The 72,089-nt window shown below is 42.5% G+C and overlaps 1 gene segment (V, D, J or C); it reads right to left on the bottom strand.

The window, feature by feature from the left end:
* Positions 1-25,772: 25,772 nt before the first annotated feature.
* Positions 25,773-33,080, bottom strand: LOC140204465 (T cell receptor alpha variable 19-like). The segment is given in 3 exon segments: positions 25,773-25,921; positions 32,133-32,398; positions 32,894-33,080. Coding segments are annotated over 3 exon segments (366 nt in total).
* Positions 33,081-72,089: the final 39,009 nt, after the last annotated feature.

Raw genomic sequence — 72,089 nt, 5'->3', positions numbered from 1 at the left:
GTTGGCGTTTTCCCAGCTTTACCATTCCCAACTGAGGACCATTCTTCTACTTTGTTCAGCAATCCTACGGCTCCTTCTGTACAATCGGCTCGATCAACACTCTTGTACCTCAGGGGTGCGTGCTCATCCCACTAATCTGATCTCTATATACTTTTGACTGCATGGCTAGGCATAACATAAAAAAAAATCTATAAATTTGCTGACGCTACAATCATTGTCGGTAGAATCTCAGGGGGTGCCGTGAGGGCGTACAAGAGTGAGATATGCCAACTAGTAGAGTGTTGCCGCAACAACAACTTGGCACTCAACGTCAGGAAGACAAAAGAGTTGATTTTGGACTTCCAGAGGTGTAAGACGAAGGAGCTCATCTAGAGATCAGAATTAGAGAGAGTGAATAGTTTCAAATTCCTGGGTCACAAGATCTCTGAGGATAAAACCAGGTCCCAACATATCGATTCAGTTATAAAGAAAGTGAAGACGGTGGCTATACTTCATGAGGACATTGGAGGGATTTGGTATGTCAACAAATACACTCAAAAACTTCTGTAGATGTAACATAGAGAGGATTATGAAAGGCTGCATCTGTCTGATATGGTGGGTGGGTTGTCTACTGCTCGGAAAAGGGGTAAAAAAGATGCAGCGGATCATAAATTTAGTCAACTACATCTCGGATATGAGCATGCAATGTACCCATGGTATCTGATAGGAGCGGTGTCTCAGAAAGGCAGCGTCCATTATTAAGAACAGCCAGCACCCTGGGTACGCCCGTTTTCACTGTTGTCGTTAGGTGGGAGGTATAGAAGCCTCAAGGCACACACAATACCGATTCAGGAACAGCTTCGTCCTCGCTGCCTCCGATTCCTAAATGGACTTTGAACCTTCGACACTATTTTACATTTTTAATGTATAGTATTTCTGTTTTTGCTCGATTTTTAATCTATTCGGTATACCTATACTGTAATTGACTTATTTATTTATTAATATAATTATTTTATTTAGTTATATTTCTTCTATATTTTGTGTTGCATTGAACTGCTGCTGTTAAGTTAACCAATTTCACATCACATGCCAGTTATAATAAACCTGATTCTGATTCTGATTCTCATTCTTATTCGATTAAAATATGAAATCTATGGATCCGTAAGAAAGTCTGCCTAAACTCTCCGGCTTTTCACGCTGAAGGTTCTCTGAGCCAAAGCATCGAACTCTTCTCTTTAACGCTGCACCACGAATACAATATCCGCTCCAAATACAACTGCTACGAGTAAAGCTACGAGTAAACCCATTTTCCCTTGCGCGTAATGAACTCGGGATTTAACACATGATGTCCTGACTGTCCCTGCTGCTTTCAGGAAATCGCTACCACGTTTTAGATACGACTTCTGCTCTCTCTGTTGCACAGTATGCCTGGCAGGGCAAGCTGTGTTTTGCGTTGTTTGTTTGTTTGTTTGTTTGTTTTTTTCTTACAGCCACCCACAACTGAGTATACAAGGCTTCTCTCGGATTCCGCATTTCTATTTCTTCCTTATCATTGGTCAACTTATTTGTTTCCCTTCTCGGTGAAAACAGTTGCTGGATTCTGATCAGTAAAAAAAAAGAAAAAAAAAACAATAAAAAAACACAATATGTAATGGAAACAGATCATCTTCCATACATAGAACTTAGAAAATAGAATAGTACAGCACAGTACAGGCCCTTCGGCCCACAATGCTGTGCCGACCCTCAAACCCTGCCTCCCGTATAAGCCCACACCTTAACTTCCTCCATATACCTGTCTAGTAGTCTCTTAAACTTCACTAGTGTATCTGCCTCCACCACTGACTCAGGCAGTACATTCCACGCACCACCCACTCTCTGAGTAAAACACGTTCCTCTAATATCCCCCTTGAACTTCCCACCCCTTACCTTAAAGCTATGTCCTCTTGTATTGAGCAGTGGTGCCCTGGGGAAGAGGCGCTGGCTATCAACTGTATCTATTCCTCTTATTATCTTGTACACCTCTATCATGTCTCCTGTCATCCTCCGTCTCTCCAAAGAGGAAAGGACTAGCTCCCTTAATCTCTGATCATAATGCATACTTTCTAAACCAGGCAGCATCCTGGTAAATCTCTTCTGTACCCTTTCCAATGCTTCCACATCCTTCCTATAGTAAGGTAACCAGAACTGGACACAGTACTCCAAGTGTGGCTTAACCAGAGTTTTATAGACCTGCATGTTTACATCGCGACCCTTAAAATCTATCCCTCGGCTTATGAAAGCTAACACACCGTAAGTTTTCTTAACTACTCTATCCACCTGTGAGGAAACTTTCAGGGTTCTGTGGACATGTACCACGAGATCCCCCTGCTCCTCCATACTACCAAGTATCCTGCCTTGGAGTTTCTTCTTCCAAAGTGTACCACCTCACACTTCTCCGGGTTGAACTCCATCTGCCACTTCTCAGCCCACTTCTGCATCCTATCAATGTCTCTCTGCAATCCGTGGCAATCCTCTACACTATCAACAATACCACCAACCTTTGTCTCGTCTGAAAACTTGCCAACCCACCCTTCTACCCCCACATCCAGGTCGTTAATAAAAATCACGAAAAGTAGAGGACCCAGAACAGATCCTTGTGGGACACCACTGGTCAAAATCCTCCAAATTGAATGTACTCCCTCCACCACCAGCCTCTGCCTTCTGCAGGCAAGGCAATTCTGAATCCACCTGGCCAAACTTCCCTGGATCCCATGCCTTCTGACTTTCTGAATAAGTCTACCGTGTGGATCCTTGTCAAATGCCTTACTAAAATCCATATAGATCACACCACTGCACTGCCCTCATCTATATGCCTGTTCACCTCCTCAAAGAACTCTATCAGGCTTCTTAGACACGGTCTGTCGTTCACAAAGCCAAGCTGACGGTCCCTGATCAGACCATGATTCTCTAAATACCCAAAGATCCTATCTCTACAGATCTTTTCCAAAAGCTTTCCCACCACATATGTAAGGCTCACTGGTCTATAATTAATTACCCGGACTATCCCTACTACCTTTTTTGGGCAAGCGGACAACATTCGCCTCCCTCCAAATCTCCGGTACCATTCCCGTGGACAACAAGTCATAAAAATCCTAGCCAGAGGCTCAGCAATCTCTTCGCTCGCCTCGTGGAGCAACCTGGGGAATATTCCGTCAGGCCCCGGGGACTTATCCGTCCTAATGTATTTTAACAACTCCAACATCTTCTCACCCTTAATATCAACATGCTCCAGAACATCAACCTCACTCATTTTGTCCTCAACATCATCAAGTTCCCGCTCATTGGCGAATACCGAAGAGAAGTATTCATTGAGGACCTCGCTTACTTCCACAGCCTCCAGGCACATCTTCCCACCTTTATCTCCAATCGGTCCTACCTTCACTCCTGTCATCCTTCTTTCTTCACATAATTGAGGAATGCCTTGGGGTTTTCCTTTACCCTACTCGCCAAGGCCTTCTCATGCTCCCTTCTTGCTCTTGTCAGCCCCTTCTTAAGCTCATTTCTTGCTTTCCTATATCCCTCAATAGACCCATCCGATCCCTGCTTCCTAAACCTCATGTATGCAGTGTTTTCAGTCTCCGCTTCGAGAGTTGTACACCTATCGTTAACGTTTCATGACGGGAATGCCGATAACAGATTCACCGGAAGCATTGAGCCATTCAGTAGTCCTCTTGCAATATAGATCATTAGCTGTGATTATATCTATCAATATGTCATAGTAAGATAGGGATGTTGAATTGCCTTGGAGATGGCTATTCAGAAAACAGAAAGGCAGCTTTCATCAGTCGAGGTAGAGCACAAGGCGTTGACAATGCGATCAAATGGACAAAATTTTCATGATACTCTTTATGAAAACCTTTATGAAAAAAATGTGACGAACAATTCAACGCGGAGCGACAGTCCGGCTGTGATAACACTATTCCGGGCTCATTATATATATTTGTATAAGCAGCCGGAAATCCTTTTGGTTGAATCTCCATTCACTATGCTCAAGGTGATGAAGCACGATGTCCGCATTCGTCCTTGAAAACATTGCTCAAGTGTCGTATTTGACACACGAAGTTTTTCTGCAGGGTGTTTTGTCTTACTACTCTGCGGGGAACCACTGCTTCCCATCTGGTTAAGGTTTCTGCCGGTGGCTTGGAGGTTATTATCCAGGATATTCTGTATTCGACAAATTCCACCTTCATATTAATTCAGGCCAGGTTTTCAGTAGGGCCTGCAGAAAATCATCCCCATACCATTGTGGTACTGTCGTGCTGGACCGACCGATGCAAAGACAGTGGTACCAAAGTACACTAACACACGTAATTCTTTTTCTAACCTTTATTCTTTACTGTTACTGAAAAATAAAACGTACTATATTTACACTGGACACTGTACTTGCAGTGATTGCATTCTCGTGCTCTCTTTGCTGACGTCAATCCTTACATTCAAAAGCACAGTTCTACATCACAGGAAACTTCTATCGTCATATTATCGGAGAAACCGCAAGGTTATCAACTGACGGCAGCGCTGTGGAGCATCGAAAAAGCGTGAAAGGCGGTACAAAGAAGATCCCCGATTATCTGAAATCCAGCATTATTTCCTCTGTGCCGCACGAGTCACGACAAGATATAGTGCAGGAGGCAAGGAACTGAGATGCACCATGTTAATAGAAATTAAAATTAATCGTTTGCATGTAAACATGCCGCACAGCGATTACAGATCTAAAGGTCGCTAAACATGATCCTGTTGACGATCCAGCAAAACTGCTAGTGAGATTTGCAGAGTACCTGCCTGTGAATGATACAGTGAAATCAGAATCCCGAATGCAAATTGAATTCCGTCTATTAAGATTTTTTCTTTCAAAGGAATATCCTCACAGTGTTGCAAGTTGCTTAAAACTGCCATCTCTGATAACCTGTGTCGATTCGGTAAGTGCAACCTCAGGAATGGAAACTTTTCAACATAGATTCTTCTCCATCTCCAAGATACTGTACAGATCAGAACAGAGTTCCACTATCGATTCAATTCAGCGCATGAGTTTCGTTTTTTCAGTTGTTACTTCAGAACGATGCTGCTACATTGAATCTTTGACACGGGATGCTGCCTCGTCGCATGGAAAACCCGGGAAGTTTGGAAGCGATTAAAATCCACAGATTGCACCGAAGCGAAGAACTTGACGTGGGGAATCAGCATTCTATTGCATATCAACCGGAGTTAACGCGCTCTGTCTGCTTATAAACTTATAGCAACGCATGACGCGCATGTATCATGCCAATGCTTCAGACAGGATACGGGTAAGGAAATAGATAATGGCAGAAGATATCTCATTACGAAGAAAATGTAGTGATGCAGTGGCTACCGATTACATGGATTTTTTAATATTCACTATTTCTGCAGAAGGCATTTTTTTTTTCTATTTCTTTATCCTTTTGTCCCTTTTCTCTATCGTTGTGTTCATCACTTTCCACTTGCCTCTCACTCCAGCTCTCTTAACTCGTCTGGTTATATCCCCTCTTTATTTTTTCACCACTCATGCATTATTCTCTTCACGATTTGAATATTTTACTACAATAATGTATTATACCTCTCTCTCTAACTTTTATTTCCTTGCTAATTATACCATTCAGATTCCAGGAAGGAGATCCCCCAGTGCGCTGGCACAAGTTTCTGTTTCGTTATGTCTTCCTAGTATCATGTGTGGCATGCCATGCGAAAATCGCGATAGACCAATACCAAATGATATCTCTATCACGTTGGCTTGATAACATCATAAAACATGCTACTTCATGCTTAGGACGAGATTGTCCAAAAGCAAAAGGTCGTAATGTAGGATCGGAGAGTCACTGCAGAGGAGGCACTTGAAATGTGCAGAGAATTGTACTATTCCGGCTGTACGCCTTCAAACAGACGATGTTTAAAATGCGTTCGGTGAAAACTCGGAGGAATAGACAGCTCTGCTCATTTCATTTTATCCATACAATTACGACGGTTACCGACTGATTTTTGCAATTGCTTTCTTTGTTTTTCATTGCAGAGGTTTGTGCAGTCTACTCTTCAAGACATAGAAATTCAAGGCAGAATTAAATATATTTAATTGAATTTCACAAATCAGGCTCCCATAGACAGCAGAAAACCTGTGAGAGGATCTTGTTCAATGGACTGCAGAACCAGTGATGAACCCCTCCGCATATGTTTGCGATCCTCTACAAGATGGTGAGTTAACCAGAAGAGGACCTTAGCTACAAAAAAAAAGAAAAATAGTAGCTCAGTGTTACAGTTGATCATTGACCAGTGGTCAGCACAGAAGGATAATGAAACAAGGATTCATTGTCATTGGCTTTGCAAAGAAGCACATCATCTATGAGCAGTCTAGATGTGAGTAGAGGCGATATTCTGCACATGCGTCAGTTAAGCAGATACTTACCTTGGAGAAAAGGAACAGCTGTCAGTAAAGACAATACAGAATTAATGACGCATGAGTGGAGACGTACCGGGACAAAACGAATGAGTCGATTGTGGTTGTGCATCTTTTTCGATATACGTGAGGAATTAGTGATCAGTGCAAATTTTAACCTATTTGAAGAAACAATAGTTAGTTACGTGTTGCATAATTCGTCGGAGGCTCACTGCTGTCATAACGCGAACACATGCCTTCTTCTGAAATTGATCTGAATGGACCTGACATTCTGATTGCAACTTAAACCGCCTCTTCGCACTTGAGTGTTTTTGGCGTCGATGAGACCTTCTGTCACGAGAAGGCAGTACTCCAATGCAACCAGATAGCAAATAGCATAACTGACCTCGTTATTGGTTGTTCCAGAGCTACTGCCTGAAGATATTATGTTAAATTTATGTACTTGAGAAACGTTTTTTTTTTATCTTATTGATTTGCCTCAAAGAGATAGTTTCCAACAGACTTGAAGCAAAGAATTCAGTAAAAACAAGATGGGAATGTCCGAAGCCATTACACCATTACGATTAACACAGCTCTCCTGAGGCCCTGATTTCAAACAATGGTCATCGGCATTGATGTCATGAAGTATAGCAGCCCTTAGGCCTATTCAATTCATCTTGGGGGTCAAGCACGGTTTATAAAAGAGGTTATATTCATCCAGATTCTACCACCCCCTCTATCCTTGCAGAGCGAAAAAATAGCCTACAGTCGTTAATTATGCAACTCGTAAGCAAGTCTTTCCAACTTGAAAAGGGAACGGGAACAACTGTCAAAACGGTTTAATGACAATACCGGGTCGTGAGATATGTCAATTTTCTAAATCAAACCTGTTGTACAGAACTTTGAGGAGGAAAAGGAATATAATTTAATTTCGACAGGCAGACTTCCAGTTATCTAGCCTTTCTGCCTCGGTATTAATTAAGACATGAAGAAAACGCATGGTTAACGTGACTTACAGTGGAAAGATTCTCGGCTTCATGGAGCGGAGAAAGACAGAAGGAGAACTGTCCCCAGTCACCACAAGGTGGCGTACAGAAAATTGTATATAAATGGTCATGCCGCCAAAACATGAGAAGATAATGTCTCATGTTAATCACTCAATAGCCAAATGTTAATAGTTGTAAGAGTAGGCTGGGGGAATTATGAAGAATGAGGCATTTCAGGTATTGATGACATGACAGAGACCAGCTTCTCTTCTTGGAACGGTGAATAAGAAACGCAATTTAAAAATAAATAAATAAATAAATAAATCCAAGTAGTTTCATTTTCTTCGGAGATTTGACTGCGCGGGTGCAGTGAAAATTTTGCGATAACTCTTTCATTTCGGTATTTGTTCGAATCTGCTACATTGCTGAGAAAAATGTGGGGTTCATTACACAAGAACTTCACAAATGCGATTGTCACAGGAACCGAATGTTTTATTTCCTATAAATAGCAGAAAATCTGTCAAGAAACTCTAGTGACTGGTCTGATGGCAGGCTATTTATATATTTAGCAATAAATCGGACGTTCTCAAGCATGCCCAACGGACTGTAAATCACACTTTTTGGCCAGAATTAGCAGACTAACTGTTCTTCAGTGTTACAGATCGGGTCCTACATCCTCAGCTCAGACGAACACTTGGAAACACATATATCTCCTTTGTTATTGGCGCCAGAGTGTTCTGTAAAAAAAAAAAAAAAAAAAAAAAAAATCACCCACTGAGTTTCCTGGAGTGCATTGTAGCCGCAGCTGAACGTAGATTCTCCATGGAATGGTAACAACTTAATCAATATAGGACACAGCGTCTGCTTTGTAAGTTCCAGGGACTCATCGAGGTACTCTCCCGTGTTTGTACTTCGGATCCGATATACGTCAGGCAATGGAAATCAGACTTCTATTTTGGGGAGCCGGAAGCGCGTTTCACTCGTCCCCGATTGAATTTTGCTTCACAATATAGCAATTTGAAAACCTTCCTTTTGGTCATAAGTGCATTGTTTCGATAACTCTCTTTGCGATATCTTGCCATATGCTGATCTTAACATAGATCTCACCACAGCTGGCCATCCTTATTAATAAACTTAATGAAAGCTTATATATTAGTAACCTTATCTGAATCATTTGCCACATGAACCCCGTCTTCCTTTCTCCATCACCTTCTCCTTGCCGCTGCATCTTCCTCTTTCCTGTCCTCTCTTTGTGGCATCTGTAGCTAACATTTTAGGTTTGTGTGGCTTGTAATTTTATTTCTTGTTATTTTCGCCGCTTCTCTGCCAGGTCACGTGGAGATCAAGAGAACTGAAATTCAAAATAAAATCAAATATTGTTCGTGTTTGATCATTGGCTTGTTATATATCCTCAATCTACGCAATGACATGTAAATAGACTACAGTGAATCACCGCGTTCAATGAAATCGCCGCTCCCAGACAAAATATGTGTGTGTGTGTGTGTGTGTGATTGATAGAGAGAGAGAGAGAGAGACAGACAGAGATAAAACTTTTCTGTATACAGAGATAAAAAATAAACGTGATGTTCCAGTATCGGCAGCTGTTTGAGACCACGTTGATAATATCTGGCCCAGGCACGATTTTCCTTTGAGGTCTCTCGCTGCAGCTGCAGAATGGGTTCACAACTTGCTTCCCGATTAATTGTAATATCGTAGTGCAGAAAAGCACGGCTCTGTTTGAGACTTGCATCCCCATGTTTCTTCAGGGAACCTATCCACAGCTTCTTGATTATAATTAGAAAAACTGCCGGAGTCCTGATGGTGCCAGTGAACAACGCGACCAGTGGCATCGTCCTAAAGTCAAATCTTTAAATTACTTCTTTTGCTTTTTTTTTTACTTATTTATTTACAAATGATTATACTATTAGAAAACATGCAAATGGAATCTGCGAGTTACTTTTTGAGGTGTGTGTATGCTTGTTTTTTTTTATTTTGCGGTGATTGGGCAATAGGGCACCTTATTAACTACGAGGACATACAGTGAAGTTTGATGTAAAGTGTACAGCCTCATGGCCGGAACTCCTCTCCGACCGAGGCGTAGAGCATGATTCAGTTCGACGAGGACAGCAACAGAGTAGGGGCGAGTATTCGCCGCCGACTTTCGGCGTTATGCTGGTCTTACTGTCTCTCTAGGTGCCTGCTGTCGGAGGAAAATGAATTAGGCTTGGAATGAACCGTAATCGGTGGAATCGTTTTAGGGGACGTCGATTAATGCTGCATGTATTTGTTGATTGTGGTTGTACTTTTTTTTTTTTTTTTTTTTTTTTGTTTTTTGCTGTTTTTACGCGATGTGATCGGTACGATCGCTATTGACTCTGGTGCTTCAGCGAGAAATGCCTACAGTGGGCAATCGACATGGCACTGAGATAAATTAAACTAAATACGACTGGATTATGGACCAGTTTAACTGGAATATGGGCAAGTATGAGCCTATCAGACAGGAATTTGGAAGCATAAATTGGAAACAGATGTTCTCGCGAAAACGTACGGAAGAAATGTGGAAAATGTTCAACGGTTATTTTGGTGTGGCTCTGCGTTGACACATTCGAATGAGACAGGGAAAGGATGCTAAGGTACAGGAACCATGGTGCACAAACGTTGTTGTTAATCTCGTCAAGAAGAATATAGAAGGTTCAAAAACCTAGGTTATATTAGAGATCGAGAAGATTATAAGGCTAGCAGGAAGGAGCTTAAGAATGCAATTCGGAAAGCCAGAAGGGGCCATGTGAAGGCTTTGACGGACAAGATTCAGGGAAACCCCAAGGCCATCTGCAAGTCTGTGAAAGGCAAGAGGATAAGATGTGAGAGAATAGGATCAAACAAATGTGATAGTGGAAAATTTGTATGCAACCGGAGGAGATGGCAGAAGTATTTAATGAATACTTTGTTTCAGTAATCACTATGGAAAAAAAATCTTAGTGATTGCAGGGATGACATGCAGTGGACAGTAAAGCTTAAGCATGAAGACATTAAGGAAGAGGATATGCTGGGGCTTTTGGAAAATATCAAGTTGGATAACTCACGGTTACTGGACGGAATGTACCCCAGGCTACTGTGAGAGGCGAGGAAGGAAGGACACTGCTGGGCCTCTGGGGATGATCTTTGCATCATCAATCTGGACGGGTGAGACACCGGCAGATTGTAGGGTTGCAATTATTATTCCGTTATTCAAGAAAGAGAGTAGGGATAGCCCAGGAAATTATAGACCAGTGAGTCTTACTTCAGTCTTTCGTAGGTTGATGTAGAAGATCCTGACAGACATGATTTATGAACATTTAGAGAGGTATAATATGATTAGGGATAGTTGGCGTGGCGTTGTCAAAGTCAGGTCGTGCCTATCGAGCCTGATTGAATTTTGTAAGGATGTAATGTTACATATTGATGAGGGCAGAACCGTAGAAGTAGTGTATATGGATTTTAACGATGACTTTGATAAGATACCCCATGCAAGGCTTACGGTTGCATGGGATCGAAGAGGGGCTTTACTTTGTGTGGATTCAGAACTGCCTTATATATATATAGTCATCGCTAAAATCCCTATACACTACATCCACGGTTCTACCCTCATCAATATGTAACATGTTTTTTTTTATAAATAGCCTGGATAAGACAGTGGAGGGATAGGTTAGTAAATTTTCTGATGACTCAAAGGTTGGAGACTTGTGGATAGTGTGGGCTGTAAGCAGTTACAGCGCGACATTGCTAGGAATGCAAAAGTGGGCTGCGAGGTGGCAGATGGATTTCTACCCAGGTCAGTGAGGGGGTTCAGTTGGGTAGGTCACCTATGATGGCAGAATATAATGGAATGACGAGACTCTTGGCAGCATGAAGGACCAGCGGCATCCTGGGGTTCGAGTCCATGGGACACTCAATGCTGCCACGCAGGTTGACTCTGCGGTTAAGAATGCATAGGGAGCATTGACCAACATCATTCATGGGATTGTGTTGAGGAGCTGAGAGGTAATTTTCCAGCTATATTTGGTTTCGGTCATACCTCATTTGGTGTACTATGCTCAGTTCTTTTCGGCTTACTACAGGAAGCACGTGGAAACTATAGAAAAGGTGCAGAGGGTATTTACAAGGATGTTGCCTGGATTGGGAAGCATGCGTTACGAGAATAGGTCGAATGACATTTTCTCCTAGGAGCGACGGAGGATGAGCGGTGACTTGATAGAAGTGTACAAGATGATGCTAGGCATTGATCGTCTAGAGAGTCAGATGCTTTTCCCTAGGGCTGAAGTGGCGGGAAAGAGAGGGCGTAGTTTTAAGGTGCAGCGGAAATATCAGGGATTTTTTTTTTTTCACGCAGGCAGTGGTAATGCGTGGCATGGGCTGCCGGCGGCGGTGATGGAAACAGAAACAATAGGCTCTTTTCGGAGACCCCCAGATGGATACATGGACTTTTGGAAAATAGAGGCCTATGGGTAAGCCTAGGTGGTTCTGAGGCAAGGACATGTCCGGCACAAGTTTTTGAGCCGACGGTTTCTGTTTGTTGGTGTTGTTTTTTTTTTTTTTTTTGTCTGTTTGTTTCTATACTTCTATTTCGTTAGCAACATTCTTTCGGCATTCTCAGGGTATTATGTATCAATTCTGCATAATGATGGAGCTATCTTTGCTGGCACATTTCGGATCAGATAATTATAAGTCTCAATGATTATATTGTCCGTCCTGTCCCGCGGAATTGGGGAGCTGGTGTGAGGTCTTTAGGATTCTGACATGTAACTGTCATTCCTCTATGGCGCACTCCTAAGTTTTCGTGGATAATTGCGAAGAAAAATACTCTCAGGATATATATTTTATACATTCCTCTGACATTAAATTTACCCTTCAAATGTTTTAAAACTTTGATTTTTATTTATTTTTTTGTGTGTTATCCCAATACGGAGAACTTAGTTCAACGTTACCTTTCTATTGTACCTGGTTTATATTTCACGGGGCCATGATCCAACGGTAGTAGAACAGAGAAAGATTAACGATTGCACGGCGTTCAAAGTGATATAAATTACTGCCTCCCAAGTGCTGAGGAATGTCATAAATCGATCCCTTGATCGATGTACTTCGATCAACAGAACACCAAAAAAAAAGCACGAATTAAATTAGGATCATTGCAGAATCTTTATTGTATTCTGTCAGACGTACTAGGAGGAGATTTATTTATTTATTGCTTTAAGCCACAGCAACAGAGAATAGCTTCTGACTTAAAATTGAAAGTTCTACGAAAATCTTTATCAAGGTAAACATTTTCGCCATATATTACCTTGAAATTTGCTATCTTGCAAGCTTTTCCAGTAACTACAAAGTATCACAATGGAGGCATTGAAAAATTACTTCAAAGCAAAGACGTATACAAGCAATGAACAAAGACAACAAATTGTGTAAATTTATAACGTAACACAGAATGTTAATTGAGAAACACCTAATAAGTTATATTGTGACCATGGAGTTTTTAGAGATCTTCAAATCGAGGAGATGGCATTGGTGAAATCTTTGTTAAGTGATCGAAGTCTGATACAGTAGCCTGCTGGTTGCTGGGTATTAGCTATTCTCGAAACTGGTAGAATGAGAACTAACATCCTTCTACACATCGTTACTAACAGCAGAAGTAAGGAGAAGACATGGTTTAGATGGTGGGGATTCTTGATGACGCATGTTTCTATGCAGTGACAGGGCTGCTTGCGCATGTGCACAACGATGGGAAGGACTTTCAAATGTGGTGCACCGGGCTTGTCCACAAATTCTGAAGATAATTCCATTCACGGACATTGGTCAATCCATAGTAGGCCATGATACAAACGTTAGTAAAATCTGCAGCATGGATCTGTGCAAGGTAAAACAGAAGAATTTACCGTTGTTGTCCATCCCCACCTTTAGTACGCCAACGAGGAGTGTATCATGGATATCACGTGTCATCTTCTTGCTGCGAAAAAAAGTAAAATCTCTGCAGTCAATAATCAGATCTATCTTGTTCCTGACGTTGAGAAAGAGGTTGCGTTTGAAGCAGCATCCACCAAGTATTTCAATCTCTCTCCTATTTACTCCTTGATAACCACCTTTGTTTCGACAAACAACTGTGCTATCGTCAGGCAAACTTGAATATGATATCGTTGTCGTGGATACCTTCATAGTCATAAATATAAAATAAGAACAACAGGGGAATGAACAGGTGGCACTTTGGTGACACTGTGGCTGATCGGAACTTATTGTTTTTTTCTAAGAAATGGACAATCAAATTGTACATTTAGGCCTCAGTTCTAGCTAGTGGATTACGGTTTCGAGAATGATTATGTTGAATTCAGTTGCATGTTCCATGGCTGAGAGAAAAGATAAGGAAATAGCACGTGCTGTTATTTTTTTCTGACGTTAGTTATTCTTATTCATTCCTTGAAATTATTTTCATCGTCAGCCAGTATGGACACCGGATTGTTTGTAAGGTGAGCATAGTACCCGCAAATGTACCACTAACATCGGGAAAAAAATACAAATAGACTGGACATAAAATTACATGCATTTTAAATCAAACCAACGAGAATGGAGCTGGAAAAATCTCAATTGCCACCACGCTTTGCAACTCGCCTTAAAATTGTTGGCTTTACCGGTGTACAAAGTTCGTTAACTATGTCCACATCTGAAGTCTATCACAGTAATTCGCACGGGAGAGAGAGAGAGAGGGAGACAGAGAGAGAGAGAGAGGGAGAGAGAGAGAGAGAGAGAAGAGAGAGAGAGTCAGTCAGTATTTGGACGAAAGTTACGTGAGATTGTCGGCTGAAAATAGTGAAGATGCTGAAGCGAGATAGCGATTAATTGGTTGGTAGAGGGAGAGGAGAAAGTTAGAATGTCGGGGGTGGGGGAGAGAGAGAGAGAGAAAAAGAGAGTGAGAGACAGATAGATCAACAGACACAATGGAAGAGGGAGGGAGATCAACAGACCCAGACTGTCACTCATTTGTGCACCGAAAGTTCAGCAGAATGAAAACGTCCATCAGACTTCTCTCTATTTCCATACATTCCCAAAGAAGTATACGCATGTGCACAGTATTCCTCTATCAGACACACACACACACAGACACACACACACACACACACACACACACACACACACACACACACACACACACACAGAGTGTGGTGTGGTTGTACCATAGATCAATCTTCTCAGACAAATGCATGGGGCACGTGAACAGGTACTCTTGGTGGCGCAAATATATCCAGCTGCAGCGCCCAAAGCATGAGTTCTAAAGTAAGTGATTTTTTGTGCTAGCGTTTAACTAAAATACATCTCACTGTGCGGCTTAGGGCGCAGTAATAAACTGCAGAGTTGCTTATTTGCAGATCAGAGATGGTGACATGAATGATTTTTTTTTTTTGCCTCTTTCAGATAGACCATGAAGCGTTTTTTTCGCAAGATCGGCTTTATCTTCAGATCCCCACCAGAATGCTTGTACAGTATGTACTCGAGACTTTGCTCTGGTCTTTGCCGGTACCAATATAAAAAATAGTTTATCACTGTAGTATCATAGGTGCAGCTCAACGTCACAGCCCCTTCGCTTGTCTTCACTGCTAGTGGCACTGCTGAGTGACAGAGTTTCCATGACCCGTATCTGAAAAATAATGACAAAAAATGAAATGTTATGTTAACGTTTTTTTTTTAATCAGACTCCAGTTTCCAGAATGCTCATAAATTTGCTGCTGCTCACAAACCACTTAACCAGGCTCCACACAGAATCCAGAAGACGGTCCTCCACATCTTTTTTTTTTATAAAGGATAGATTGAGTAATTTTCTCCTCAACAAGTTGTCGACAAGCTTCAGAAGGTTCTGGTTCTCTGTTTAGTGGTGCATTTGAAATAATGGACAGGAAATAGAAAACACTCAATGGGAACGTGGCCTCTTGATACATGCTCCACCTATTTCCTCAGAGGTGACAGGGTCCATGTTACTCAAGGAAAGAGCGTCACAGTCTTATAAATATGTACCTCGAGAACCTGCTATTAACCGAGGGGCACGAGTAGACTGGTTAACTGGGTACTTAAGAGAAAAGGCTTTATTGAGAAGATTGAGAGAGACTAAAAGAGACGAATTAGGGATAGCTGTGTGAGAGAGTGAGGGGGGCAGAGAGAGAGAGAGAGAGAGAGAGAGAGAGAGAGAGAGAGAGAGAGAGGTGATGGAGGGAGATGCTATCTTGCGTCGATAATTGTCATAACTTTGAGGAGTTTTTCTCTCAATTGGCTATTCGCGCTGATTAGTGCAGCTATCTTCCACCTGAACAAGATGATCAAATATGAAAGGCAGTTGGATAGGCAGACGCACCGTTAGTTGATAAGTAAATACACACATGCATAAACATTATATTATTTGTCAATATACATTGATGTACTCAAATATGCATGGAATTGCATCGCTTGAGTCAAAACAAATCAGCGAAAATTAACTTGAGATACCTGCCAGACCCATCAATGTTCCTCTGACATCCTACCATAGCTATGATCTACCCACACTAATCAGTACCTATTTGCAATGTAGGCATAACCGGACCACGTGCAGGAAACCGCCATATAGATCTGTCATAGGACCCACACTGCGGCAGATATGCAGGACCTCAGAAAAACGACCCATAAAAACAGTTCCTATACGTCTTCATATTAGTTTCTAAATGGGCAAAGTAAATAAATTGTAGTAGTCTAGAAGCAAACCAAATCTACATTTCATAGATATCGTTAATAAACATAGGTCCTCACTGTGTTATCTGCCGTTATCTACATTTCACCTGCACGAACTACTGTGCCAGTGCTGAATAGAGGGAGCAGTGCCGCAAGACATAAGAGACTGCGCCATTTTCACTCTATTTAAGAACAAAGGAGACAGAAGCGACTGTAACGACTCCAAGGGAATCTCCTTGCTGAGCATCCTTGGGATGGTCTTCACCGCGTGGTCCTGAACAGACTGCAGAAAACAGCCGAAAGGGTATATCCCGACACTCAGTGCGGTTTCAGGTCAGACGCTCTATAATCGACATGATCTTCTCCCTTCGACAGCTACAAGAGAAGTGCAGAGAGCAAAGACAACCATTCTACGTCGCTTTCATTCGCCTTACGAAGGCTTTCGACCTTGTGAGCAGAGACAGCCTGTTCAAAATCCTTGCCAGATTCGAGCTCGGACACCGGAACTAGGCGAGGACATGATGTAGCTATAGAAGTGGACATAGCTTGTTTTTTTTTTTTTTTTTGTTTGTTTCATGGCTGGGGTTCCTCATGGTTTGGTTTCGTCATGGCTTGGGATCTTCCAGGCGAGGACATGACGAGGCTTGGGTTCGGACTCCGAGCCAAAGACAGGACAAGGACCAATAACCTGGTTCTTGACTAGTGATCGGACTCCGGAACTAGGCGAAGGGATGATGTGGTCGTGGGAGACAGGACTAGGCGAGGCTACAGGACAGTACGAGAGACACCTGGGCAGGACGAGGGGACTCCAGGACAGGACAAGACACATGGACAGGACAAGGCAAATGGACAAGACGAAAACATAAGGCCTTAACTTGGTACTCAGGAACAGCCGAGCCTTGGACTTGGGAAGACAGCAAGCTAGGAACCTTGGACTTGGGACGACAGGAACGCAGAAAACAGAGCCTTGGTCTTGAGCATGGCGGCACGGAGCCTTGAACTTGAGAGAAAGAAACACAGGTACATGGAACACAGAGCCGGGAAGCTATCTTGGGAAGAGGACATGAGGCCGGAGGTCTACACAGAATGCAGAACACGACGAGATGGTTCCCCACACACGGTAGCGGCAAACCCCATGAACTACGTAGCGAAGGCGTGGACACAGAAACAGTTCCGAAAACTAGGCAGACGGTCAGACAGTTAGTTCCTTTTCTTGATAGAACAAGGCTCCGTTCTCGTTCCGGTGGTTGACTTGACCAGATTGCTGGCAGGGCTCCAGATACGGGTTGCAGGCAGGGCTCCAAACGCAGGTTGCAGGCAGAGCACCGGACAAAGGTTGCAGGCAGGGCTCCAGACATAGGTTGCAGGAAAGGCTTCAGAAGGCAGGGGGAGGGAAGAGAACAGTCCAGCTTCAGGGTAACGGCAAAGAGTACCTGGCTTACACAACGGAGGCAATGACAGGAGGGAAGAGATCCAATCGCAGGGTAACGATAAAGACGGCCTGACTTACCCTACAGAAGCGAGGACGGGATACTGTCGAGATGAATCAGCAAACACACTCGAACCCAGAGCCACGTATATTCCAAGCCCCAAGTCGAGCATCGTGTACCTATGATTAAGCCCAGCTGAAGCAAGGGACAGCCGGAAGACCTGGAGTCCCGTGTCCACGGACCTGACCGTGAACCGGAACGCAGACTTTACGGACCGGACCATGACAAATACCTTCTTTAATGCCACTTGATGTCGGGAAGCGACACACGTAGGCATCAATGACAGCAAAGAATTCAACGAGATGCAACGAACCTGACTGTATGAGTGTAACGGGTGCAGTGATCTGAACGAGTAAGTGACAAAACTTTGTGGAAAGGTGCTTGATCAGAGGGCGTAATCCCGATGGATACCAGCTGGAAAAGCAAAACAAAACTGAAAGTTTAGATCGGCGTGCGTTCAATGTACTGTTTCAAGCAATGGTTAACAATGAACAGTAAGCTGTCGCTCATATTATCTAACAACATGCCAAAACATCATTCCCACTTTGTCCTTTTGCATAGCAAAGGGAGCTGAGGAAATTTTGACATTGTTTGAGAATGTTTCATTGCTAATCTGATGGCATGTATCGCAATATTGTTATGCAAAAATAAAAAGTGTATCTCATTGGTGGGTGCGAACTTGCCTCAATAGATAGAACAGACTAATGCATATGCAATATTTTGTGATTCTATAGTTAAGACTAACCTGTATTTTCAACAGATATTCCCATGCTTGGTTTGCAATGCCGTATAAGTAAGTTGTTGGACCAATGATAAGGTGTACACCTCCTTATTGGACTGAAGGGAAAACAAGGCGCAATATTTGATTATTGCTTCATTCGTGTGGCTCTGAAAATGCAACTGCTGCAATTTGGTTTCTAGAATGAAAGCGAACTGTCTTGAGCTACGTCAAAACTCATAACTCAGAACAAAAGAACAATGAGAATCTTGCGTAGTCTGTGCCCCGTCAGTTTAAAAATATGACCTGCTCTCATTAGTTCTCTATTGTTTTTTTTTTTTTTCCAGCATTTATCTACAATAAAGTGATCAATGTTCCAACTGGTTTCCCACTTCCCTGCTCAGTCTGCTTAGGAAATATCTCAAAGACGTACAGAGCCGCTGACATGTCGAGGACGTGACAGGAATATCGCGAACTGTGAAATAATACGAGTTCATGGTTCTCCCTTATCGTCTTGTTACCCGGCGGAACAGAGGTTTCAGTGCTCATGCCAATCCTGGAAGAGCAGACTGAATATACTGGTACTTATGTGATTGTGCTTGTTGAGACCATGGACTTGACGGCAGGCAAATATACGCATGTCTTATTGTGGATTGCGAATTACCGGTCTTCAGTTGCCGGGTAAGATGAACAGAGTGGCAAATAAAACAACGTCTTCAGATATCTCATGCCTAAAGCAACAGATGATAAAAGCATTCTTTTTTTTGTTTTGTGATCGCCAAATACAGTATAGAACGCATGAGGGTCGGTTGAGTTTGTTATCCGTATCAAATCCAAAAGAACCTCATGCTTCCCACAACTACTGCATTGGAATGAAGTCACAAGAGGGGAGTAGATACTTGCGCCACATTAACCTATTTTCTATCTTGTATTAGATTATCAGGCAATAATGCATAACGTCATTGTCTATCCCGCTGGGGCATTGCTGTATTTCCAGAAATATGCGATATCTTCACAAAGAGGTCTCTATTTTAGCGTTTTATAGAAGTCTGCATAAATACATGGACCAGATATATATCGATTGACCGGTAAGTTTAAAAGTTTGGTACCGTTCATATGGCCCTACTGCCCTTGTATCTGTGCCGTTACGATCTGAGTCTCCATTGTTAAGACGCCCACAACAACATTGTTTTTGCACAACGGTTTTACAGCTCGGGGCGTCAGGCTACGGAGTTTATTTCTGAGGTCAACTGCAAATTATCACCAGGTGTTCCCCATGGAATGCGTTGGCATTCTGCGGACGCTTCTGCGTCCAACCCAGAGTACAAAGTTGTATCGTTTAGAAAGTTGATTGGGATTGTAAATTATGAGTCATCTGGAGTTAAACCTACGAGGTGCAGTGATTAATCGAAAAGGATTTTCAATGAAGGAAAGTGATCTGAAAGGATCCTCGAGAAGACAAATCACTAATTAATCATCAATGCTGAGATTTCATTGTACTCCAGAGTAGCTAAAACGATTCACGTCTCCAGACCTGTAGAACATAAAAAAGAAACATCAACAATGAAACTCTTCTGCTCATCAGCATGCGCTGGAAAAATATCGATGTATTGACAATATTGCTGATAATGAATAGCAAATAGAAGACAATAGTTTCATTTTCCCCTATTTTAACACGGCGCGTGTAGATAAACAACTCAGTTCTCGTTTATCTATTCATACTATTCATTTTCATTTGAAGGACAGTTTTAAGTGGCGAATGAAAAACAATTAAACTCCGATTCAACACAATGCTAAATGGGACTGATGGCAAACATTGTACAGACATCATCTCCACTGAGGACCAACATTTATTATGTCTGTTCTCTGAGGGAACAGGGCGCGGAGTAGTGCCAAAGTCTTTCTGACAAACCCTCTGCCCCCCACCCTGAATAAAACAGTCATAGCATTCTGACGAAGGGTCTCAGCCCGAAACATCGACTGTACCTCTTCCTAGAGATGCTACCTGGCCTGTTGCGTTCACCAGCAACTTTTATATTTGTTGCATGAAATTGCAGCGTCTGCAGATTTCCTCGTGATGGCATTCTGGGAATAGTTACATCACCAGTCAGCAAGTCACACTTTAATGACGCCCTTTCAGGGACCGATGCAACGTGTTAAACCATAACTCCACTTCCCTAAGCGATGGTACGGATTACCTGAATCTACCTGACTTTAGACTGCTGCATTGATGACCTGCCTTATTTCGCACAGATGTTTTGTAGTGGCACCTTCACAGTCGCGCATATTCTTTTTTAAGTTATTAGTTTCGTTTTTAGAAGTCTGTAATATCCCATAACTTTGTTAATTTCTGATCCTCATCAGGCGATCGGAACATGATTGATGGATCACTTTGGAGACAGCTGTAATCATCCATTTCTACTGGTGACCGCGTCACATTGCCACCGTCAGCTCTATTCTTTCTGCAACCTGATGGTCCTCTCACCACTTGTCTTCCCTTCTACAAAACTTGAACTATCTGTCACAAGCATATGGTTCCCGACTCTCTTATTCACTCTACTGCTCTCTCCAGTCATACCCTTTCATCTTCACCCCAGTGACTGTTCCCTTTCCAGCTTCACAAATATTGATGTCACCCATACAGAAAAAAACGTTCCCTCACCTTTTCAAATCTATCAACTGCAGCTGTGCAGTCCGCTCCACTACCAAACTGCTTATGCCATTTTACGTCTCCTCTTTACAGACTTGTTGAAGCCTTTCGATCCGGAATGTCGAAATTCCTTCCCTTCCTGAGATCCTCCCTGTCATATTAAATTATCTATTACATTCCGTGTATTGGTCAAGATTTCTCGTGCTTATTGTGTGCACTTTCATCTGAATTCGTTGGCGCTTTTTTATTGTTTGCTTTTTATGTTTCTTTTTCTTTACCATACGACAGATCTTCAGTTATGTGCACTTCTTCATGTTCATTCCTTCACTGACCATTCAAAGGTCCATCAATTTACCTTGGTCGCTTCCATTCAACTACGTTTCCGAAAATTACAAGATTGATGATTGCCAAGTTTCGACCCTCTTTGAAAGCAACAGATACCACGACCTCTCCGTTTGATATCGCTGATCCCAAATCCGGCAACTATTTCACATTCGTAGTTTCAAGGCTTCCTGATTTTGACGGCAGTTAGAAAGTAAAATTCTGAGATACAGTGGTATGCAAAAGTTTCGGCACCCCGGTCAAAATGTATGCTACTGTGAATAGTTAAGTGAGCAGAAGATGAAGTAATTTCAAAAAGTCATAAAGTTAAAGATACAAAATTTTTTTCAACATTTTAAACAAGTATTATTTTTGCTTTTTACAATTTTGGAGATAGAGAAAAGAAGGAAAGGAACACCATGCAAACCTTTGGGCACCCTAAGAGACTTGAGCTCTCAGATAACTTTTATCAAGGTCTCAGGCCTTAATTAGCATGTTAGGGCAGTGGCTTGTTCACAATCATCGTTAGAAAAGGCAAAGCAATGCAAATGTCAAAGCTTTATAAAATGATGACTCCTCAAACCTTGTCCCAACAATCAGCAGTCATGGGCTACTCTACGCAGCTGCCTAGCACTCTGAAAATTAAAATAATTGATGCCCACAAAGCAGGAGAAGGCTGTATGAAGATAACAAAGCGTTCTCAGGTAAACGTTTCCTCAGTTCGTAATGTAATTAAGAAATTGCAGTTAAGAGAACGGTAGAGGTCAAGTTGAGGTCTTGAAGTCCGAGATTATTTTTTTTTCCCTAGGCGAATTGCTCGTAGGATTGCTAGAAAGGCAAATCAAAACTACCGTTTGACTACAAAGGGCCTTCAGGAAGATTTAGCAGACTCTGAGGTGGTGGTGCACACTTCTACTGTGCAGCGGCACCTGAACAGATATGACCTTCATGGAAGAGTGATCAGAAAAAAACCTTTCCTGCCTCCCCACCAGAAAATTCAGCATCAGAAGTTTGCAAAGAAACATCTAAACAAACCGATAACATTTTGGAAATAAGTTCTGTGGACTGATGAAGTTGAAGTAGAACTATTTGGCCGTAATGAGCACAAATATCTTTGGAGAAAAAAAAAAGGTTCAGCATTTCATAAAAAAAAATAACATCTCTCCATCTGTTAAGCACGGGGGTGGATTGATCATGCTTTGGGCTCGTGTTACAGCCAGTGACACGGGGAACATTTCACTGGTAGTGAAGAATGAATTCAATTCAATACCAGATAATTCTGAAAGCAAGCATCACACAATCTGTAAAAAAAAAGCTGAAGCTGAAATGAGGATGGCTTCTACAACAGCGTAATGACCGTACACACACCAAAAAATCCACAATGGACTACCTGAAGAGGCGCAAACTGAAGGTCCTGCCATGGCCTTCACAGTCCCCCGACCTAAACATAATCGAATATCTGTGGATAGATCTCAAAAGAACAGTGCGCGCAAGATGGCCCAAAAATCTCACATAACTATAGGACTTTTACAATGGGCGGAAACTCCCTAAATACGAATTGAAATACACTTAGCAGGCTACAATTAACGTTTGCAAGCTGTGATATTGCGAAAGTGGGTGTTACTAAGTACTGACCATGCAGAGTTCCCAAACGTTTGCTTTGCGCCCTCTTCCTTTTCTGGTGTTTGGAAACTGTAAATATTATTATTGTTTTTGGAAAACTGTTATTTTAACAATGGAAAATAAAAAGTAATCTTGCTTAAAATATTACAGAAATGGGCGATCATTACCTTTATGCCTTTTGGAAATCAGGGCATCTTTTGCTCGGTTAGCTGTTCACAGTAACCAAAATTTTGACCGGGGTGCCCAAACTTTTGCGTGCCATGGTATATCGTACTGAGTAAGTGTTCGGCATGCTCCTAGTTGTTCCAACTGTTATGTTAGAAGTATATTTGATATCAAAGTACGGATAGGTCATCATTTACTACCTTTATATATATTGAATGGCAGCCAGTACAAAAAAAAAAAGAAATATACTAATTGCAATATACGAAATTACAGGGAAAGAAGTATAGGATGAACAAATAAAGGATTATAGGATCGGCAAATAATAAAAAGGAAATTCTTGGAGCACGAGTTATCATGAAGGCGAGTCTGTCGACTGTGCAGACAGCGCAGGACTAAGGTGAGTGAAGTTTTCAATTTACGCTCAGAAGCCAGGGGGCTGCGGCGTAATGATCGTTCCTTAATCAGCAGGTGTCTAATTATTGTATTGATTCACTCCTATGTTGCAGGACTTTCCGCTTGTGCTTGTAATACGTCTGCCCAATTCTGTTTACAACGTGTATTCCACTACATTATATCTTCTGCTAATATAGGAAGCCACTTTAATTATTAATCTGAATTTAGCCACCTTCGAAATTTGATGCTGCGAACTCATACCCAGTCAGATGTATTTCACCGTCAGTTACTCAGAATCATATATCTAAAACACATCGTTTTATATACAAGCCGTGTGTGGAGTCACACAATTAATTCCCTAAGCATGAGCTTTCAGTTGGTCCGTTTTATTCAAAACTATGCTGTGCTTTCAAAATACCCTTATCTTCATACTGGGTTGATGCAGTTAACTGCGAGTTAAAATCGGTAATATTCCGATACCTGTGTATTTAGATACTTTTCACTACTGAGAGCGGACTCATACTCCTGGAATATTAATTTCCAGATTCCCAATATAAGCTCGATGATATTTAGATCAGAATGAAATAAACGTACACAAATAGCAAATAAACTAAAACTCGGGATATTAAATAACTTTTAATCGATAATAAAGATTGGAAAAATGGGAGATATCCACACAACAACATATACACGATAAAATGTCCCTCCCACAGTAAGTGTTGATGTACTGCTGTCCTGTGTGGCCGTGCCGTATTCTAATTGTGAAAGGCGCTGCCCTTCGGAGTAGTTAACTTAGAAGGTGCAGCTGCATTGCTTATTGAACATTTCGGTGATATCCTGTCTCTTATACTTTGGGTATGTAACATAGCATTTGCAAGTGCCATGCTCTCCCCTTCCTTTGATTAAGTCAAAGTCGCACATATGCTTGGGGAGGTGTTCACAGTTCGTCAGCGGATAGGTGGGGAAAATCACAACGCAACTCGTGAATAATCGAACCTCGCACTTTATTGCGCCTGCACACATAACAATGAAGCTGTGTTGACTCGGGAAAAAACAGCTTAGAGCATGAATCCTACGAGTCCTATTGCATAAATACTCATTCATTAAACCTTTGCAAATTATAACACCGAAATTGGTGATCGCCGTTGACCAGTTGATCGATCCTTTCTTGTCCATCTTCTGGCATGGGGTTTCTTCCTTACGATGGTGGGCAGAGTGGATAGAGAACATCAACGTGTCCACTTATATACTCGTTCCTTACCAATTCAAATAATGCGTTCCACTGCATTTGTTTCTAAGTTATCTGATTGACCTTTAGCACCTTTTTACTGGCTCTGTTACAGGCCAGCATCCAGCAAGTGGCAGTCGATAATTTATTACTCTACGTTATCATCAGTAACCACTTCGAATCACTTAAAACAGGCACCCATACTAACATTGACACACCCGCCTATTAAATTATATCAAAGAACATCTCAGAAAAAAACTTCTTATCTGGAAATTATCTCCAGTCTAGTAGCTAGCCTGTGTGCTTACACTGTCTACGACCCACTCAAGTTCAACGTTTTATTCCATATGTTAAATCCACCGTGTCGAACAAAGGTATACTCGGCGGGCGATTTTAAGGAAGTGCATATTTTGAATGTTCGTTGTTTTCTTTCTTTTTTTTTACTGTTTAGTGTCCGTAACGGGGAACAGGAATGTTTGTTCAAAAGTTTACTGTTTGTAAAAAAAAAAACAACAACAACAAACAAACAAGCAATCATCTGTTCACCTATTCGAAGTCGATGCATTTCCTGTCATAATTGCTAGACCATTTAGGCTGATTTAACGTTCCACCTGCATCGTCCATACTACAGCAGATAATAGTTAATACAAGAAACAGCTGAAACAACAAGGGATTCTGTGTACATAACTGCGCTTGAATTATCTTTTCGAATGGGCATGAGAGCAGATCCAGTACAAAACTGTTTAATCGGATTGGACCAGAATATTTAAGATTGAATAATACTGGTATATAATACATTGCCATTGTCACAATTACAGAGATCAGCTAGTACTTGCAGTAGCAAAAAAAATCGCGTTTAAACACAGATGGCTTCAGGGAGATCAAGCAGTTTTTTTGTACAGACGCAGGTTAAGTTTGTGCCGTTGTGGGTCTCAGCGCGCAGAAGTACAGAGCCTCGTCTCCTAGCTGCGCTTCAGACACAGTAAGTGGGACCGTTTTCCTCGAATCATCCAGTTGTGCTGCGAAGCGTTGTCCTGGGATCTTCTTTGGGTTAGCGTCGTATTTCGTCCGGACCAACAGGTGCTCCAGAGTTCCGCCGGGATACTGACGGTACCATTGTAATGAAAAATCGCCAAAGCTTGTAGTATTATAGTTACAGTTCAACGATGCCTCACCGCCTTCAGTTACTGTGGATGTAGGTGTCTGAAAAACGGCATCGCCTCGACAATGGCCTGAAAGAATCCGAAAAATATTTCAATTAAACAACAGCATCCTGCTGTGCGCAGACCATCTTTATCTAGCAGCACCATGACCTCTGGTACTGAGCTGAATTGGGGGTCGAAGGTTGTCGAATCGAAATATTCGTTCTGTAGAGATTTCTGGGATGGTTGCATAGAAAAATGAATCTTTTTTTTTAAGAAGAGATCAAAAGCACCGAAAAAATCCTTCAAAACTCTTCTATCAGTGTTCACAGTTTTCCATTATATGTCCCGCGGGGTGGGGGAGGGGGGGAGAGAAGGAAAATAAAAAGCGTTACATTTCGCCATTGGAGGCAACAATGGGCTCAACTGTGTTTGACCTGGAATCTCCCCTCAAACATTTTAATGTCAGTTACAGGAGAACTGGGACATATTTCCCCTTTTTTGTTAACATTGGATTCCGGGTATTGACTAATAAATTATCATTCTCTGCACTCATACGAATCACAAGGTTCGAAACTCTAGAAACTTACCCGCCAGGAACGCTGCTGCAATAAGTAACGTATATATAAATTGGGACAGCATGTCTGCACAGCCTATGAATTGCAACTGAAATAATCTTATTGTTAAGGAAGTTCTAATTAGAAATTCGGAAGGTGTGTACTGTTATATTATTGGTCGCTTCCAATAAGCACAAAGCTCCTTGCTTTTCCAACACCCCCAATCAACTGAATCGTTGCAATACGTCACTACTTCTTTGTTTATCAGTACAACCAATCAATTCTTTACTGACAGATAAGGCTCGATCTGACCTCCATTACAACTTCCGTGCAAAGCGTTGAGCTGCATGTAAGGTAATTAGGCAAAGATGGAAGAATCGGAAGCGACATCGTAGTGTGACGTGGAAAATATGTAATTGGTATGTTTCCATTGTGTAAATTCTAAACATAGGAGTTATATGTCGAAGTGAGTAATGGAACATTTGCGAAAATACGAAGGACCCATATCACACAATTCACTATATGTCTATTTTTTTGTCCTTTGTTGACGTCTCCTTCCTGTTTATAGTGCTCAAGCAGTACACCGGTAAAAAAAAAAAAAAAAGTCACTTGCCATGGGTCCAATAAATTTTTCAGCAATGAAAACGGAATTTCTGTCGAGCCTCTTCTCGCTCTACCTCCTCTTTCTACGTTGTGGATACACCCATTTCCCTTCGCCAATTCATGCACCCGAAACAGAATAATTGAACATCTTTACATGTATCTCTTTGTGAGAAAGTTAGAGATATAAACCACTTCCTGTTTTTATAGAGGTATTCAGCATTAATTTCTCGATTAACATATATCCTGTCAAAGTAAACCTAAGCCCTGTTTTTTTTTTCTAAAAGTCAAGGATGGAAAAATGTATTTACTGGATAATTTATGTGCCGGCTCACCTCATTGACCCTTCGCAAAAGTATCGTTTTCTTGCTATATTTGACATGAAGGTTCCACAAATAAATTTTATCTAAAATTAAGTTACAAAGCCCTGGTAGCCGTTAAATTTAATAATGGTAGATAGTGATGTCATGATAATCAAGAAAAAAATAATTGCAATACATTAATTATAATATACGTAACTATAGACGGGCACGCAACAAAAGTGCAAAAAGAAGATAACACGCGCAGTTTAAAACGAACACGCTGCGACAACGAATTATCATTAAAGTGAGTCTGTCGGTTGTGCAATCAGCTCAGGACTGAGATCAGTGAAGTTTTCCACGTTCACTCAGGAGCAAAATGGCTACAGGGCAATAACCTTTCGGCTTTTCTTTATTTCGCTGGTGTGGTTCTTATGACTGCAGAATTATTCGCCATCAAAGAATGAAACAAGCATGTCCTTGACAGTGGCTGTCCTTTGGCAAGTCCATGTAACTGCTGTTGGAGTAGAATGTACTCTGCAGTTGCGAACGCTCAACATTTCCCACACTTACATCTGTGAAGTAACAAACTTGCATGCACAAAGCTTTGCCTCGACTTAATCAGCAAACCTGGGACAATTTAGTGTTTATATTATCGAGTTACTTTTTAATGAGAATCACTCTTCACCTTCTACAATTTTCTTGTGCAATTTCTCCACAGACAAAGTCCATATAACCTCAGGATATCCCTTCATTTAGGTTCTTACCAGATATTCCACAATGAGCAGGATCTTCGACTATGTTGTAATCCTACACTTATCAATGGTCTTGGAGTGTTCATATCACAGCAACATTGATAGATCATAATATTCAGCCATGTTATAGGAACAGAAAGCTTATCACCGCTATTATTGCAACACCACCATTTTCCTCTGACCGGTCACACTTCGGCTGCAGGTGGCTCAGCCGCTGGTTCATATTTTCAAAGCACCTGGTTGTGAATACAAACCGTGTGTGGTGTTACTGCAAATAATTATTTCCCGTTCGCATTATCAATCAGCTGGGCCGTATTTAGCAAAATTATGCTGCGTCTTCAAAATATCTCATCATCTTACTGACTTAATGTATTGAACTACGACTTAAAATTCATATTCCTCCGTTTCCAGTGCACTCATCAGCTTGTCACCACTGAGAGCGGACTAACAATCCTGCAAGATTAGTTTGCTGTTTCTGAATACAGTTTGCTGTTGCAGACTAGAAGTTAAAGTTAGATGATATCAAACAATAACTTCAAAAATGGGGTTAAAATTCACTTTTATTGGACATAAAAGAGCGGAAACAACCGAGACTGCTGCACAACAGCATATACGGGACAAAGCCAGTTCCTTCCACAGAAAGTGTTGATGCACTTATGTCCTGTGGGGAAGTGCCTTATTTTGATTCATTACAACTGTTTCCGTTGTGACTAGTTACTTTAGAAGGTACCGCAATTTTCCGAAAGGATATGTGCATGCTGTCCCGTTTCAAAGATAGTGGGTATATAACACAGCACACGGAAGACGCTTGCTCTCTTCTTCCTCTATTTAAGCACATATGACCACATTTAGTGGGAACTGAACATTTGGAAAGTAATTGTCGTAGTTCAATTTTTTTTGTGTGTCTTTTCTGTATTTCCAGCGACTAATCAGGAGCGACTGCAGTTGTGCCCCCTACATTACAGAATTTCAAAGTGCTGATGACACAAAAGTTGGGAGTGATGTGGATAGTGTGGAGGGCTGTCAGAGGTTAGTTACAGCGGGACATTGATAGGATGCAAAACTGGGCTGAGAAGTGGAAGATGGAGTTCAACCCAGATAAATATGAAGTGATTCATTCTGGTAGGTCAAGTACGATGGCAGATTATAGTATTAATAGCAAGACTCTTGGCGGTGTGGAAGATCAGAAGGATCTTGGGGTCGGAGTCAATAGGACGCTCAAAGCAGCTGCACAGGTTGACTCTGTGGTTAAGAAGGCATTCGGTGTATTGACCTTCATAAATCATGGTATTGAATTTATGAGCCAAGAGGTAATATTGCAGCTACATAGGACGCTGGTCCGACCCCACATGGAGTACTGTGCTCAGTTCTGGTCGCCTCACTGCAGGAAGAATGTGGAAATCATAGAAAGGGTGCAGAGGAGATTTACAAGGATGTTGCGGAGATTGGGGCGCATGCCTTATGAAAACAGAGTAAGTAAACTCGGCCGCTTCTCGTTGGAGCGACGGAGGATGAGAGGTGACCTAATAGAGGTGTATAAGATGATGGGAGGCATTGATCGTGTGGATAGTCAGAGGGTTTTTCCCAGGTCTGAAATGTCTGCCACAAGAGGGCACAATTTAACGTGCTGGGGTGTAGGTAGAAAGGAGGTGTTAAGGGTATTTTTTTTTTTTGTTGTTGTTTTTATTTATTTTTTCGCAGAGAGTGGTGATTGCGTAGAATAGGCTGCCGGCAACGGTGGTGGAACCGAATACTATTGGGTCTTTTCAGAGACTTTTGGACAGGTACTTGTTAGCTTAGAAAAATAGAGTGCAGTGGGTAACCCTGGTTACTTCTAATGTCAGGACATATTCAGCAAACCTTTGTGGGCCGAAGGGCTTGTATTGTGCTGTAAGTTCTCTATGTTTCTATGAATGAGGACATGCGGTTGATGATACTGTTATGTATTCCTGTGGAAGGCGATGGAATTTGCACTGTGGAGCAATAGGTCAGATTGTTGAATTTGCATGAAGATTCCTACAACATACCAACATTTGCCACTTATATCGATCACTTTGTGATTGTTGGTGGAAAGTTATCTGTCTTTTCGTGTTTTGTTATTCTGTTTTGCGGGAGCTGAGGAGAAAATAACCTCTTGCTGCAAATCTCAAACTTACTAAACCAGTCTTAAGGGAGTTGGGCGTTTTGAGATGTTGTATTTTCCCAGTAAACCATTTGTCTAATTGGAATTTTCTGACTAATAAAGAGAATTCCCACTGGCCAGAGTTTTGATGGTATGGTGATTAGAGCGACCAGTTGCATGATTGATGGCGTGTGAGCAGGAACATTATACTGGGTTAACTGTTACTATTGCAAATTATGCACAGAGGCTTGATACTTGCTAAAAGCTGTATGAGTCTTATTGCCAATGCAGTTCCGAGGCCAAGAAATTGTTTACACAGGGTTGTGCAGTTGATACCTGGTGCCGTACATATGCAACAATAGTGTTTGAATAAATACGTCGCCCATGCTGGTCGATAACAGGGCTATACGAAGCAATGATGTTTTGATTGATAGAGTTTCTCACAATAGTACAGAGGGACTGTTCCTGGAACTGCTGCATTAGATTAACCGCTCAGAATGTAAAGTGGGTGAACATACATCAGAGATAGTGTTTAACATTAAGTGGGAGATCAGCTCATTGGCTGTTACACTCCAGGTTAAGGTTGTTGGTCTTTTCGGGCACAGTGAGGATGGTGAACTAGTATAAACTATTGGAAGGTTACTATTAGCTTTACAGTACTGGGTTTTGTATTCAAGGAACAGCGTCCATCATTAAAGAACTCCAGCACACAGGGTGCCCTTTTCTCGCTGTTAACATCAGGCGGGATGTACGGCACCATGAAAGCACACCCTCAGCGATTCATCAGCAGCTTCTTCCCCAGTGCCACCCGATTCCTAAAGGGATATTGAACTCTTCGACAATACCTCAATTTGAAAAAAAATACTTATTATTTGTTATTTTGCACGATTTTTAATCGATTCAATATGCGTATACTGTTACAGATTTACTTATTATTAATTACTATTACTATTATTATTATTATTATTATTATTATTATTATTATTATGTTTTTTTCTTCAACATTACTTACAGGATGGAACTGCTGCTGCAAAATTATCAAATGTTAAGTCACTTGCTGGCGATAATAAAACTGATTCTGATTCTGATGCGTACTTTTGTTTTTTCATGTAGAACTTAGGATTTAGTGAGATTCTTAATAGTCAGAGGGTGGGATGATCTCTTTCGCATGTTCAGAGGAGTGTGTGGCCCTGTGCGGGAGTGTATTATTCTGACACTCAAAAGCGCTGCCGTTGAGATTGGATAATTGAGAAGGTGCAGCTGTTTTTCCCATTGGATAGCTGCTTGTTGTTCAGTTTCAAATGTCTTGTTAATATAAAAACATATGTGGAAGGAGCTGCACTCTTCTTCTTTTGTTTAGGGCCAGGATGCCCATGATGATGCGGAAGGTAAACTCTATGGGCACTTTTAGCCAATACGTCTGTTGAATGTTTGTACAGTTGTTTAATATTCAGCTTTGTACTGGTTGTAAATTGGGGAAAATCAATGCTTTGTAAAATGTTTATTGTTTATAAACAAATGATCAACAAACCTATTCGAACAATTATCAGACCAGCGAAGCTGATTCAACATGCCAAACGCTTCTATCTTGCTATACCAAAGAAATTACAGTTCAAACAAACAAATATGCTCGTTTAAGACAAACGTTAAACAACAACGGTTGGGTGGGTTTTCTTTAGCTCTTTCAAAAACTGCATTAGAATTATCCTACACGATGCGCACGAGGGCAGATTCAGACGTAACCTGTTGAAACTGATTGGATCGGTATATTTAAATCTGAATAATAATGACGAAATATATGTTATTATTGCCATAATTACAGGAATCAGCTAAGATTTGATGCTGCATGCAAAGCTGCAGTTACAACCGGATGGCTCTAGGGAGAACAAGTAGTTTTTGTACAATCACAGATAGGGTCTTTGCCTTTGTGTGGCTCAGAGCGCAGAAATATATGGCCGTATCTCTTACTTGTGCCTCGGACACAGTCAGTGGGACAGTTGCCGTCGAAACATCCAGCTGCGCTGTGAAACGTTGGCCTGGAATTTCATTTTGATTACTGCCGTAATTCGTCCGTATCAAAAGGAACTCCGGAGATCCGCCGGGATACTGACGGTACCAGAGTAATGCAAAATCGCTTGCCGTTGTAGTATAGCTACAGTTCAACAACGCGTCAATCCCTTCAATCACTGTGGCCGTTGCAGGTGTCTGAAAAACAGCATCGCCTCGAACATATCCTGAAAGATTCCAAAACATATTTCAAACAAGCAATCACATCCTGCAGAACGCACACTTCGGATCGCCTTTTGATCTCTCCTACTGACATGCGTCGCGGGTGGGGAGATATCAGTTATAAATATCCATCCCACAGAGATTTGTGGGTATACCAGGAAAAGGGATATGATCAATTCCATTCAATTATTAAAAATAAAAGAAAATGAGTAAAAACAAAAATCTTTCCAACCTCTTCTATTAGCGTGTGTGCAGTTCTCCATTACTTTCTAGCGGGAAAAGTCATGATGTCAGCAGCAGCAATCGACTCAGCCATAATCTTCTTCTAAACTCCCCTCAAGCATTATAATGCAAGTTAGAGAATAAGTGGAGCCGCAGACCTTTTCTGCTCATCTGACGGGATTCCTGATCCTTCTCAACATTGTATTTTGGGTATTGACTGATACATTAAGCTACACTGCATAGATGAGAGCCGCAATGTTCGACCGCCAGAAACTTACCAAGCAAGAATACTGCTGCAATAAGAAACGAATATACAGATCGAAACAACATGTCTCTATCCACTGACTAAGAATTTCAACCGAACTTATCTCACTAGCAAAGAAGGCGTTGTTTAGAAATTCCTAAGGAGTGCGATGTCTCTCTTCTCTTCTGGTTATATTACTGGTCGCAAACATTAAGCACAAATCTCTTTTCTTCTCCAACACCTACAATCAACTCAGTTCATTTAGCCGCCCAGTCCCTCCTTACACTCTTTGTTCCTCAGTTCAACCAATCAATTCAGTCGTGGTAGATTACACCAGACCACACGTACATTACATCTTCTGTGCAATAGTTTGAACTGTATACAAGTATGGAAGAATCGGAAGTGACATCGTCGAATCACATAGAAGAAAACATGTATTTGGTACGTTCCCATCTATTACAGTCGAAAAAAAAAAGAAGGTGCTTTCTTGAATTGAGGTACCACAAAATTACGAGTAGTTTAAGGAGACATACAGTACATATTCAACCAGGATAACGATAAAGCGTCAGTTGACATTGACTCAATAGGTATTCGGTAATTAAAACTGAATTTTTGCCGAATACTATCTCGCCCAACCGAATCTTTCAGTGTTGCGGATACACCCACTTCCCTTTGCCAAATTATGTACCTGAAAGACAATAAGTCAACGAGTTTACATGAGCGTCTTTGCCTGCAAGTTAAAGATATAAGCCCACATCCTATGTTTCATAACAACACTTATCATTCATTTCTCCGTTAGCATGCGTTGTCCCCACTTAAGCCTATAGCCTGTTGTTTTGAGTCAAGGATGAAAAACTGGGCTATATAATACCAGGCCCATCCCTTCGGCCATCCGCAATCTTATCCTTTTTTTTTTTCCTTAATTGACATACAGGTTTCGAGAACAAAATTATGTCTAACACTAAATAAGGATAAGACCATAAGACCGTAAGATATAGGAGCAGAAGCAGGTCATTCAGCCCATAAGGTCTACTACGTCACTCTGTCTTGGCTGATCCAATTTTTCGAGTCATCCCAACTCGCCTGCCTTTTCCCCATAACTTTGAAATTCCCTGGTTAATCAGGAACCTCTCTATATCTGGCTTAAATGCACTCAATGACTTAGTCTCCATAGACGCTCGTGGAAAAAAAAATCCACTGATTTTTCAGCCTCAGACTAAAGGAATTTCTCCGCACCTCTGTTCTAAATGGACGTCCTTCAATCCTGCCCTCTTGTCCAAGACTCCCCTACCATGAGAAATAACTGTACCATATCTAATCTGTCCAGGTCTTTCAGCAATCGGAATGTTTCGACAGGATCCCGTCTCATTCTCCTGAATTCCAGGAAATACAGCCCAAGAGCTGCCAGACGTTCCTCTTATGGTAACCCTTTCATTCCTGGAATTATTCTCGTGAATTTTCTCTGAACCCTCTCCAATGTCAGTATATCCTCTCTAAAATAAGGTGGAGCCTAAAACTGCTCACAATACTCCAAATGTCGCCTCACGAATGCCATATAGAGCCTTAACATCACATCCCTGCTCTTATAATCTGTACCTCAAGAAACGAATGTCAAAATTGCATTCGCCTTCTTCACCACCGACTCAAACTGGAGGTTAACCTTTCGGGTCGCTGCATAAGAACCACCAAGTCCCTTGGTCTCTCTGCGTTTTGAATTCTCTCTCCATCTAAATAATAGTCTGTCGGTTTTTTACTTCAACCAAACTTTCCAACATTGTATTTCATTTGCCACCTCTTTGCCTATTACACTAACTACCTCAGTCTCTCTGCAGACTCTGTTTCATGTCATCCGCTCCTCCACCTACCCTTGTATCATCGGTAAGCTTCGGCACAAGTCGATTAATCCCATAGTCCAAATCATTGACATACGTCAGAGAAAGCAGGGTTTCCTAACACCGACCCCTGTGGAACTCTGTTGGCAACAGGCAACCAGCCAGAAGAGGATCCCTGTAATTCCACTGTCTGTTTTATGCCGATCAACAAATGCTACACCCATGCTAGTAACTTCCGTGTAATTCCATGGGCTCTTACCTTGCTAAGCAGCCTCTTGTGCGGAACCTTGTCAAAACCCTTCTGAAAATCCAAGTACACCGCAGGCATTGCTTCTCCTTTCTCTGCCCTGTTTATAATTTTCCCCCAAAAATGCAGCAGGTTACTCAGGCAGGACTTCCTTTCAGGAAACCATGCTGATTTTGGCGTACCTTATCATGTGCCTCCAGGTACTCGGTCACCTGATCGCTACTATCGGTTACAACAATTTTCCAATGAGGGTTACTGATCTATCGTTTCCGCTCTGATGCTTCCCACCATTCTTGAAATGCAGAGTGACATTTGCAATTATCAAGTCATCCCATACTTGCCAGAATCTATTGATTCTTGATAGATCATTATTAATGTCTCTGCAAACTCTCCAGCTACAGAATCTCTCCAAAACGGCCTGGTAGCCGTTAAATTTACTAGTTGTAGATGGTGCTGTCGCAGATAATCAGACAATAAATAGTTAAATATGCTTAACTACAGACAGGCACGCAACTAGCGTGTAAAAGAAGACAACAGGAGCAAATTAAAAAGAAATTACTGCGGATACGAGTTATTATTACAGTGAGTCTGTCGGTTATGCAATCAGTGTCATGGTCCGGTCCTCAAAGTCCGCATTTCGTTTCAGGGACCGGTCCATCGATCCTTATTCCGGGTTTTGCGGTTTTCAGTTGTTCTGTTGGGTGTCGAAATTCAAGCACATGATTCTCATTTTGCGCTGGCGACATAAATAGCTCATGGGTTCAGCTTTATTTGCTGGACTGCTCCCTCCCCTTCCCCTTGCTTCTGAAGCCTCGACTGCTACATTCGCCTGAAGCCTCCCCTGCTATCTTCGCCTGTGCCCTCGCCTGTAACGCCGTCAGTTACAACCGCCAGGGCTAGACCGGGTCCTTGCTGGGTCTAGTTAAGGAATTGTCTTTGGTTGTTTGGAATTGTTCCTTTGTGTTCTCGCCTTCGCTAGGTAGGACCGACCGTTTGCCGGTAACTGAGTTGGGAAGTGTCCCTGTGTCCACGCCTTCGCTATGTAGGTGCGGCAGTTTGCCGCTACCTTGTGTTAGTAACCGCCTCTTTGTGCTCTCCCCTCCGCTGGGTAGGTCCGGCCGTTTACCGCTACCTTGAGAGGTGATCTGTCTCTCAGTGTTCTGTGTATGAGCCTTGGCCCTAAGTCCTGCTCCCTAGGAGGGGTCCTGACTCTATGCCCCAAGTCCTGTTCCCATGGAGGGGTCCCGGCTCTGTGTTCCATTTTCCTGTTCTCTCACGGCCAAGGCTCTGTGTTCCTGTTCTCACTCAACCAAGGTTCTGCGTTCCTGTTCTCCCACGACCAAGGCTCTGCGTTCCTGTTCTCCCTCGACCAAGGCTCTGCGTTCGTGTTCTGCGTTCCTGTACGTTGCCGAATCCATGGTTGTGACACAATGCCGATAAAACTGAGATCCTACACTCACTGATCCCGATGACGAGAACAGTCCACAAGCTTTTTGCCACGAGCGATGTTAAAGGAATTTTCAGAAAATTTAAAGAAAGTAAACACAGATTAATATAGGAGATAACAAGGGATACTTGCCACAATATTACGAATTCTTCCCAACCTCAATGCAATTGGTAAGCATTTACCTTATAAAAAACTCGAAGAGACACATGCATATTTCCGAACACCTTCAAAATATTGCGTTCAATCTAATCCAATCATATAAAATTGCATTCCTTGATAATCCACCATGTAAGCACCGTGGGGTATGCTCGGGAAAACAAATGTCCGTGCACCTACTGGATCAATAAATTGATAAAGGAGAGCATATAGTATCGAGTGAACTATGCTCTGCCGTCTGAAAGAGAGACAGCATGCCAAAACTTTCGGGGAAAAAAACACCGAGGGAAGCTGGAAGAAAATACTCAATCCTCTGGCTTTATTGCAAAAAAAAAGATAGACAAGTTCTCGTGCACCTGTTCATTACGATGATCCCAGCTGTGTATCCTTATATTAGCACGTCTACTTCTTACGCCTTTAGTAAGCCATTTTTCCCCCCAAATCTAAGATTTGCTAAACTGCCGAAAAACACCAAATCATTGGTGTCACAGAAGGGCCACAATTAGGCTAGCTTTCGGAAACTGAAGACTTTCAATTCAAAATCGACAACCAATCTCGTTCATTTATTGTCTCGTTTTGCTGTCATCTTCCAGGACATCTTAATACTTAACATTTATTCGACGTTGACCCTGCTAAGTTTACAACAGCTCTTCAGTTTCAGCCCTGTACATACACCAAAGGAATTTCTATTGGCTAACTATCCCACACACTGACAGATGTTGGCAGAGTGATGTGGTGAGACGGGACAAAACAAGCGAACTCCGAATAAATTCACACAGCCGCATAGCAAGCCTCCAAACCTCAGAGCACTGAACAGTAGGAACACCACAACTACTCGCAAGAGAATTTACACAAAATCTTCTTGCATGGAAACCTGCAGAAGTGTGGAAAATGGATCTTTATTTCTCAAAGATATGAACACAGGTATTACTGATATCAGCTCTCAACAAAATGGCTGGCTATCATAAACCATAAAACATAAAATATAGGAGTGGATTTTCACTGGTGTTTTATCATTAACATCACAGAGAGATTGCGTACTACCTGACAAATTATTTTGTTGTTGCAGTTAGGAGCAAACACCTGAATTCACAAAGCTATATGAATGTGCGCGCAACCACAGGGTTTCCTTGACCCTACGTGCTCAATGAAAGAATAGAAAAGGTAACAGCAGTAAAAATGAGTCTAAGTTAGCCAGTTATTAATCTTGAGCCCAGAGTAATCTTCACGCTTGCAAATTTGGTCATCTACTTCTGCGATGATGCGTTCCTAAATTGTCGCTTCCAGTATTCTCAAACTTCTCTACTCTAATCTTTTATATGAGCACAATCTTTAGAAGTCTTTTTTCGAAGCCTATCGGATTGTCGAGAGTCAGCTTCCCATGGGCACAGGGCTGTAAGCATTATTAGTTGATGGCTCTCTCTTTTGTCTCTGATAACTTCCTGTGTTCTTCATAAATTAGATAATTTCGATTAATTTAGCAAGCTCAGTACAACTCTGGGCTTCGATCCCCTCAGTTCAAAGACTGTTCTTTCTGCAAGACAGCCATTTTTACATATCCGAAGAAAAAAAAGAAGAAAAGAAAAACAACGTTTTATTTGAAATTGTTTCAGGTTTTCAAAAAAGTAATGAAAGTTCATTTCATATACTTTCTATTGCTCCGATTAATCCTTCCTTGAGCGAAAGAAACAGTACAACATAGTTTGTAATGACGGTGCAGGAACAGCCTCACAAAATGGTCGCAGCAATTCGGTCGACAACATTGTTGGGATAGAGCCTTTTTGATCTGTTTACTTCCAGTGTCCGAAGTTCAATCCTTGTTTTCTATTTTCCAGAACTTAATTCATTCTGCCAATGGTACCGAAATACATTTTTTTCCAAACAGAAAAAAAGGAAATATCTTTGTAAATTCGTGTGGGCTGTCTCCAGGTTTCTCAACCTCTGCGTTTATTATAGAGGAGTACGATATTTCAACATAGCCATAGAATAGCAATTAAACCGAAAAGCCGTGAGAGGATTGGAAGTGAATCAACTAGACAGTCCGGACAAGACCCTTTGGAGAGGAAATCTACAAGGACTGCAACAATTGGTATAACTAATGCACTAAGGCACGACAGTTCCTCTAGTACGAATACTATAGGAAGATGAGAAGACGATCAATGCGTTCACATGTTGGTTAAGATATGTGTGAAGAAAGAGAGAACAAAATCAATTTACTTCGTCGCCTGACATTAAGTTCCCAGACTTGGGCTTTCTGCCTCTCTCTCTCTCCCTCTTTCCATTGTGCACACACCCGCAATGCCTAGAGTTCACCTAGAGTTCACTTATTTCATTTCCGCACCATTAGTTGATATTTTTTTTTAATGCAAAAAGTGTGCTTCCCTGTGTCACATCGCTCGTTATTATCATTGGACTCTGAAGCTTTTATCATATGTGCCTTCTCCTATACCCACTAACGATATTCTTTGCCGTAAGAATTGTATTATTTGTCCTCCAGTTTTTAGCATCTTCGGCTCCATTGATGTGTTTCTGCGGAGCGCGTTTATACCTATTTTAATGTCCCTCTACCCCAAGTAACAGGAAACTGAGATTTTGCAAATTTTCTAAAATATCTCCATCGTCTTTGTCCGATCCCTTCATATCATTTAATTAACCTATGCAATACACCGCATCAGTCCACCGATAATTGCTACAGTTGAGACAGCCATTGCTCTGTGGCTGTACAAGTCGGTAAAATGATGCTTGTATAACAAACTGCCTTAATCATCCTAGTGCTATTCCAGCGTGGACTTAATGCAGTTTTATACTTCGTATTATTGATGCGAGCCCTGATTCCTAGGGGTATTTGTCAAATTATTTTGAAGGATACCTGGCGACAAAGACATGTACTTCATTCACTATTGCAAATGCATGAACTGACGAGGCATCTTTTCACGATACCTAGTTAACACCAGATTCGTAGAGCGATAAAAAAAATAAAAATAAAAAAGTCTTTGGCACTATGGAACTAACGATATGAAAGATAGTAATCATGCATATATAACGATTCATCAATCACCTCATTTTCAAATGAGTCATGTCGTGGTTTCGCAGGTCCTGTCGTGAATTCACATACTACTTCTCTCATTTCCCCTTTTTATTGCATCAAATTGATCGTCTGCTATGCTCTCCTTTGTCTGAATTGTCATGTCAGATGTGTTTTCTTTTTTTTTTCGGAAAGACTGAGCGGCATTTGCTTTGCAACTGGAACCTCATGGTCTTTTTCAACAATTCGACCCATACCTTTATAGTGCGATTTAACCAATTCCTTTATTCTTTCGACACAAACTAGTGGATGCTTTTCGCATGTCAGTATAAACACAATTTTATTTACACAGTCAGGTATACATTTATTTCTTAATTTGCACTCAACATTTGTCCCTCTGTTTTTGAAAAGTCTACTTTGGGAAGAGGTGGTTTCAGGTCTCTTCACTATCCTACTGGATTTATAGGTTTTCTGCTGTAATGAAGGCTTGTCAGCTGACCTCCCTGTGATATCGGCTTCGTCTACGGAATCTCATGTCTTTTTAACTGACGAATGCATTCGCTATCACCGCAGCTCGCCTCTGCTACGCACTTCCCTTCTAAGCCTTAGAGTCGGACTCAATGCTGGACACGTGACAATTGTGTTTTTTTCTTACTCTGTAACATAATCCTTTAACAGTAACTGGGGTGATTTACATGTTCTGGAAGGGAACGGTCACAGATGCATGTACTCCGCACTCTCTGCCAAGCCATTTTCACCAGTTGAATGTCACACAGTTACCTTTGTCCTGCCTGTAAGTTGCAGCTACCTACCTTTGTCACTTGTTCGTCAACCGCTCAAAATCCACAATTACCTGGAGTTCATTGAAGTCTAATTTGAGCTTCATAGCGCGGTCTGCAATGCTGTGTTGCTGAATACACTTACTGCAGATGCAGTTGGCGTTTTCCCAGCTTTACCATGTCCCAACTGAGGACCATTCTTCTACTTTGTTCAGCATTCCTACGGCTCTTTCTGTACAATCGGCTCGGTCAACACTCTTGTACCTCAGGGGTGCGTGCTCATCCCAATAATCTGATCTCTATATACTTATGACTGCATGGCTACGCATAACATAAAAAAAAAATCTATAAATTTGCTGACGCTACAACCATTGTCGGTAGAATCTCAGGTGGTGCCGTGAGGGCGTACAAGAGTGAGATATGCCAACTAGTAGAGTGTTGCCGCAGCAACAACTTGGCACTCAACGTCAGGAAGACAAAAGAGCTGATTTTGGACTTCCAGAGGTGTAAGACGAAAGAGCTCATCTAGGGATCAGAATTGGAGAGAGTGAATAGTTTCAAATTCCTGGGTCACAAGATCTCTGAGGATAAAACCAGGTCCCAAAATATCGATGCAGTTATAAAGAAGTGAAGGCGGTGGCTATCCTTCATGAGGAAATTGGAGGGATTTGGTATGTCAACAAATACACTCAAAAACTTCTATAGATGTAGCATAGAGAGGATTATGAAAGGCTGCATCTGTCTGCTATGGTGGGTGGGGTGTCTACTGCTTGGAAAAGGGGAAAAAATGCAGCGCATCATAAATTTAGTCAACTACATCTTGGATACGAGCCTGCAAGGTACCCATGGTATCTGATAGGAGCGGTGTCTCAGAAAGGCAGCGTCCATTATTAAGGGCAGCCAGCACCCTGGGTATGCCCTTTTTCACTGTTGTCGTTAATTGGGAGGTATAGAAGCCTCAAGGCACACACAATACCGATTCAGGAACAGCTTCGTCCTCGCTACCTCCGATTCCTAGATGGACTTTGAACCTTCGACACTATTTCACATTTTTATTATGTAGTATTTCTGTTTTTGCTCGATTTTTAATCTATTCGATATACCTATACTGTAATTGATTTATTTATTTAATATTATAATTATTTTATTTAGTTAATTTTCTTCTATATTTTGTATTGCATTGAACTGCTGCTGTTAAGTTAACCAATTTCACATCACGTGCCAGTTATAATAAACCTGATTCTGATTCTGATTCTCATTCTTATTCGATTAAAATATGAAATGTATGGACCCGAAAGAAAGTCTGCCTAAACCCTCCGGCTTTTCACGCTGAAGCTTCTCTGAGCCAAAGCATCGAACTCTTCTCTTTAACGTTGCACCACGCACACAATATCCGCTCCAAATACAACTGTTACAAGTAAACCTTGTTTTTACCCATTTTCCCTTGCGTGTAATGAACTCGCTATTTAACACAGGATGTCCTGACTGTCCCTGCTGGCTTTCTTGAAAATCGCTACCACGTTTGAGATACGACCTCTGCTCTCTCTGTTGCACAGTATGCCCGGCAGGCCAAGCTGTGTTTTGCTTTGTTTGTTTGTTTGTTTGTTTGTTTTTATACATCCACCCACAACTGAGTATACATGGCTCCTCTCGGATTCCGCATTTCTATTTCTCGCTTATCATTGGTCAGCTTATTTGTTTCCTTTCTCGGTGAAAACAGTTGCTGGATTATGATCAGTAAAAAAAAGAAAAAAAAAACAATAAAAAAACACAATATGTAATGGAAACAGATCATCTTCCATACATAGAACATAGAAAATAGAATAGTACAGCACAGTACAGGCCCTTCGGCCCACAATGCTGTGCCGACCCTCAAACCCCGCCTCCCGTATAAACCCCCACCATAACTTCCTCCATATACCTGTCTAGTAGTCTCTTAATCTTCACTAGTGTATCTGCCTCCACCACTGACTCAGGCAGTGCATTTCATGCACGAACCACTCTTTGAGTAAAAAACCTTCCTCTAATATCCCCCTTGAACTTCCCACCCTTACCTTAAAGCCATGTCCTCTTTTATTGAGCAGAGGTGCCCTGGGGAAGAAGCGCTGGCTATCCACTCTATCTATTCTTCTTATTATCTTGTACACCTCTATCATGTCTCCTGTCATCCTTCGTCTCTCCAAAGAGGAAAAGCCTAGCTCTCTTAATCTCTGATCATAATGCATACTTCCTGAACCAGGCAGAATTCTGGTAAATCTCCTCTGTACCATTTCCAATGCTTCCACATCCTTCCTATAGTGAGGTGACCAGAACTGGACACAGTACTCGAAGTGTGGCCTAAACAGAGTTTTATAGAGCTGCATCATTACATCGCGACTCTTAAACTCTATCCCTCGACTTATGAAAGCTAACACCCGGTAAGCTTTCTTAACTACCCTATCCACCTGTGACACAACTTTCAGGGATCTGTGGACATGTACCACGAGATCCCTCTGCTCCTCCACACAACCAAGTATCCTGCCATTTACTTTGTACACTGCCTTGGAGTTTGTCCTTCCAAAGTGTACCACCTCACACTTTGGGTTCTCCGGGTTGAACTCCATCTGCCACTTCTCACCCCACTTCTGCATCCTATCAATGTCTCTCTGCAATCCGTGACAATCCTCTAAACTATCAACAATACCACCAACCTTTGTCTCGTCTGCAAACTTGCCAACCCACCCTTCTACCCCCACATCCAGGTCGTTAATAAAAATCACGAAACGTAGAGGTCCCGGAACAGATCATTGTGGGACACCACTAGTCAAAATCCTCCAAATTGAATGTACTCCCTCCACCACCAGCCTCTGCCTTCTGCAGGCAAGGCAATTCTGAATCCACCTGGCCAAACTTCCCTGGATCCCATGCCTTCTGACTTTTTGAATAAGCCTACCGTGTGGAAACTTGTCAAATGCCTTACTAAAATCCATATAGATCACACCACTGCACTACCCTCATTTATATACCTGGTCATCTCCTCAAGTAATTCTATCAGGCTTGTTAGATACGATCTGTCCTTCACAAAGCCTAGATGACTGTCCCTGATCAGACCATGATTCTCTAAATACCCAGAGATCCTATCTCTAAGAATCTTTTCCAACAGCTTTCCTACCACAGATGTAAGGCTCACTGGTCTATAATTACCCGAACTATCCCTACTACCTTTTTTGAGCAAGGGGTCAACATTCGCCTCCCTCCAATCCTCCGGTACCATTCCCGTGGACAACGAGGACATAAAAATCCTAGCCAGGGGCTCAACAATCTCTTCCCTCGCCTCGTGGAGCAGCCTAGGGAATATTCCGTCAGGCCCCGGGGACTTATCCGTCCTAATGTATTTTAACAACTCCAACACCTCCTCACCCTTAATATCAACATGCTCCAGAACATCAACCTCACTCATTTTGTCCTCAACATCATCAAGTTCCCGCTCATTGGCGAATACCGAAGAGAAGTATTCATTGAGAACCTCGCTTACTTCCACAGCCTCCAGGCACATCTTCCCACCTTTATCTCTAATCGGTCCTACCTTCACTCCTGTCATCCTTTTTTTCTTCACATAATTGAAGAATGCCTTGGGGTTTTCCTTTATCCTACTCGCCAAGGCCTTCTCATGCTCCCTTCTTGCTCTTCTCAGCCCCTTCTTAAGCTCATTTCTTGCTTTCCCATATCCCTCAATAGTCCCATCCGATCCCTGCTTCCTAAACCTCATGTATGCAGTGTTTTCAGTCTCCGCTTCGAGAGTTGTACACCTATCTTTAGCATCTTATGACGGGTATGCCGATAACAGCCTCACCGGAAGCATTCAGCCATTCAGTAGTCCTCTGGCAATATACATCATTAGCTGTGATTATATCTATCAATGTGTCATAGTAAGATAGGGATGTTGAATTGCTGTGGAGATGGCTATGCAGAAAACAGAAATGCAGCTTTCATCAGTCGAGGTAGAGCACAAGGCGTTGACAATGCGATCGAATGGACAAAATTTTCATGATATTCTTTATGAAAACCTTTATGAAAAAATTGTGACGAGCAATTCAACGCGGAGCGACAGTCCGGCTGTGATAACACTATTTCGGACTCATGATATATATTTGTATAAGCAGCCGGAAATCCTTTTGGTTGAATCTCCATTCACTATGCTCAAGGTGATGAAGCACGATGTCCGCATTCGTCCTTGAAAACGTTGCTCAAATGTCGTATTTGACACACGAAGTTGTTCTGCAGGGTGTTTTGTCTTACTACTCTGCGGAGAACAGCTGCTCCCCACCCGATTAAGCTTTCTGACGGTGGCTTGGAGGCTATTATTCAGGATATCCTGTATTCGGCAACTTCCACCTTCACATTAATTCAGGCCAGGTTTTCAGTAGCGCCTGCTGAAAATCATCCCCATACCATTGTGCTACTGTCGGGCTGGACTGACCGATGCAAAGACAGTAGTACCAAAATACACTAACACACGTAATTCTTTTTCTAACCTTCCACAGATTGCACCGAAGCGAAGAACTTGACGTAGGAAATCAGCATTCTATTGCATATCAAGCGGAGTTAACACGCTCTGTCTGTTTATAAATTTATAGCAACGCATGACGCGGATGTATCATGCCAATGTTTCAGACAGGATACGGGTAAGGAAATAGATAATGGCAGAAGATATCACATTACGAAGAACATACAGTGATGTAGTGGGTGCCGAATAGATGGATTTTTTTAATATTCTCTATTTCTGCAGAAGGCAATCTTTTTTCTATTTCTTTATCCTTCTGTCCCTTTTCTCTATCGTTGTGCTCATCACTCTCAACTTGCCTCTCACTCCAGCTCTCTTAACTCGTCTGGTTATATCCCCTCTTTATTTTTTCACCACTCATGCATTATTCTCTTCAGAATTTGAATATTTTACTGCAATAATGTATTATAACTCTCCCTCTAACTTTTATTTCCCTGCTAATTATACCATTCAGAATCCAGGAAGGAGAATCCCCCAGTGCGCTTGCACTAGTTTCTGTTTCGTTATTGTCTTCCTAGTATCATGTGTAGCATGCCATGCGAAAATCGCGATAGACCAATACCAAACGATATCTCTATCACGTTGGCTTGATAACATCATAAAACATGCTACTTCATGCTTAGGACGAGATTGTCCAGAAGAAAAAGGTCGTAATGTAGGATCGGAGAGTCACTGCAGAGGAGGCACTTGAAATGTGCAGAGAATTGTACTATTCCGGCTGTACAGCTTCAAACAGACGATGTTTAAAATGCGTTCGTGAAAACTCGGAGGAATAGACAGCTCTGCTCATTTCATTTTATCCATACAATTACGACGGTTACCGACTAATTTTTGCAATTGCTGTTCTTTGTTTTTCATTGCAGAGGTTTGTGCAGTCTACTCTTCAAGACATAGAAATTCAAGGTAGAATTAAATATATTTAATTGAATTTCACAAATCAGGCTTTCATAGACAGCAGAAAACCTGTGAGAGGATCTTGTTCAATGGACTGCAGAACCAGTGATGAACCCCTCCGCATATGTTTGCGATCCTCTACAAGATTCTGAGTTAACCAGAAGAGGACCTTAGCTACAAAAAAAAAAAAAAAAAATAGTAGTTCAGTGTTACAGTTGATCATTCTCCAGTGGTCAGCACATAAGGATAATGAAACAAGGATTCATTGTCATTGGCTTTGCAAAGAAGCACATCATCTATGAGCAGTCTAGATGTGAGTAGAGGCGATATTCTGCACATGCGTCAGTTAAGCAGAGACTTACCTTGGAGAAAGGGAACGGCTGTCAGTAAAGACAATACAGAATTCATGACGCATGAGTGGAGACGTACCAGGACAAAACGAATGAGTCGATTGTGGTTGTGCATCTTTTTCGACATACGTGAGGAATTAGAGATCAGTGCAAATTTTAACCTATTTGAAGAAACCATAGTTAGTTACGTGTTGCATAATTCGTCGGAGGCTCACTGCTGTCATAACGTGAACACATGCCTTCTTCTAAAATTGATCTGAATGGACTTGACATTCTGATTGCAACTTAAACCGCCTCTTCGCACTGGAGTGTTTTTTGCGTCGATGAGACCTTCTGTCACGAGAAGGCAGTACTCCAATGCAACCAGATGGCAAATCGCATAAATGACCTCGTTATTGGTTGTTCCAGAGCTACTGCCTGAAGATATTATGTCAAATTTATGTACTTGAGAAACGTTTTTTTTTATCCTATTGATTTGCCTCAAAGAGGTAGTTTCCAACAGACTTGAAGCAAAAAATTCAGTAAAAACAATATGGGAATGTCCGAAGCCAAAACACCATTACGATTAACACAGCTCTCCTGAGGCCCTGATTTCAAACAATGGTCATCGGCATTGATGTCATGAAATATAGCAGCCCTTAGGCCTATTCAATTCATCTTGAGGGCCAAGCACGGTTTATAAAAGAGGTTATATTCATCCAGATTCTACCACCCCCTCTATCCTTGCAGAGCGAAAAAATAGCCTAAAGTCGTTAATTATGCAACGCGTAAGCAAGTCTTTCCAACTTGAAAAGGGAACGGGAGCAACTGTCAAAACGGTTTAATGACAATACCGGGTCGTGAGACATGTCAATTTTCTAAATCAAATCTGTTGGACAGAACTTTGAGGAGGAAAAGGAATATAATTCAATTTCGACAGTCAGACTTCCAGTTATCTAGCCCTTCTGCCTCGGTATTAATTAAGAACATGAAGAAAACGCATGGTTAACGTGACTTACAGTGGAAAGATTCTCGGCTTTATGTAGCGGGGAAAGACAGAAGGAGAACTGTCCCCAGTCACCACAAGGTGGCATACAGAAAATTGTATATAAATGGTCATGCCGCCAAAACATGAGAAGATAATGCCTCATGTTAATCATTCAATAACCAAATGTTAACTGTTGTAAGAGTAGACTGGGAGAATTATGAGGAATGAGGCATTTCAGGTATTGATGACATGACAGAGACCAGCTTCTCTTCTTGGAAAGGTGAATAAGAAACGCAATAAAAAAAAGAAAAGAATTCCTAGTAGTTTCCCAGTGGCCACACATTTTAATTCCACATCCCATTCCCATTCTGACATGTCAATCCACGGTCTCCTCTACTGTGAAGATGAAGCCACACTCAGGTTGGAGGAACAACACCTTATATTCCGTCTGGGTAGCCTCCAACCTGATGGCATGAACATCGACTTCTCTAACTTCCGCTAAGGCCCCACCTCCCCCTCGTACCCCATCTGTTACTCATTTTTATGCACACATTCTTTCTCTCACTCTCCTTTTTCTCCCTCTGTCCCTCTGAATATACCTCTTGCCCTTCCTCTGGGTCCTCCCCCTCCTTGTCTTTCTTCCCGGACCTCCTGTCCCATGATCCTCTCATATCCTCTTTTGCATATCACCTGTCCAGCTCTTGGCTCTATTCCTCCCCCTCCTGTCTTCTCCTATCATTTTGGATCTGCCCCTCCCCCTCCAACTTTCAAATTCCTTACTCACTCTTCCTTCAGTTAGTCCTGACGAAGGGTCTCGGCCTGAAACGTCGACTGTACCTCTTCGTACAGACGCTGTTTGGCCTGCTGCGTTCACCAGCAACTTTGATGTGTGTTCCTAGTAGTTTCAGTCTCTTCGAAGATTTGACTGCGCGGGTGCAGTGCAAATCTTGCGATAATTTTTCATTTCGGTATTTGTTCGAAACTGCTACATTACTGATAAAAATGTGGGGTTCATTACACAAGAACTTAACAAATGCGATTGTCACAGGAACCGAATGGTTTATTTCCTATAAATAGCTGAAAATCTCTCAAGAAACTCTATTGACTGGTCTGAGGGCAGGCTATTTATATATTTAACAATAAATCGGACGTTCTCAAGCATGCCCAATGTACTGTAAACCACAGTCTTAGGCCAGAATTAGCAGACAAATTGTTCTTTAGTGTTACAGATCGGGTCCTACATCGTCAGCTCAGACGAATACTTGGAAACACATATATCTCGTTTGTTATTTGCGCCAGGGTGTTCTGTTAAAAAATATATATATATATATATATATCACCCCTTGAGTTTCCTGGAGTGCATTGTAGCCGCAGCTGAACGTAGATTCTCCATGGAATGGTAACAACTTAATCAATATAGGACACAGCGTCTGCTTTGTAAGTTCACAGGGACTCATCGATGTACTCTCCCGTGTTTGTACTTCGGATGCGATATACGTCAGGCAATGGAAATCAGACTTCTATTTTGGGGAGCCTGAAGCGCGTTTCATTCGTCCCAGATTGAATTTTGCTTCACAATATAGCAATTTGAAAACCTTCCTTTTGGTCATAAGTGCATGTCTCAATAACTCTCTTTGCGATATCTTGCCATATGCTGATCTTAACATAGATCTCACCACAGCTGACCATCCTTATTAATAAACTTAATGAAAGCTTAAATATTAGTAACCTTATCTGAATCATTTGCCACATGAACCCCGTCTTTCGTCCTCCATCACCTTCTCCTTGCCACTTTCTTATTTTCTCTTTGTGGCATCGGCAGCTAACATTTTAGATCTGTGGCTTGTAATTTTACTTCTTGTTTTCTCGCCGCTTCTCTGCCAGGTCACGTGGAGATCAAGACAAAAGAAATTCAAAATAAAATCAAATATTGTTCGTGTTTGATCATTGGCTTGTTATATATCCTCAATCTACGCAATGACATGTAAATAGACTACAGTGAATCACCGCGTTCAATGAAATCGCCGCTCCCTGACAAAATATGCGTGATCGTGTGTGTGTGTGTGTGTGTGTGTGTGTGTGTGTGTGTATGTGCATCTGTGTGTGTGCATGTATGTGCCTCTGTGTGTGTGTGATTGAGAGAGAGACAGACAGACAGAGATAAAACTTTTCTGTATACAGAGATAAAAAAATAAGCGTGATGTTCCAGTATCGGCAGCTGTCTGAGACCACGTTGATAATATCTCGCCCAGGCACGATTTTCTCTTGAGGTCTCTCGCTGCAGCTGCAGAATGGGTTCACAACTTGCTTCCCGATTAATTGTAATATCATAGTGCAGAAAAGCACGGCTCTGGTTGAGACTTGTATCCCCATGTTTCTTCAGGGAATCTATCCGCGGCTTGTTGATTATAATTAGAAAAACTGCCGGAGTCTTGATGGTGCCAGTGAACAACGCGACCAGTGGCATCGTCCTAAAGTCAAATCACGAAATTACTTCTTTTGCTTTTTTTATTTATTAATTTACAAATGATTATACTATTAGAAAACATGCAAATGGAATCTGCGAGTTACTTTTTGAGGTGTGTGTATGCTTGTTTTTTTTGTGGTGATTGGGCAATAGGGCACCTTATTAACTACGAGGGCATATGGTAAACTTTGATGTAAGGTGTACAGCCTCATGCCCGGAACTCCTCTCCGACCGAGGCGTAGAGCATGATTGAGTTCGGCGAGGACAGCAACAGAGTAGGGGCGGGTATTCGCCGCCGACTTTCGGCGTTATGCTGGTCTTACTGTCTCTCTAGGTGCCTGCTGTTGGAGGAAAATGAATTAGGCTTGGAGTGAACCGTAATCGGAGGAATCGTTTTAGGCGACGTCGATTAATGCTGCATGTATTTGTTGATTGTGGTTGTTCTTTTTTTTTTTTTGTTTTGTTTTTTGCTGTTTTTACGCGATGTGATCGGTACGATCGCTGTTGACTCTGGTGTTTCAGCGAGAAATGCCTGCAGTGGGCAATCGACATGGCACTGAGATAAACTAAACTAATACGACTGGATTATGGACCAGTTTAAATGGAATATGGGCAAGTATGAGCCTATCAGACAGGAACTTGGAAGCATACATTGGAAACAAATGTTCTCGCGAAAACGTACGGAAGAAATGTGGCAAATGTTCAACGGTTATTTTGGTGTGGCTCTGCGTTGACACATTCGAATGAGACAGGGAAAGGATGCTAAGGTACAGGAACCATGGTGCACAAACGTTGTTGTTAATCTCGTCAAGAAGAATATAGAAGGTTCAAAAACCTAGGTTATATTAGAGATCGAGAAGATTATAAGGCTAGCAGGAAGGAGCTTTAGAATGCAGTTCGGAAAGCCAGAAGGGGCCATGAGAAGGCTTTGACGGACAAGATTCAGGGAAACCCCAAGGCCATCTACAAGTCTGTGAAAGGCAAGAGGATAAGATGTTTGAGAATAGGATCAAACAAATGTGATAGTGGAAAATTTGTATGCAACCGGAGGAGATGGCAGAAGTATTTAATGAATACTTTGTTTCAGTATTCACTATGGAAAAAAGATCTTGGTGATTGCACGGATGACATGCAGTGGACAGTAAAGCTTAAGCATGAAGACATTAAGGAAGAGGATATGCTGGGGCTTTTGGAAAATATCAAGTTGGATAACTCACGGTTACTGGACGGAATTTTACCCCAGGCTACTATGAGAGGCGAGGAAGGAAGGAGACTGCTGGGCCTCTGGGGATGATCTTTGCATCATTAATCTGGACGGGCGAGACACCGGAAGATTGTAGGGTTGCGAATATTATTCCGTTATTCAAGAAAGAGAGTAGGGATAGCTCAGGAAATTATAGACCTGTGAGTCTTACTTCAGTCGTTCGTAGGTTGATGCAGAAGATCCTGACAGACATGATTTATGAACATTTAGAGAGGTATAATATGATTAGGAATAGTTAGCGTGGCGTTGTCAAAGTCAGGTCGTGCCTATCGAGCCTGATTGAATTTTGTGAGGATGTAATGTTACATATTGATGAGGGCAGAACCGTAGAAGTAGTGTATATGGATTTTAGCGATGACTTTGATAAGATACCCCATGCAAGGCTTACGGTTGCATGGGATCGAAGAGGGGCTTTGCTTTGTGGATTCAGAACTGCCTTGCCCACATAAAGCAAAAAGAGTTTGTTGACTGGTCACATTCCGCATGGAGGCTGGTGACCACTGTTGTGCCTCAGGGATCCGTTCTGGGACCCCAAGTCATCGCTAAAATCCCTATACACTACATCCACGGTTCTACCCTCATCAATATGTAACATTTTTTTTTTATAAATAACCTGGATAAGACAGTGGAGGGATAGGTTAGTATATTTTCTCATGACTCAAAGGTTGGAGACTTGTGGATAGTGTTGGCTGTAAGCAGTTACAGCGCGACATTGATAGGAATGCAAAAGTGGGCTGCGAGGTGGCAGATGGATTTCTACCCAGGTCAGTGAGGGGGTTCAGTTCGGTAGGTCACCTATGATGTCAGAATATAACGGCATGGCGAGACTCTTGGCAGCATGAAGGACCAGCGGCATCCTGGGGTTCGAGTCCATGGGACACTCAATGCTGCAACGCAGGTTGACTCTGCGGTTAAAAATACATAGGGAGCATTGACCAACATCATTCATGGGATTGTGTTGAGGAGCTGAGAGGTAATTTTCCAGCTATATTTGGTTCCGGTCATACCTCATTTGGTGTTCTATGCTCAGTTCTTTTCGGCTCTCTACAGGAAGCACGTGGAAACTATAGAAAAGGTGCAGAGGATATTTACAAAGATGTTGCCTGAATTGGGAAGCATGCCTTACGAGAATAGGTCGAATAACATTTTCTCCTAGGAGCGACGGAGAATGAGCGGTGACTTGATAGAAGTGTACAAGATGATGCTAGGCATTGATCGTCTAGAGAGTCAGATGCTTTTCCCAGGGTTGAAGTGGCGGGAAAGACAGGGCGTAGTTTTAAGGTGCAGCGGAAATGTCTGGGATTTTTTTTTTTTTTTTTACGCAGTGAGTGGTAATGCGTGGCATGGGCTGCCGGCGGCGGTGATGGAAACAGAAACGATAGGCTCTTTTCGGAGACCCCCAGATGGATACATGGACTTTTGGAAAATAGAGGCCTATGGGTAAGCCTAGGTGGTTCTGAGGCAAGGACATGTCCGGCACAAGTTTTTGAGCCGACGGTTTCTGTTTGTTGTTGTTTTTTTTTTTGTCTGTTTGTTTCTATACTTCTATTTCGTTTGCAACATTCTGTCAGCATTTTCAATGTATTATGTATCAACTTTGTATAATGATAGAGTTATCTTTGCTGGCACATTTCGGATCTGATAATTATGAGTCTCAACGATTATATTGTCCGTCCTGTCCCGCGGAAGTGAGGAGCTGGTGTGAGGTCTTTAGGATTCTGACATGTAACTGTCATTCCTCTATGGCGCACTCCTAAGGTTTTGTGGATAACTGCGAAGAAAAATACTCTCAGGATATATATTTTATGCATTCTTCTGACATTAAATTTACCCTTCAAATGTTTTAAACCTTTGATTTTTATTTTTTTTTTATTGTGTGTTATCCCAATACGGAGAACTCAGTTCAACGTTACCTTTCTATTGTACCTGGTTTATATTTCACGGGGCCATAATCCAACGGTAGTAGAACAGAAAAAAAGATTAACGATTGCACGGCGTTCAAAGTGATATAAATTACTGCCTGCCAAGTGCTGAGGAATGTCATAAATTGATACCTTGATCGATGTAGTTCGATCAACAGAACACCAAAAAAAAAAAAATGCACGGATTAAATTAGGATCATTGGAGAATCTTTATTGTATTCTGTCAGACGGACTAGGAGCCGATTTTTTTTAAGCCACAGCAACAGAGAATAGGTTCTGACTTAAAGTTGAACGTTCTACGAAAATCTTTATCAAGGTGCACATTTTCGCCATATATTACCTTGAAATTTGCTATCTTGCGAGCTTTTCCAATAACTACAAAGTATCACAATGGAGGCATTGAAAAATTACTTCAAAGCAAAGACGTATATAAGCAATGAACAAGGACAACAAATTGTGTAAATGTATAACGTAACACAGAATATTAATTGAGAAACACCTAATAAGTTATATTGTGACTATAGAGTTTTTAGAGATCTTCAAATCGAGGAGATGGCATTGGTGAAATCTTTGTTAAGTGATCGAAGTCTGATACAGTAGCCTGCTGGTTGCTGGGTAATAACTATTCTCGAAACTGGTAGAATGGGAACTAACATCCTTCTACACATCGTTACTAACAGCAGAAGTAAGGAGAAGACATGGTTTAGATGGTGGGGATTCTTGATGACGCATGTTTCTATGCAGTGACAGGGCTGCTTGCGCATGTGCACAACGATGGAAAGGACTTTCAAATGTGGTGCACCGGGCTTGTCCACAAATTCTGAAGATAATTCCATTCACGGACATTAGTCAATCCATAGTAGGCCAAGATACAAACGTTAGTAAAATCTGCAGCATGGATCTGTGCAAGGTAAAGCAGAAGAATTTACCGTTGTTGCCCGTCCCCACCTTTTGCACGCCAACGAAGAGTGTATCATGGACATCACGTGTCATCTTCTTGTTGCGAAAAAAAAATCTCTGCAGTCAATAATCAGATCTATCTTGTTCCTGACGTTGAGAGAGAGGTTGCGTTTGAAGCAGCATCCACCAAGTATTTCAATCTTTCTCCTATTTACTCCTTCATAACCACCTTTGCTTCGACAAACAACTGTGCTGTCGTCAGGCAAACTTGAATATGATATTGTTGTCGTGGTTACCTTCACAGTCATAAATATAAAATAAGAACAGCAGGGGATGAACAGGTGGCACTTTGGTGACACTGTGGCTGATCGGAACTTATTGTTTCTTTTTCTAAGGAAATGGACAATCCAATTGTACAATTAGGCCTCAGTTCTAGCTAATGGATTACGGTTTCGAGAATGATTATGTTGAATTCATTTGGATGTTCCATGGCTGAGGAAAGACAAGGAAATAGCACCTGCGGTTATTTTTTTTTTCTGACGTTAGTTATTCTGATTCAATCCTTGAAATTATTTTCATCGTCAGCCAGTATGGACACCGGATTGTTTGTAAGGTGAGCATAGTACCCGCAAATGTACCGCTAACATCAGGAAAAAAATACAAATAGACAAAATATAAAATTACATGCATTTTAAATCAAACCAACGAGAATGGAGCTGGAAAAATCTCAATTGCCACCACGCTTTGCAACTCGTCTTAAAATTGTTGGCTTTACCAATGTACAAAGTTCGTTAACTATGTCCACAACTGAAGTCTATCACAGTAATTCGCACGAGAGAGAGAGAGAGAGAGAGAGAGAGAGAGAGAGAGAGAGAGAGAGAGAGAGAGAGAGAGAGAGAGAAAGAGAGAGAGAGAGAGAGAGAGAGAGAGAGAGAGAGAGAGAGAGAGAGAGAGAGAGAGAGAGAGACAGACAGAGACAGAGAGAGAGTCAGTGTTTGGACGAAAGTTACGTGAGATTGGCGGCTGAAAATAGTGAAGCTGCTGAAGCGGGATAAAGATTAATTGGTTGGTAGAGGGAGAGGAGAAAGTTAGAATGTCGGGGGTGGGGGAGAGAGAGAGATAGAAAAAGAGAGTGAGAGACAGATAGATCAACAGACACAATGGAAGAGGGAGGGAGATCAACAGACCCAGACTGTCACTCATTTGTGCACCAAAAGTTCAGCGGAATGAAGACGTCCATCAGACTTCTCTCTATTTCCATACATTCCCAAACAAGTATACGCATGTACACAGTATTCCTCTCTCATACTGCACACACACACAGACACACAGACACACACACACACACACACACACACACACACACACACACACAAACACAAAGTGTGGTGTGGTTATACCATAGATCAATCTTCTCAGACAAATGCATGGGGCACGTGAACAGGTGCTCCTGGTGGCGGGAAACCACAATCAGAAAAGAAGGGTACAAATATATCCAGCTGCAGCGCCCAAAGCATGGGTTCTAAAGTAAGTGGATTTTTGTACTAGCGTTTAACTAAAATACATCACTGTGCGGCTTAGGGCGCAGTAATAAACTGCAGAGTCGCTTATTTGCAGATCTGAGATGGTGACGTGAATGATTTTTTTTGCCTCTTCCAGATAGACCATGAAGCGTTTTTTGGCAAGATCGGCTTTATCTTCAGATCCACCAGAATGCTTGTACAGTATGTACTCGAGACTTTGCTCTGGTCTTTGCCGGTACCAATATAGAAAATAGTTTATCACTGTAGTATCATAGGTGCAGCTCAACGTCACAGCCCCTTCGCTTGTCTTCACTGCTAGTGGCACTGTCTGAGTGACAGAGTTTCCATGACCCGTATCTGAAAAAATAATGGCAAAAAATGAAATGTTATGTTGACCTTTTTTTTCTTTTTTAAATCAGACTTACCAGAAAGCTCATAAATTTGCTGCTGCTCACAAACCACTTAACCAGGCTCCACACAGAATCCAGAAGACGGTCCTCCACATCCTTTGTTTTTAATAAAGGATAGGTTGAGTAACTTCTCCTCAACAAGTTGTCGACAAGCTTCAGAAGGTTCTGGTTCTCTGTTTAGTGGTGCATTTGAAATAATGGACAGGAAATAGAAAGCACTCAATGGGAACGTGGCTTGTTGATACATGCTCCGCCTATTTCCTCAGAGGTTACAAGGTCCATGTACCTCAAGGAAAGAGCGTCACAGTCTTATATATATTATGCTATATTAGCATTCATTTTGGAAGGACGATATTTTATAAGGCTTCAGTCAGACTGTACCTACAGCTTTAGATCTTTTATCAAATCATGAATGAGCTGGAATTGGAGAAGTTCGAGAAAATGTACAGGAGTGTGATTCCTGCAATGTGTCATTTACTTTACGAGCAGCTTTAGAGGGATCTAGATCTGAATCGCTGGAGTAGCAGAAGTAGGCGGGGTACCGTGGAAATATATCTAATTCAATAGCACAGAGAGAGTAGGTGTAGAGGGATGTTTCAATATCGTGGGCACAGTCTCAGAATAGAAGGACGTCAATTTAGAAGAGATATTAGATGGTACTTCTTTAGCTGCATGGTGATCAACCTGTGGAATTCGTTGCCATGTGCGGCTCTGAGGCCAAGTCGTTGTGCATACATTATTTCAGCAAAGGTTGATAGTTTATTAATTAGTAAGACCCACAATCTTTACCTGGAGTAGGCAGCAGAACGAGCTGAGAGAATTATAACTGAGCCATTGTGGTATGACTGATCAGTTCCGAAACGCGAAGTCACCTAATTCTGCCCCTATGTCTTATGGACTTATGTAAATATAACTCAACCGAGATGTAATATTTTTACTGCTTATATCCAATATATGTTTCTCCAATGGTGCTCAGCCATCTGTCCCAAAAATTACATATAAACAACAACTTTAATCTGAATTACTCTCTCTGCACTTTGAATTTCCTGCAGTATTAGAAAATAGGACATACGGACACTCACAGCTATATGGAAAGACTGCATTAGCGCTGCTTCCTGCACGCATGCTGAGCTCGTTGACTTTATTAACTTTGCCTTCTACTTTCACCCTGCCCTCAAGTTTACCTAGTGGATTTCCGACTCCTACCTCCCCCTTCTGGATCTCTCTGTCTCTGTCTCTGGAGACAGCTTATTTACTGCTGTCCACTATAAACCTACAGAGTCTCACAACTATCAGGACTATTCCTCTTCTCACCCTGTCTCTTGTAAAAATGCCATCCCCTTCTCGCAATTCCTCCGTCTCCGCTGCATCTGCTCTCAGAATAAGGCTTTTCATTCCAGGACGGAAGAGATGTCCTCCTTAAAAAGAAACAAACAAACAAACAAACAAAAAAAAAAAAAACAGGGGTTTCCCTTCCTGCACAATCAGTTCTTCTCTCAAACGCATCTCTCCCATTTCACGCACATCTTCTCTCACCCCATTCCCACCACTCCACTAGGAATATGGTTCTGCTTGTCCTCACCTAACACCTTACCATCCTCCGGGTTTAACATATAATTCTCGGTAACTTCCGCCACCTCCAATGGAACTTGACAACTAACCACATCTTTCCCTCCCCCTCGCTCTGCTTTCCGTAAGGATCGCTCCCTGCGCAATTCCCTTGTCCATTCGTCCCCCCGCCCCACCATCCATCCCCACCGGTCTCCCTCCTGGCACTTATCCTTGTAAGCGGAACAAGTGCGACACATGCCCTTATACTTCCTCCCTCACCAGCATTCAGGGCCCCAGATAATCCTTCCAGGTGAGGTGACACTTCACCTGTTAGTCGGCTGGTGTGATATACTGCGTTCGCTGCTCCCGATGCGGTCTTTTATACATTGGCGAGACACAACGCAGGCTGGGGGACAGCTTCGCTCAACACCTATGCTCTGTCCGCCAGAGAAAGGAGGTTTATTCATTCATTCATGTATTTATTTATTTATTTATTTATTTATTTTTTTATTTATGTATGTATTTGTCTGTTTGTTTGTGTGTTGTTCGTCTGTTTATTTTTGCATTTATTTATGTATGTATTTATTTATTTATTATTCTTTTCTCGCTCTAGCGCTCTCTCTTTCTCTCTTTCTCCTTTTTCTCCACCTGTCCCTCTCAGTATGCCTCTTGCCCATCCTCTGGACTTCCCCTGTCCCCCTTTTCGTTCTCCCTCGGCCTCCCGTCCGATGATACTGTCATATCCCTTTTTTCAACCAACTTTCCAGCTCCCTGTTCCACCCCTCTCCCTCCTGACTTCTCCAATCAATCAGATCTCCCCTCCCTCTCCCACTTTCAAATCTCTTTTCTTATTCAAGTTAGCCGTGACGAAATGTCTCGGCCCGAAAGTAACTCTACATCTTCCTGCAGATACTGTCTGTCCTGCTGCGTTCACTAGCAACATTTATGTGTGTTGGTTCATATAAATCAAAAGCACGTCATGGGCCTTTCGGCCCGCAATATTGTGCTTTCCATATAATGTATTCTGGAAAGTCCTTAGCATTTACCTACCACATAGCTCTCTTATTTATTTATTTATTCATTTATTTAACTCGATGTATCTTTCTAATGCTCTCTTAAAAAATAGTGTATTGTGTATGCTACTACCACCGTGGCTGGCATTTGCATTCCACTCTCCTACCAATCTCTATGAGAAAAGCTTCCCTCGAAATCTCCCGTGCACCTACTGCCAAGAAACCTAAAACAAAAATCTCTTCGTGTTAGCTCTTTCATCCCTGGGTAAAACCCTCTGAGTATCCTCCTTTTCTCAGAAGTCATTTTCTCCAATCCTGGCAATGTTCTTGTAAATTTCCTCAGCACTCTGTCCGTAGTATATATAAACTTCCTATAGTGAATTGTCCAGAACTGAACACAGTATTCCAATTGGAGTTTAACTAAGGTCTTATATAGCTTTAAATTTACGTCATGACTCCCGAATTCAATCTCACAATTGATGAAAGCCATCACACCGGACGCCTACATAATAACCCTCGTAATCTCCGCAGCTGCTTCGAGTGTCCCATGGACACGGACACCAATATCCTGCTGATCCTCAACACTGTCCAGAGACTTCGAATTAGTATTTTTTGTGCTCAAGTTTGAACTTCACAATTGAACCACTTCACGCATATCGAGGTTGACATCCATCTGCCGCCTCTCAGCCCAGTTCTGCACCCAATTGATATTCAATTGTAATCTCTAACACGTCTCCAGACTGTGATCAAGAACCTCAGTTTTTGTGTCATCACCACACTTACTAATCCACCTTTCTCCTTCCTCATTCGGGTCATCCATAAAAATCACAACGAGGAAGGGTGTCAGAACAGATCCATTACCGAACACTAATGGTCACCGTCCTCCAAGTAGAACACGAAATATTCACAACCACACTTTGCATTCAGTAGACAAGACAATTCTGGATCCACAAAGCAAGGTCTCCATGTATATCATGCCTTAATATTTTCTGAAAAAAGCCTTACTTTGTAAACCCAACCAGATGCCTTCCTGATATCAATATACACTACGTCTACTCCCCTACTTCATCATTCTGTTTTGTAACACCCTCAAATAATTTAATCAGGCTCGCAAGATACCACAAGCCCTTGACAAAGTCATGGTGAATATCCCTTATCAGGTTATTCACCTCCAAATGCTCATAAATCCTGCACCTCAGGATGTTCTCCATCAGCGTGCCCACCGCTGAAATATGATTCAATGGTCAGTACTTTCCTGATGTTTACTGATATTCTGGAACAAGGGAAAGACATTTGCAAATGTCCACTTCTCTGGTACTTCTCTCGTCGCTATTGATGATATGATTATAGTCAGCTTCAGCAATCTGCTCAGTCGCTTCCCACAGTATGCTGGGCTGTATCTCGTGCGATACTGGCCACTTATCTAACTAAATAACTTTCAAACTGTCCAGCGCATTTTCTTTATGAATGTCTATAAGATCAATAGTTTCAGTCGCTTCTATCATCCCCATAATCGCCAAGGTGCTTCTCACTGGTGAATGCGATTCCTGCTTATCACTGTACAACACCTATGGACAATTTCAGACTTCACTCTATTTGACCATTACCCGATCTGTCTCTCCTTCATCAGTAATCGATCTTCCATCTGTCCTGGCCTTCCAACTCCAGCCTTTCGCTTTCCAACGCAGCTGAAACTGTCTGTAGTTCTTCAGCCCTCATTATTCCGCCCACTATCTTCAGCTCATCTCAGCATCTCACTATTCCCTTTGACTGAGCTATTGTTTCCATGAACCCAGCCATGGGACAACCAAAGGCGACCTTTTCTCACATCGTGGAAATGCAACTCGTCTTCCTGATTTATGCAATGGAGACTTGGTGCAAGTTGGAGTCTCTGCAGTTTATTACATTTATGCCAGGTTTTAAAATAATCAAAATGCAGGAATGATATTTTAAAATTTAGTTAATATGTGCTGAACAATTTTTTTTGTTTTTTTTTTATATTTCATAGCACACCTCTCTGACTTACGGGTGATTACGCGAGTTTTCTGCACATGTATAATTAAAAGTTCATTGTGTTTTTTTCCAAAAAAGATAGAAATAGCCGCGAGATTGTAAACTTACAGAAGAGTGCGTTTTTCTAAATCGCGCCTACAGGGCATATTGTAATCACTGTTCATCTACTTGAACCTTCGGCTAGTTCGCCACAACATCGGTTGCAATCGCGGGGTTTAATATGTTTACACAAAATGTATTTTAAGTGGTGCAACTGTTCACGCCTTCAACAAGTATTCTAGCAGACCGTTCCACACAATCACAACTCTCCATTTGGAAAACATAGCACTTACGTCACGGTTAATGAGTCCTCATCTTACCTCAAACCTATGATCAATATGTGTGCATTTTTTGCTTGCAGAAAAAAAAAAACTGTGATCATCTAATTTTAATTATAACTGCTGTATTTTATAACTATCAATATGATCACCTGATTTTTTTTTTCAATACAAAAACCGTGTCTACCTATTTGAACTTCTAATTGACTCCCGACACTTTACTTCCATTAACATCATGTGAACCTTTACTGCTCCGTCTGTAGCTTATTCATTATTTCATCAAGTAAGTCGTCCTCCTTACTTAGTCATTCGGCTTAGTTGGGCGGTTGTAGGCCATTCTCAGTTCTAATAATACTATGGCTCTCCGATTGCGTGATCGACAGGCGCACAAACATTCCTAGTGGACACTATTTATTGCCCTTGATTTCAAATGCATTTGTGGGATCATGGTGGGATGTTGAAGTTCATTTGGTATGACAATTTAGCTTAGGTTATACAGTTACGGTAATCACTTGTGTGTTTGTGTGTCACCCTGAACGTAATGGGGGTGTGCAATAATCACCTACTTCACCTGTATATGTCTGCGGGAGTTGTCTGTTGTAATCACAGAGCCCGGTCTTCTTTTTCTTTTTGTTTGTTTGTACATGTCACAATAAACACGCTAATTGAGATAAATGTGCTCTTCTCCTCTGTTAATATACACAATGTTTGCCACATTTGTGACACACCAATGTGGGATGCGAAATTGACGGCAAAAACGAAGAGATACGACTTCGGATGTGGTTCCTTAACATCCGCGGAAACGGTCGCAGCTCTCATAAGGAACACAAAACGCCACAGTGATGGGAGGACGGTAACGCGGCAGGCAGCACCACGTCAATGGGATAAAGAGTAGAACCAACGAGCCCAAGTAATACACTCCACAATGTCCACCCTCTATCTCCATGGACACAATGCAATCGGTTTCCCGCTGCCTTACAAGATGCAAGCTAAGCTGCCGCAGAGAATACCAGCTGGAACACCAATTTGCCCTGGCGGTGGAAGGGTTGTCCTCAATGGCCATTCTCGGTCTAAGGTCAGATGAGCAGCATAGCTACTGGGACTTCAGAGTGGCGCTGGAACAACGTTTCGAGCAGTGTCCATCGGGGGAAACGTTGAGGGTGAAACTGGTATGCAGGTAATCAGGTTGCGCCGGGGGGGGGGGGGAGGGGGAGGTGCGGTTTGTGAGAATCCGCGGGGGTGGAGTAGGGTGGTCTGCAGAATATCTCCGCTTCTGTGCTAGGCCTGGCTACCGCAATGCCCTCCTGCGGTCCAGGATGAGCTTGCCTTCCACTCCATTGTGAAGCCGCTGATGCCGGAGGGTCTTTTGCAGCACATTCTTCTGACACCACAACCATCTCTGGCAGTTGTGCTGGCAGAGTCGGTGACCGGTAGCCAATTTAGCAACTTAGGTCGATCCAACGTCGACCAAGACCTCTAGAAAAATCCCTCCGTTGTTAGATCCCTGCTTGATGCTTTTGGGTGAAAAGCAAGGCGGAAGAATGGTGTGCGTGGTGCAAAGCCTCTGATGGCGTTCATTTGTGGATACATCGTCAACCATTATCATCTTCCGTCCGGATGTCCTCCTCGACAGGGACCCGTCATCTCCCGTCGCAGCCGACTGTATGGCGATGAGAAGGAAGAGGCAGCTATGCAGCGCAGTGCGTAAAACGCAGAGGAGCACGAGGTGTGGTATGTGGATATGCTGGACTCTTGCATCATTGACCCGGACATGCTGATCGCTAGGATCCCGTGTGGATGTGCCAGGAACAGCACTCGATCTCGGCACTGAAGCTATGATTATGCTACATTGTATTTCCGGATAGCGCACAAAGCCGGTGTGGCAGCAACCAGCACCGGTCACCCATGCAGACCACTTTCATCAGCAAACTTTTCGGCGCAGCAGGGCGACAAAGGCCGTAATACTGCGGTGTCCTCGAGCGAAAGTGTCTTGCCGTGCTAGGGTTGTGGGAGAGGAGCTGCAGAGCGTTGTCCAGAACCAGCATCTCGTCATTTTCCTTGTCAAAGTCGAGGAATTCAGACGCACGTGGATTGTCCAACAGTATGCACATCGTCTGGCCCTCGCCAAACCTCAGACACTGGGCCAGCAGATTTAATAAATGGCAGAGACCAGCATCACTGAACCCTTTGGTAGCCCGTGGGCAGCCCCAGCGATGTTGAGCAGGGCGAAAGAAAGGTCGTTCTGCATGACCCGGAAAGCCTCTGGACCACTGCCACTAATTCATGATCGTTTGGATTGCATGGCGAGTTCGATCAAGTTCAGCTTTCTCGATCTACGCAGTGGCTACTGGCAAGTGAGCTGGCTCGTGAGGTCCAAAAGTAGACAGTTTTCACCATTGATAAGGGCGGTTGCAGTTCCGAGCAAATCCGCATGGCCCATCTAAGGTCTCGACTACATTCGGGAGAATTATGGAGAGGGAGCTGGCTGACATTTCACGGAGTCCATGTGTCATAATTTGGATGTTTTCTCTCTGCTGTCCGCCGTTTCCGATGTTGCCCTACAGAAATTGGAGGAGGTCTTCACCACCATCCCCCGGCGAATCTGCGCCTCAATCCCTCACAAAATACAGCCTACAGCGCCACTGGACGATGATCCTGAAGCATAGGTTCAGTGTGGAGGAGCATCGAAGGTTCCAATATTCGTATGTTTCTGTGGTCTCGTATCATATTGTACCGGTATATTAGGTACTTCGCCTCTTTATCTAGTACTCTGCAGATGCTCAGAGAGAAAGGGAATCCCTTCGCCTGGACTCAGAACTGCGCTGCCGCCTTCGACTAGCTCCGAACTCCATCCAGCTGGTGCTAGCGTACCTGATCCAGCACACCCCTATTTTTGTTTGCACAGTTTGCGCTAATCATGACAGCAGGGGCGTGATTAGCGCAGTGCAGTGACAGGAGCGGGTCAAATGCGAATGCGTTATGAATTGCGTCAGTCACAGTGAGCGGGGCTATTGAGTCACACGCGAAGAGCCTGTTGGCCGTGGTCGTGGCTCTCCTCGACCCGTCTCTAACACTTCGGCCGACAATTCCTGCTTAGCAGAAATTTGGCGTCGTTATCTGGTAGTTGAGGTTCCGCGGCCCGGTGGGCCAACTGGTGCAGTCGTTGGAAATTCACCACGACGACGCTTTAGACATGTAACCCGGCACTAGAAGTTATCACAGCAATGCTGACACCTGTTCCCATGAGGCCAGCGAGTGTCAGTACTGTCTTCGCGCCAAGTGGCAGAACCAAGTTCAGGAGGTGGTGACGATGCTCCCGGTAAAAACAGGCGGCGATCTACTCAACGTGGATCATCCGCAGCCTCGTAGAACGCAGACAATTAATCCAATAACACACATCAAAGTTGCTGGTGAACGCAACATGCCTGGCAGCATCTCTAGGAAGAGGTATAATCGACGTTTCGGGCAGAGACCCTTCGTCAGGTCTAACTGAAAGAATAGCTAGTAAGAAATTTGAAAGTGGGAGGGGGAGGGCAGATCCAAAACGATAGGAGAAGACAGGAGGGGGAAGGATGGATCCAAGACCTGGACAGTTGATTGGCAAAAGTGATATGAGAGGATCATGGGACAGGAGGCCTAAAGAAAGAAAAGGGCGTTGGGGGGAATAGTGGCAGGAGAGGAAGTGTAAGGACATGTGTAGCACTCGTTCCGCTTACAAGGGTAAATGCCAGAAGGGAGATCGGTGGGGAGGGATCCTGTCCCAAGATCCTCTCATATCCCTTTTACCAATCAACTGCCCAGTTCTTGGCTCCATCCCTCCCCCTCCTGTCTTCTCCTATCACTTTGGATGGCCCACCCCCTCTCACTTTCCAATCTCTTACTAGCTCTTCTTTCAGTTAGTTCTGACGAAGGGTCTCGTCCGTAACGTCGACTGTACCTCATCCTAGAGCTGCAGCCTGGCCTGCTGCGTTCACCAATAACTTTGCCTGAATTTCCAGCATCTGCAGATTTCCTCGATTTTGCATAATTAATCCTGTGGCGGCCCAAGTTAACATTTGGGTCAGCATGGAATGCCGGCCGGTGCGGAGAGAGGTCACTAGTTGCATCCAGAACGTAACGCCCTGTCCTCTCCCTGGGACACGTTGGAGGGGTGCTGTGACTTGCTGTTCCGGCGGTGATTGTTTTCTGACAGTCATCTCCTGCGGCGTGTGGTTCTCCCCGTGGCCAGCGCCACTATGCAGAAGTCGGTCCGCGAGCTGGTAAGAGTTGGCCATTTATGATTTCGAATGACGTTCGGAAGGCTGAGTGAACTCTCCCATCGATATGGGTGTAGACATTTCGCGCACTGCTGAGAGTCTGGCACGTCTCAGAACGAGCCTGGCCGCCGGTCCAGTGTGCTAATGCAGCAGTACCTTGTGGTATCCCCGAGCAGCGTGCAGAGGCAGGCATCATTGGCCGCTTCCAATATTGTAACTCTGTGAAGCGCTATGTTGTCGTAGTTATTCATTACTTCACGAAGAGGTCAGACACGTTGGCGAAGAGCACCAGCACTAAGAGACTGGAGGAGAACTTCCTCGGCGCCCTTGACAAACTCGGGGCGCAGCATATGTTTATTGAGCTCTGCAGGCAGCTGGGAAGCACCACGAAGCTGACCACCACACTCGCACGCAAAGGGATGGTCTGCTAGATTGCTTTAAACGACGTTTGTTCTGCTCGTTTGCTGGCAGCACGATTGCGATCACGACAGACCACTAATATCTTGCCATAATGGACAGCAGTTCATTATAGAGCCTGTGCTTATGGTTGGGCGGGGAGTGCACAGGCTGGTGGATCTGATGACGCAAGCACATTCTCTAGAGTCAGAGATTACGATGCCTCCAGGCGTGTACAGGGCTTGACGTTACTTGGTTTACTTTACGGTTGCTTGAGCGGCGGAAGACAGATGTGTTGCACCGCTATGAGCTGGTACGGAACCAGCTCTTGGTCACCATCGTACCGGCAGTCTAAAAAAGAAGAATTAACGTTCCACGTACCCTGCCTCTTGTACCCCAAACACCTCCTCCCACGGGATGAGGGGGTGGGGGCATGGGTGGGTGTCTCCAGACATCGCTAGCGCCCAAGGCGGCAGCGTCAACAACCACCGGGATTATCGGACATTGTTCTGGAGGCTGGGTTGCTGGGAACGGTTGACCGCAGGTGGAGGCACTGCGGCGCTCCAGTAGCCTGGTCAACAGCCTGCCCCAGCATTCCTCGTGTCTAACACAATGTATTGCTCTTTTATATTTATTATGTATATGATTCCGTTCGTGGGATTATGCTAGGGGTTGCACGTTCATATATCGTGATATAAAGTTGTTCGTTTGTATTTTTTGAGATTGTACAGACTGTAAGTGGTTGTGTACCAATCACTTCCAGACCTCCTCCCTCCCTCCTCTGGTAACTGACTGCGTCTGTTCACTCCTCGGGACATGGCGGTCCGGTTTGCTTTGGTGACTCGGTTCATTAAAAAAAAAAAAATAATTTGATGCAAATGTGTTTTGGCGCGCTTGTCATTATGGAGGAGTGAATGCTCGCCACAATATTCAATGCCATGAAATCTAAATGCAATTATACTATCATCGATTGACGCTCCGGGTTCGAAAAACAAGCATTGCTGCAAAACATTCGTCCTACTATTTGGCCATTCCAGTGCTTCGAAATTCAGATGTACGCCGCTGTTCAATAGCCAAGTTAGAGTGCACACCGTTGATTCCCAGATGTGCAGGCAAACTCAAAGGAAACCGATAGTTCCGTAACCACTCCATGGAAGGAAACGAAGCTAAGGTCTATTTGAATCAACAGAGGTTTCGCTGCCTGAAAGCTCTCTTTCAAATATTGTTCGTGCTTTGGTAGGCATGATATACGAACAAGTGAATCACAGAATTATATACAATATAAGAAGGGTCTTCATCCCAACGTCCTTATGCCAATAACCACATATGCATCAATGCTAAACCTGGCCAGCATTTTGCAATCAGCTCGGTACAATCCGACAGCGATTTGCGTCCATCTGAGCCTGATGTTTTTTTTTTTTTTTCAGTTTCTCTGTTTCCACCATCCCTTCCATCGAACGTCACGGACTGTAAACATTAACTGTGTGAAAACAGTCTTCACCTGTTCTATTCTGACCCCATTAATGCTTCGTTTAAATCCACATATGCAAATGGAGTTTTCTAAATAAGCTGGGAAATCAATATTTTGTTTCCTGAAAACGTTTGCGTGGTTCCTTTCGAACTTGCTCCACTGATCTCGATTGGTACGATAGACTTCTCCCATCACGCACTATTATTTTGAAATCAACCAGTATAATTTCAATTTATAATTTAAGTCAGTTAAGATGTTGCCTACTATGTAAGCTGAGATGTGTTAATACCAAGCACGGTGAATGCTGCTTCGGGGCGGCTGTTAGAAAATCACCACACACCGTTCTATTCATTGCCATTACCAGTATGTTTATTTGCGATCATGTCGATGTTCATGGTCTTGGTGCATGTGTACACAATATAATAAAGTGAATTTATTCTTCTGAGTATGTGGAGCAGCAAAATTTCTCGCCAATACTGCAACAGCCTCGGTTACTTCTGTTATATATTTGGCCAGTATACACTTTATTTCGAAAGATGGAGGATGAATCTGCTTATAATGAAAACCCATGCGCTCCATTTTGAGTGCCACATTTGCGACTGATTCCAAACCTTGATTCCTCACGTGTGTTGTACAGCATCGGCCGTCCATGAGAGAGCTCGTCGAAGAGGTACACGGAAGTTAATGACGTTCGCTGTCCCGATGATATGGCGAGAGCGGAAGGATTATGTGACAGACTGCTACTTTTCTCTGACCAGTGTGTCTGGTTTATCTGCTTACAAGAAAAAAAAAAACAATTGAATACATCAATCACCCTTCAGAGTGAGACCCATGACACATGATGATAATCACTAATATCAAGCCTTCAAGACCTCGTGTCCGGAGGAGGCAGTACATGCCACAATACATGTGCCAGGAATGAGAATCTATACAGTACTATTCATGATTTGTACATTTTATGAGGACTGAGACTCATCTGATACCTGAACTTGAATTAAATGTCATTGGGAGATTTATAGAGGGAGCGACAACTAAACTAGACAGCATAGCATCCCGCAACTGTTTCAATAATCAGATACACATAAAGGACAAGCAACCACCGCCCATCTTCCAGCACTCTGCGACGTAATCTTATCCGTTTCAGTCCATTATACAGGTTTTATTATGGGAAATATACATGTATATAAATTCAAAGTACTCTCGTTCGTTTGAGCATGTCATCAGGAAACAAAACATGTTAATTTGCAGCAGAGAAGTCCGAGAATTTTGGGCTCAGCTTTGCAAATTTAAAATGTAAATAAGTACGTAAAGTTAAATACTGAACTGCAGGAAGCATAAAGTTGTGGTGGTACGGGATTTTAATTTTCCCTACATTGATTGGGACTCACATACTGTTAGGGGTCTAGATGGTTTAGTGTTTGTAAAATGTGTTCAGGAAAGTTTTCTAAATCAACATATAGGTGGACCAACTAGAGGGGATGCAATATTGGATCTCCTGTTAGGAAACGAATTAGGGCAAGTGACAGAAGTCTGTGTAGGGGAGCACTTTGGTTCCAGTGATCATAACACTATCAGTTTCAATATAATCATGGACAAGGATAGATCTGGTCCTAAAGTTGAGGTTCTGAACTGGAAGAAGGCCAAATTTGAAGAAATGAGAAAAGATCTAAAAAGCGTCGATTGGGACAGGTTGTTCTCTGGCAAAGATGTCATTGGTAGGTGGGAAGCCTTCAAAGGGGAAATGTTGAGAGTGCAGAGTTTGTATGTTCCTGTCAGGATTAAAGGCAAATTGAATAGGAATAAGGAACCTTGGTTCTCAAGGGATATTGCAACTCTGATAAAGAAGAAGAGGGAGTTGTATGAAATGTATAGGAAACAGGGGGTAAATCGAGTGCTTGAGGAGTATAAGAAGTGCAAGAAAATACTTAAGAAAGAAATCAGGAGGGCTAAAAGAAGACATGAGGTTGCCTTGGCAGTCAAAGTGAAGGATAATCCAAAGAGCTTTTACAAGTATGTTAAGAACAAAAGGATTGTAAGGGATAAAATTGGTCCTCTTGAAGATCAGAGTGGTCGGCTTTGTGCGGAACCAAAGGAAATGTGGGAGATCTTAAATAGTTTGTTTGCGTCTGTATTTACTAAGGAAGCTGGCATGAAATCTATGGTATAGAGGGAATCAAGTAGTGAGACCATGGAAACTGCACAGATTGAAAAGGAGGAGGTGCTTGCTGTCTTGAGGAAAATTAAAGTGGATAAATCCCCGGGACCTGACAGAGTGTTCCCTCGGACCTTGAAGGAGACTAGTGTTGAAATTGCTGGGGCCCTGGCAGAAATATTTAAAATGACGCTGTCTACGGGTGAAGTGCCGGAGGATTGGAGAGTGGCTCATGCTGTTCCGTTGTTTAAAAAAGGATCGAAAAGTAATCCGGGAAATTATAGGCCGGTGAGTTTAACGTCAGTAGTAGGTAAGTTATTGGAGGGAGTACTAAGAGACAGAATCTACAAGCATTTGGATAGACAGGGGCTTATTAGGGAGAGTCAACACGGCTTTATGCGTGGTAGGTCATGTTTGACCAATCTGTTGGAGTTTTTCGAGGAGGTTACCAGGAAAATGGATGAAGGAAAGGCAGTGGATGTTGTCTACATGGACTTCAGTAAGGCCTTTGACAAGGTCCCGCATGGGAGGTTAGTTAGTAAAATTCAGTCGCTAGGTATAAATGGAGAGGTGGTAAATTGGATTAGACATTGGCTCGAAGAAAGAAGCCAGAGAGTGGTGGTAGAGAATTGCTTTTCTCAGTGGAGGCCTGTGACTAGTAGTTTGCCACAGGGATCAGTGCTCGGTCCATTGTTATTTGTCATCTATATAAATGATCTGGATGATAATGTGGTAAATTGAATCAGCAAGTTTGCTGATGATACAAAGATTGGAGGTGTAGTAGACAGTGAGGAAGGTTTTTGGAGCCTGCAGAGAGACCTGGACCAACTGGAAAAATGGGCTGAAAAATGGCAGATGGAGTTTAATACTGACAAGTGTGAGGTATTGCACGTTGGAAGGACAAACCAACGTAGAATATACAGTGTTAATGATAAGGCAGACGAGTGCAGTGGAACAGAGGGATCTGGGAATTCAGATACAAAATTCCCTAAAAGTGTCGTCACAGGTAGATAGGGTCGTAAAAAGAGCTTTTGGTACATTGGCCTTTATTAATCGAAGTATTGAGTATAACAGCTGGAATGTTATGATGAGGTTGTATAAGGCATTCGTGAGGCCGAATCTGGAGTATTGTGTTCAGTTTTGGTCACCAAATTACAGGTAGGATATAAATAAGGTTGAAAGAGTGCAGAGAAGGTTTACAAGGATGTTGCCAGGACTTGAGAAACTCAGTTACAGAGACAGGTTGAATAGGTTAGGACTTTATTCCCTGGAGCGTAGAAGAATGAGGGGAGATTTGATAGAGGTATATAAAATTATGTTGGGTATAGATAGAGAGAATGCAAGCAGGCTTTTTCCAGTGAGGCAAGGGGAGAAAAAAAAAACAGAGGACATGGGTTAAGGGTGAGGGGGGGAAGTTTAAAGGGAACATGGGGGGGGGGCTTCTTCACACAGAGAGTGGTGGGAGCATGGAATGAGCTGCCAGACGAGGTGGTAAATGCGGGTTCTTTTTTAACATGTAAGAATATATTGGACAGGTACATGGATGGGAAGTGTATGGAGGGATATGGTCCGCGTGCAGGTCAGTGGGACTAGGCAGAACATGGTTCGGCACAGCCAAGAAGGGCCAAAGCGCCTGTTTCTGCGCTGTAGTTTCTATGGTTATATGGTTCTATGACTCTATTTTTTACATCCTTTACATTCATGAGAAGTAAAGATCTTTATCTAACGTCTCCATCTAAATGTGCAACATGCAGTCATAGTAATTTATAATAAATAGAACAGTAAATGCAATAGGAAGACAATCAAATTAGCCTGAGTCTGATGGCCTAGTGGAACAACCTGTCCCGGAGACTCTTGGCTATGGCTTTTATGCTGTGGTATCGCTTTCCCGATGGTAGTAGCTGGAATACATTGTGCTTAGGATGGCTTGGATTCCTAATGATCGTACAGGCCCATTTTATAGACCTGTCCTGATAAATGTCCTTATTCATGGGAAGTTTGTACCACAGATGCGCTGAGCTGTCCGCACCACTTTCTGCAGAGTTCTACGATTAAGGGAGTTACATTTGCTATATCAGGCAGTGATGCAGCCAGTCAGGATGCTCTCAGTTGTGCCCATAAAGAACATTCTAAGGATTTGAAAGCCCGTACCAAACATCTCGACCGTCTGATGCAAATGATGTGCTGTCGTGATTTTTTACCACACAGCTGGTATGCACAGTCCACGTGTGTTCCACGGTGATGTGGATGCAGAAGAACATGAAGCTGTTTACCCTCTCAACTCCAGATCCATTGATGTCAATAGGGGTTAGCCCGTCTCCGTTCCTCCTGTAATCTACAACCAGCTAATTTGCTTTTGCGACATTGAAGGAGACGTTGTTTTCTAGACACTTTTGTGTCAGAGAGATAACTTCTTCCCTGTAGGAGGTGGTGGAAGAGGTTTTGGAGACATCAGTAATGACCATTCTAGAATCAATTGATAACTGGCATGTCGTTCAGTAATGAACATTGCTCATTTCTCTCCACACTTGAAGGAAGGGAAGCAGAATAAATATTGTTTTAGGTCAGTTACTATGACCACATTGATTAGAAACATTTTAGAGTGGATTTTAAGAATGTACTGTTGCGGTACATCGAGAAATATAATTGAATTGGTCATAGACAGAATGGTTTCTTTCTCGCCGCCACGTATTTAACCATATATAACCATCTAGCAATTACAGTACGGAAACAGGACATCTCGGCCCTTCTAGTCCGTGCCGAACTCTAACCCTATCCTATTCCCAACGACCTGTTTCAGCCCATAACTGCATTCCTTTCCTGTCCATATATCTATCCAATTTAACTTTAAAGACAACATAGAACCTGCCTCAACCACGTCTGCTGGAAGCTCATTCCACACAGCTACCACTTTCTGAGTAAACAAGTCCCCCCTCATGTTACCCCCAAAACTTTTGCCCTCTAATTCTCAACCCATGCCCTCTTGTTTGAATCTCCCCCACTCTCAACGGAAAATGTCTATTTCTCATTAGTAAATACGGATCTCAACCGCACTCCCACGTATCCAGCAGCCTTTGTCCTCCTTTAACCCTGAGTGGCCCTGCAGGCTACTTTGTTGTCCTCTAGATGTTGTAGTATTTATGTATTACTTTAGGAATTCCTTTCCTTCTCCTGGCCAATGACTTTTCATGGCCGCTTCTGCCATTCATTCTAATTTTCCTTGTTAAGTTAATTGCTGGCTTATTTATAATCGTAAATGGTCCTTTCCGAATCACGTCTCCAACACGTGATAGCCCTTCAATTCCCGGATTCGTATATGTGAAAACCGTCTGAAA

This window comes from Mobula birostris, chromosome 10 (assembly GCF_030028105.1).
Source record: "Mobula birostris isolate sMobBir1 chromosome 10, sMobBir1.hap1, whole genome shotgun sequence".
NCBI classification, from domain to species: Eukaryota; Metazoa; Chordata; class Chondrichthyes; order Myliobatiformes; family Myliobatidae; genus Mobula; species Mobula birostris.
Note: the sequence above shows the minus strand (reverse complement) of the source record. Positions and strands in the feature narration are given on the sequence as shown.